General features: G+C 33.8%; 3 protein-coding genes, 1 long non-coding RNA gene and 1 other non-coding gene across 8 annotated transcripts; 3 read left to right on the plus strand and 2 right to left on the minus strand.

Moving 5' to 3' along the window:
• The first annotated feature begins 6,678 nt into the window (after positions 1 to 6,678).
• On the plus strand, positions 6,679 to 29,618 carry LOC120069248. Of its 4 annotated transcripts, none has more exons than XR_005479485.1 (5): positions 6,679 to 6,843; positions 6,956 to 7,053; positions 7,233 to 7,466; positions 26,391 to 26,459; positions 28,513 to 29,618. It is a non-coding gene; the product is annotated as an uncharacterized LOC120069248 (long non-coding RNA). The 4 variants fall into 4 exon arrangements; XR_005479484.1 differs by lacking the exon at positions 26,391 to 26,459 and having other exon boundaries at positions 28,513 to 28,600; positions 29,443 to 29,618; XR_005479483.1 differs by lacking the exon at positions 26,391 to 26,459.
• A 1,989-nt stretch (positions 29,619 to 31,607) lies between these two features.
• On the plus strand, positions 31,608 to 33,274 carry LOC120069256 (protein CHLORORESPIRATORY REDUCTION 6, chloroplastic). Its single transcript, XM_039020974.1, has 4 exons — positions 31,608 to 31,917; positions 32,364 to 32,495; positions 32,588 to 32,796; positions 32,878 to 33,274. Exons 1-4 carry the CDS (start codon positions 31,701 to 31,703, stop codon positions 33,082 to 33,084), a joined length of 765 nt encoding a protein of 254 aa, XP_038876902.1. The 5' UTR covers positions 31,608 to 31,700; the 3' UTR covers positions 33,085 to 33,274.
• A 1,487-nt stretch (positions 33,275 to 34,761) lies between these two features.
• Positions 34,762 to 34,833, minus strand: TRNAK-UUU. Its single transcript has one exon. It is a non-coding gene; the product is annotated as a tRNA-Lys (tRNA).
• A 24,240-nt stretch (positions 34,834 to 59,073) lies between these two features.
• LOC120069249 lies at positions 59,074 to 62,551 on the plus strand. Its single transcript, XM_039020959.1, has 5 exons — positions 59,074 to 59,386; positions 59,471 to 59,526; positions 59,857 to 59,929; positions 60,689 to 60,753; positions 62,042 to 62,551. The coding sequence occupies exons 1-5, from the start codon at positions 59,302 to 59,304 to the stop codon at positions 62,228 to 62,230; spliced, it is 468 nt and encodes a 155-aa protein (XP_038876887.1). The 5' UTR covers positions 59,074 to 59,301; the 3' UTR covers positions 62,231 to 62,551.
• A 3,487-nt stretch (positions 62,552 to 66,038) lies between these two features.
• On the minus strand, positions 66,039 to 68,656 carry LOC120069258 (putative glycerol-3-phosphate transporter 5). Its single transcript, XM_039020976.1, has 2 exons — positions 67,110 to 68,656; positions 66,039 to 66,902 (listed from the first exon to the last, which is right to left on the minus strand). The coding sequence occupies exons 1-2, from the start codon at positions 68,092 to 68,094 to the stop codon at positions 66,349 to 66,351; spliced, it is 1,539 nt and encodes a 512-aa protein (XP_038876904.1). The 5' UTR covers positions 68,095 to 68,656; the 3' UTR covers positions 66,039 to 66,348.
• Positions 68,657 to 72,089: the final 3,433 nt, after the last annotated feature.

A 72,089-nucleotide genomic window follows, 5' to 3' on the forward strand; every position in this document is an offset into this window, starting at 1 on the left:
TATTTGCTACACAATTGTCTGCCCAATGCCTTGCATTTAGCCTGTTGCTTCCTTTACTTTCGCTTACACATACCCGACGTATGAGCAACTCTTGGCAATGCCTCTTGCCAATACTTCGGCCAATCATGCATCCATCCTTACAAACGCATGGTTGCCTTTTCATCTAATGCGTTAATGTCTCCTAACACTTAACGCATGGGTCCTTTTTGACCTTACACTTAGCCAAATTTCACCATTTAAGGATTAACTCAAAACTACTCAAGGAAAATCTATCCAACATTTAGAAATTTCCTTCACCTCAACATAGGATTTAACTTTCACTTAGTTATTTCCTTTAATCACCTGCTTAAGTAGGAAAAATGAAAATCCGGGTTTCATATTTACTTCCCCCTTAAGAAAATTTCGTCCTCAAAATTTACTCGAACTAACTCTGGTTTTAAGGTTTCACAACACCCTCTGTTGCAAACTCTTATAACCTTATCTATTACCACACTTCCACTACGCTACTCTGATATCAACTTTCTTATTTTATCCAACGATACCCCATCTAGCCATTTTTCAGCTAGTCATTGAACCAAACTATCTACAAAATAAATTTTCTATCTCAAACTTTAAATGAGAATAACTTAAGTTCATACTTACCTTCCTCGATAGATCTTCAGGTAGCATTGTGAGTTCCAGCTCCGGTTGCCTGCTAGGTCATGCCACTTCCACTATTCCTCTTAGTCTTCTTTGCTTAACTCTTAGGTTTCTCTTTAAACCTTTATTCTATCACACTTCCCTCTGGTTTTACTGCACTCAAACCTCAGTTTTTTCTAACTCAACCCTCTAGTTTCCAAGAACATATACTTTGATACCAAACTAAACTTATGCTCTAATACCAAGTTGTCACACCCCGTCCTGAGCCCGCACTCTTGAGCCCGTGGAGAGGCGTGAGGGACCACAGATACCACCCTTTTGTGATACCTACTGTCCAATTGAACCTCTTTACTACACTCAATAAACTGAGCCAAGAAGATAACAACAACTCATTTAGTAGGCCCATTTTATTACTACAATGTAATGATCATACAACTCCAAGACCTTAATTACAAAGTTTACAACAACTATTCTTAAAACCCTCCGAAAGTGTAACTATGGCTTGTGGCACACCTTGACCTTAACAGCACCCTAGAACTCCTCACCTTTTGCTACTTGGGAAGGAAAACATGAAAGAAAAGAATGAGCTTCACAAAGCTCAGTGAGTGGTAAGAAACTTTTAGAGTCTATTTCAACTCATAAAAACAAGCATATCATAAATACGAGGTTACATTCAAACCTCAGCTTCGAATAGGTCTGTTCTCAACTCTATCTACACGCACAGTAGATAGCTAAACCAATAACTACTTAGAATAAGTATGTTGTTTACCTATACACACAGTAGATAGTTAACTAATCATGAACGCTTACTCCGCTGCTCCCTTTTTGATCCCAATGTTTCCTATGTTCACATAGCTCTTGCTCATGGGCTCAGAAGCTAGGCCTGTCAGTCTTCTGACCATCCCATACGAGGATCCTCCCACAGGCCCAGGAACTAGACCTCTCGGTCCCCTGACCATCCCGTGAGGTTTTGCTTTCAGGCTCAAGAACTAGGTTTATTGATCCCCTGACCATCCTGATCACATAATTCCATTCTCATGCTAGATACTCATTCATAACATAAGCATATACAATTTACTCTAAAAGATATGCTTTACGACTTAATTTATACAATTTACTCTAACAAATATACTTTAAGACTTAAAGAAAATTACCACTCACCTTGGTAAGGATAGGAATCTTTCTCTTAGAAGTTCCTTGATCTTTTCGAGCTCCTCTTTTGAACCCTAAATTTCAGATTCAAATTAAAGCTCGGATTACTCATAGTTTTAGCATTTATCTCGAGTTACTTCCTTCTACAAATATGCTCTAAAATGTCTCAGGAAGATTACCTCAAACTCTTAGCTTAGAACTTCTCGTGGTTTGGCCAGAATCTTCAAAATATCAAGACTGGTCCAGCTTACCCGACAGCTCGACTGTTATGCCTTTTCCTCATTCTCTAGCCCGATTCCTTGGAGTTTCTTCTTCAAAAGCCCTACCCTGAAAACTAGATTCTTTTAGCTTCCAGGTGGCTTTAGAATCACTTTAAACGTATGAGTATTCTGGGAGATATCTTTGTCTCAAATTGATGCTACTTCTAGACTTCACTATCCAACAGCATCTTCTTCTCTTGGAACTTCATGACCAACGTATAGCTATCTCCAAAACTGCTCTTAAACACTCTTCCTACTGTATTTCAAGTGGATTTTGGATTATGTACTCAAAAGAAGGCTTGTGGTGGTATTTATAGGCTTAAGGAAATGATCATTCTCATCTTTACCAAGACACCTCCTACTCTTGAAGTGTTTGCACCATGTTTTGCCACCACCTACTCCCTTGACATTCACCTACTTCCATGTCGCATACCTACTTAAGTTGTCCTCCTCATGCATAATACTTTCTTTGCATGAAACTTAATTCGTCCAGCTTCTACTAACTCAAGTCTACCCATCTCTCGGTACAGCCATTTGTCCAGATGAGTTCATCAATCTTGCGTAACGCAATCTTCAGCACCGCCCCATCATTTAGTTCCTGCTTCTATCGTCTAGCTCCAACAGCCCATCGTGTAGCTCAATCGTTTAGCAAACGATCTCTCTCTCAACGATCTCGCTCTAAACGATCTCGCTGACCTCGCTCTCAACGATCTTGCTCTAAACGATCTTGCTTTCAACGATCTCGCTCTCAACGATCTCGCGCATAGCTTATCGCTTGGCTACTGTGAGCGTCGTTTACCTCCATCATTTAGCGCTGACACCTTATCGTCTAGCGAAGCACGGCTATCTTCTAGTGCACACGCCCATCACATAGCGCCATCGCCTAGCGTCATCGTCTAACGCTTAACGCTATCGTCTAGTGCTATCATTTAGCGCTATCGTCTAGCTTCCACGCTTATCGTCTAGCGCTTACACTGATCATTTAGTACTTTGCCTATTGTATAGCCCGATCGTCCAGCGCCCGCCTACACAATCGCCTATCTCATCGTGTAGCTCCCCACTTTTCTACATGATCGTCCAGTGCCCGCCTACACGATCACCTACCTCATCCTATAGCGCTGCTCACTTACTAAACGATTGTCTATCTCTTCGTGTAGCGCTGCTTATTTGCTACACGATTGTTTGTCTAGTGCCTTGTGTTTAGCCTCTTGCTTCCTCTGCTTTCGCTTACAATATCTGACGTATGAGTAACTCTTGGCAACGCGTCTTGCCAATACTTCGCCCAATCATGCGTCCAACCTTACAAACGCATGGTTGCTTTCTCATCTAATGCGTTAATGTCTCTTAACACTTAACGCATGGGTCCTTTTTGACCTTACACTTAGCCAAATTTCACCATTTAAGGATTAACTCAAAACTACTCAAGGAAAATCTATCCAACACTTAGAAATTTCCTTCACCTCAACATAGGATTTAACTTTCACTTAGTTATTTCCCTTGATCACCTGCTTAAGTAGGAAAAATGGAAATCCGGGTTTCACACTTCACGCAATTCCATTTCATTACTTAACATACATAACACTTATACAATAAAGTAATGAAATTATTAAAACATACATTCATCCATACATTCAAACTATATATTGTAACACTTATAATATAAATGATGCATGGCTATGTTATTAATACATGCGACCATATATTATAACATTTATATTATATAATACATGAGCATGCTATAAATTAAATCATGCAACTATAATATAAATGATGCATGAATAATGCATAACCTATGGTGGGATTTAACTATATGGCAAACATTATGAACAATAAATATATAAAATAAATCATACACCATATGCATAATTTAAAAATAATTGTTGGACTGAGATTGGACTCCTAAACAATTAATTAAATAAATATAACACTTATATTAATTTAATTAATAAAAAATCTAATTATTACAAAATTAATAGCCAAACGATTCAAAGCAAGTGAACCGGGTCTTGAATTGCACGAATCGAACCGGCCACAAATCGTTTGAACCAAGTGAACCGAACACGAATCAGTCGAGCCACGAACTGAACCACGCATGAACCGGTTCGTTCTTTCTGTCTTAGAGCATTATAAAATTGTGACCTAGTGTTGCAATGCTACAGAAAGAATATCCCATTCCGTCCATTCACAGTGTTGCAACGCTAGGGCCCAGTGTTGCAATGCTACTATACAAAAGCCACTATACATTTGCAAATTCCTTCGAAATTCCTCTGAATTTGGCCTCGTTTTCTCCAGAATTTCATCGAAATTATCATAAACGACATAGGACATTGATATTACAGACTTCATAACAAATAATGCCAAAAAACAAAGGGCCCTTACAAATCATATTTGTAAAAATTAAAAGCTATAAAACAAGAGTCCAATCCCGAAAACATCCAATAATCATAAACCATTCATTCCATACATTCATCAATCATGAATAAATACATAATGCAAAAATCCACTAGTTCTGTAAAAACATTCTGAAAAAAATAGATTGAAAAATTGGGACAAAAAACCATCACTCTGATACCAATTGAAGAAACTATAAAGCTCCATAGCTGATGTAGGGATCAGCCTAATTTTCAATGTTTCACAGAATAATGAAATTCACAGAACCAAAACAGAAATTTATGTATTAATTGGACAAATTTACAACATGCATAAAATAAAGATGAAGGGAGAAAGAATTCATACCCTTGATGAATCGAATCTTCACGAAATCCTCTTTTCCACGAACAAGAAAACCTCAATCAAGAAAAACAAAATGGCCACCACCAAGAGATAATCTTCTATATTCTCTTTTGGGATAGGGTGAGAATATGCAAAAGGTATGGACTTTGCAGAATTTTGGAAGAGGGGGAGAGTTTAAGAGCGGGGGAAATTTGTTCCTCTGGGAGAAACAATTACAGAAGCCTTCTCTTTCACAAGTTTTCTTCTCTATGAAGAAAAAGATAAGACAGTTAAAAAAAACTTCTACGGGAAAGAAAAAAAGAAAAAGAAAAAACACTTCTCACATCCACGTTAATTGAGATAGTTAAAGGGAACTCCCTCCCTTTAATTTGAAATTTGAATTTTAAAAAATAATNCTTATTAGATGTATATATAACTATATGTTATATCAAATATAACACATAACATATAGTTTTATATTGTATCAAATATAATATAATTTTAAGTCTCTCAATCAATTGTGGTATTTGATATAAATCACATTTATACTAAATTTAATTCTATGAATCGAATCCATACAATTAATATTCAAATCATATTCAAATATTTATTTCCTCTCAAATAAACTTTGTATTAAATATAATGTATCAAATACATTATATTAATTATATCACATATAATTAATTAATTAATTAATTAATTTAATTATATTACATATAATTAATTCATATAATTAATTCTCTCAATTAATTTGAATAATTCAAATTAATCCAAAATTAATTCTCAATAATCCCTGTTGAGCTATAGAGGGGACCTTATGGACCTGTAGATTGAAGCTTCAATGGTACTTGAATAATTAATTAAACTCCTTTAATTAAATTACTCAATATCCATTAACTGTAGGTCACTCCATTAAATACCGACAGCTCACTCTTCATACTACAGATGTATTTCTGTGTTCATTGAATATAACCAATCAACGATGTGATAACCTTTTAAAAATTGCTCGTAGGTACAGCGGAGCCAAAATTACCGTTTTGCCCTTGTAGTTACATCTAACTCCTTAAGTATCACTGAGCCCTCTAATGAACAATAAGTCATAGTTCAAATATGACCAAACCCTTCTCGAGCCAAGAGAAGGAGTGGCGCCACATTTTTCAAGCCCCGAAATCAACCCTTAAGGGAGTAATTTATTACTTATCCAGATGTTAGGGAATGAATGAATTTCATCTTGTGTAGCTATGTTCCCAGATTTCTAATCAGACGAATCCCCAAAATGGTAAGCTTATTGAGTTGGCGATCTAGCCACTCTCACCCATACAAATGAAAGGACCAGTTTCGTAGGCAGGAGTTCACAATTCACTCAGGATTTAGGTCATGTCACCTATGGTCATCCTAGTGAAATGTAAGTCTCTATTATGAAGGTGTTACATAATGAGACTTGTCATTTCGTGGTTCGGTCTTATACAAACTCCTTTGTATAGAATACCTCCGCTCACATGTCTCTACATGAATGATCAGAATCAGGTCATTTGTAGCACTTTACAACAATTGTAACATCTACAAAGCGGGTCATATTCATAGTGTCACTAGGATAAGGTACCCAGCTTTATCCATCTACTACAGACCATTTGGGTTATCTCTTAAACATTATCCACATCATTCATGTTTAAGCTAACGATGATAACCTTTGATGTTAGTTTTATTGGTATGTGGGTTAATGCTACTAAATATTGAATAAAACATCTCATATTTTATTAAATAAATAAAATGTTTGTATATTACAATTACAAATTATAAGACGCACGAGATTTAGGGCATCAACCCCAACAAGTTTTGGGGATAGGATATTGACTAGATCTATTTGGGTTTTAATTTTTGGGTTTGTTTCGTTGAATTCCAAGAGAATCACTAAAAAAGACAACTAACACCCATTACTCTCTCTTTTGTTTCATTTCCCAGATTTGTTCCCCTTTCCTCTCTTTTTCTTCTTTTGTTCCTCTCTTTATCTCTCTCTCTCTCTCTCATATTGTTTGTCTGACTTGAAGCTATGAGCATAGAAGAGTTTTTGAAGATCCAGGTGTTTTGTTTACTCGAGATAGCTTGTGTTTTTCTTTTTCTGTCTTTCTATTCTATTTCTCCAACGTTGTCTCCACTATTTGTTCATTTCGTTGATTTTTTCCCCTCTTTAGGTGTTTTATCTTGTGAATGCGAAAATATGCTTTGAAGGTGAACATTTACTATGATGGATGTAAGCACAAGGTGAAGAAAATCTTGCAGAAAATTGATGGTATTCTCTCCATTTTCTCTATTTTCTTTTCAACTCCTTGTTGGCTCTATTATGCCTTTCACTTGACTTTGACCGTTTTTACTTCTTTAAAAGTTTTTTAAATGTGATGGGGGGTTTGTTTATTTTTTAATTCCTGAGGTTTATTTTGGTTTTTTTCTTCTTTCTTCTGTTGTTTTTAGGGGGTTTCACTATCGAGATAGATGCAAAACAGGGGATGGTTCGTCGGAGACTCAGAGGTTTAGAACCAATATGGATATATTTAACTTCTATGTTTTCGCTATGGAAGGTTGGAACCATGAGAAAGATCTGATGGAGGTTGGCAAAGGCAAGCGGGCAGAGGTTTAGACAGAGCTTGGTAGAAGCGAGTCGATAGATCTAAAGCAAAGGCGTGCAGCAACTAGTCCTTCTCCGAGGTAGATTTCTGAGAGAAAAATTACCTTGTGGTTTTCATACCATGTTGCTTTTGGTATTTCCTTGAATGGATTTATATATTACATCTGAAGAATACATGGTAGATATATATACAAATTGAAGCACAACTAAGGAAAGTCTAGTTCCTGAATCAGCATAAATGCCTAAGCATTAGTGGATTTTGCCAATGGTAGAGTTTGGAGAATATCTCACAAGAAATGAAACCCTGTTTCTTCATGGAAATAAACTCACCATCTAAATATTTCACCACCTCTTTTTGGAAGTTAGTAGTATAGATTGAACAAACTTTCTCTTTCTGGTTGGAAGTTGGTAGTTCTTTTTTTTTTCCACTTTGATAATCTTTAGTTGCTTGAGTTGATAAGTTATTTGTGGTATCTATTGAATTCGTTTTAGTTCATGAGTTGTGATACCTAATTGAGTTTAGTTGCTTGAGTTTATATATTTGTTAAGTTATTTGTGTTTGTAAGTTTTGTTGTTTATGTTTATGCATTTTTGCCAAATGTATTTGATTGCTATTAGTCTTTGATATGCTTTAGTTGCTTCGGTTGATAAAGTGTTTGTGGTTTGTACTAAGTTTGTTTTAGTTCATTTTAACCATAAATGACAAAATATTTGCCTATCCTCCTTTGCTTGTATCTTGAAATCTTTCTGTGTTAATATGAGTTTACTAGTTTGGTCAATTGATCATGACAATATCCCATTAATATACTTGTACTATTGTAGATCCTTCTTGAAGGAGAGAAACTTAGATTGCAATAGAAGGATATACTTCTTGTGTTGTTCAAATTTGATGTTGATCAGCTTGCTGCTTATTAATTTGTGTTGTATGAAATGATAATATTGACATATGTTTTTCTTTTTCTTTTTCTTTTTCTTTTTCTCTTTGCTATTGCCTTCAACTCACAAGTAGATGTGCATCTGAAAATATATGAGCAAACTTGTCTATCTCCTTATTAACTCTTTCTTGCTAAACTCAAATTTCTCTTCAAAACTTGCTATTATTAGCTTTATAAAAAATCATCTACTCTTTTATTAGTTCAGTGCTCATATTTCTTACATACAGCTTGACCACTTTATTTATTTTTGCAATTCATCTTGCTACAAGGAAGGTTTTTTGGGATTGGTGTCCTAATTCTCCCGGAGTCTTGTTATTTGTTATTATACACATTGTTTTATGAATAAAATAATTGTTATTTCATTCTGGCATTTACTCATATCCAATAAACAAAACTCCATGGTTATCTTATGTAAACTTAGGCATGTATATGAGATATAAAAGTGGATCATGCCTTAAGTGATAACCTAAATAGGTCTGTAGTATAAGGATTAAAGTGGGATACCTGATTCTGGTGACACTACGGATACGGCCCGCTTTGTAGAGGTTTGCAAGTGTTGTAAACAACTACAGATGGTAGATCCTGACCATTCATGTGGAGACATGTGAGCGAGGGTGTCCTATACAAAGAGTTTGTATAAGATTGGACCTCGAGATGACTAGACTTTGTATATAATGTCGTTAATACTAGAGACTTACATCTCACCTAAACGACCATAGGTGACACGACCTCAATCCTGAGTGTTTTGGAAACTCCTACCTTTGAGGACGGTCATTTGATTAGTATAAGTGAAAGTGACCAGATTGCCAACTCAACATGCCTACCTTTTTGGGGACTTGTCTGATCTGGGAGCTGGAAACTCATTTACACAAGATGAAATTCACTCATTCCTCAAAGCAGGGATAAGTAGATAGATTGTTCCCTTAAGGACTGTTTCGGGGCTTGAACATAGTGGTCACAGCTTCTCTTTGGAAGAGAGGACTCAGTCATAGTAGAACTATGACTTATGTTCATTAGAGGATTCAGTGGTACTTAAGGAGTTAGATGTAACTACAGGGGCATAACGGTTATTGGCCGAGTTGTACTTACGAGCGATCTGTGAAAGGTTGTCGCACTAATGATTGGTTAAGATGGACACATAATATATCTGTGGTAAGGAGAGTTCAGTTGTCGGTCTTTAGTAGAGTGCTTGGAAGTTAACGGATGGTGGATTCCGTGACTAAAGACTTTAGTCAGTTATTCACGTACCATTAGAGCTTCGAGCTATAGGTTCATAAGGTCCCCTTGGTAGCTCAATGGATTCAAGCCGAGGATCGGTTCTTGTTGTTGATTTGAAATGTTCAAATTGACAAGAGGTAATTTGAACTATAAATGATAACCAATAACTTATCACTCAATTGGTTATTAGAGAAAAAAAGATAATTATCTAATAATTAATATTATTATAAATAAAAATGATAACCAACTTATCATACTATATTTATAATCTATAGTTTTAATATTTTATCTCATGAAATATACAAACCATAACTCTTTTTCTATTCCATGGTACTTAATGTAAATCTCATTTACATTAATCCTCCACTTGATATATCTCATACACCATATCGATCATATCATATATAATCGAATTACCTCTTCTCAATTTGAACATTTCAAATCAACACCAAGAACTGATCCTCAACTTGAATCCATTGAGCTACCAAGGGGACCTTATAGATCGGTAGCTTGAAGCTCCAACGATACGTGAATAACTGACTAAACTCTTTAGTCACGGGATCCACCATCCGTTAACTGTCAGGCACTCCACTAAAGACTGACAGTTGAACTCTCCTTACCATAGTTATATTATATGTCCATCTTAACCAATCAACAGTGCAACAACCCTTCACAGATTGCTCATAAGTACAGCTCGGCCAATAACCGTTATGCCCTTGTAGTTACATCTAACTCCTTAAGTACCACTGAATCCTCTAATGAACATAAGTCATAGTCCTACTATGACTGAGTCCTCTCTTTCAAAGAGAAGTTGTGGCCACTATGTTCAAGTCCTGAAATCAGTCCTGAAAGGAGAAATCTCTCTACTTACCCCTGTTTCGGGGAAGGAGTGAATTCCATCTTGTGTATTGAGTTCCCAGCTCCCAAATCAGACAAGTCTCCAAAAAGGTAGGCATGTTGAGTTGGCAATCTGGTCACTCTCACCCATACTAATTAGAGGACCGCCCTTAAAGGCTAGTTCTCAAAACACTCAGGATTGAGGTTGTGTCACCTATGGTCATTTAGGTGAGATGTAAGTCTCCAGTATCAACGGTGTTATATACAGAGTCTAGTCATCTCGTGGTCCAGATCTTATACAAACTCTTTGTATAAGACACCCCCGATCGCATGTCTCCACATGAATGATCAGGATCTACCGTCTGTAATAGTTTACAACACTTGCAAACCTCTATAAAGTAGGTCGTATCCATAGTGTCACCAGGATCAGGTATCTCACCTTAATCCTTATACTACAGACCTATTTAGGTTATCACTTAAGGCATGATCCACTTATATATCACATATTGATGCGTTGGAAAAAGGAGATAGGAAAAAATAAATATGCTTGTCTTATGCTATGCGTTGATCTCCATGCGTCGATGGTAATGAGTTGGACTAGAAAATATGCGTTTAAGAACGTATACGATGACCATGCGTTCCTGTCACAATTTTTCTTGCTCTCTCGCCAAGTATAACAAGAACATAAGTTTCTCGGGATAATCCGAGGTCTAACACAGGGACTTGTACTCAATAATGTTTGTGAAGTGATGCATTTGAGGCAATGAATAAAAGTAAAAAGACAGAAGTTAATAGAATATGCGTTACTCCTACTCCTAACTAAAAAAATTGAGCAATGGAAGTTTAACTATGAGAATTGGTAGAGATGTAGCAGTTGTTAACGCATAATAATATTCATTATGTTAAGTTGCTCGAGTAATCCCTGCTCGCCACACTAACGCATTGCATACCTCTCGGTGGCCAATTGCATGCCTATATCTATATAATGCATGGTTGCGTCGAGCATAAAATCGTGTCTATCTCTAGGAACAATGCTTACTTTGCTTTAGTGTGTTCCACTACTCACCCTTTCAGGAAGTAAGTTGCGGCTAATCAGATCATTGACAACTATTGTGATGGTTCATAGACAAGTGTTGCTACCGCCTCACACCAAGCGAAGAAGATTAACTCACTATACTCCCACAACACACACCTCTCGGTGGGTTGCAACATGCATCCTATCTCTAGGTTGCACGATTGAGTATGCGACTACCTTTGATAACTAAACGATGAATGTAAACGATGATAAAAGAGAAGAAGATGGAGCTGAAGGAACTAATAAATGCATTGATTACAAAATGTATTAATGTCTTAAGCGAAAATGTAATACAATACAGAGATAAGAGGAGAGACGGAAGGATAGATGCAAGCAATCTATTTCTTTTCATCGTAAATGCATCAAGGCTGCTGGTGGTGCCATGGATGGATGGTGGAGAAGTCTCTCTCGAGCTCTATCTCCGACGAAACTCTAGTCATTACTCGGAAGGGGCTGTGGAGGTGGAGAATCCTCAAAGAGTGTCTGCTCATGCTGTCATCTGTGATCACAAGGATCCGCCTTAAGGCAAAAGCTCGAATACCTTGAATTTGGGCTCTAAGGCTCTATTTATAGAGCTCAAACACTGATAACATTGGTGATCTCGCTCAAAATCACTGCCACTTCTGACGCGGTAGGTGAAATATCAACATCATCTTATTTCTTTGATACTCCAAAGGTATGCGTTCATGCTTGTTTCTCTTGAAGTACCAACACATTCCACTCACTTTGTGATCGACCTTCTATCACGGTTATCACTCTATAGCTGCGGTATTTCATGCGACGAACTGGTCTTCATGAAGATCAACACATGCGATCAACTTTGCGATGGTCTGGGATCAACGCATGCAACAGATTCCTGCGATAGCTACAAAAATAGATATTTTGATGCAGAATAACGCATAATATAGGGTTAGCAAAAATTTTCAGTACTAATCGACGCAAGCTCACTTTTTACATGAATTCTTAGTTTTATCAACGCATATTCTGCTTGTTAGCCCTCATAATTCTAAGTAAAAGGCTACAATAGCTGTATTTCTACAAGCTATCACATATACATGCTTAAGTTTACATAAGATAACCATGGAGCTTTGTTTATTGGATGTGAGTAAATGCCAGAATGAAATAACAGTTATTTATTCATAAATAATGTGTATCATTACAAACAACGAAACTCCGAGAGAATTAGGACACCAATCCCAACAATCTCCTACTTATCCTAATGTCCCAGGAGACTAATGTACAATACAATATAAAACATGTACAGTATACAATAATCTAGGGCATACCCCAGTATCATCTCCCACTTGCCTTAGACAAGGTATTGTATGTCCCGTAGACCTAGACTCTCTTGGTGACCCTCAAACACTTTAGCCGTGAGAGCCTTTGTAAAGGGATCAGCAACGTTGTGCTCTGACTCAATCTTCGTGACTATCACATCACCGCGATGCACAATCTCCCTGATCAATTGGTATTTCCGCTCTATGTGCTTATCCCGACGATGACTGCGAGGCTCTTTCGAATTTTCCATAGCCCTGCTATTATCATGATACAGAGTGATAGACAAATCAATATTTGGAACTGAAGGAACTCTTAAACAAGAGTATCTATGAGCGGAAGCGGATCTTTTCGATTTCATTGTGACAGAATTACCATACATATATTCTAACAAAAAGATTTAACAAATAAAATACAAAAGACTGAGTAAACATACTAGCTGAAGACTTTCTTCAATCGAACTTGATCCAACGAAAGCGAACTCCTCACGCTCCTTATCATCCAGCAAACAGTTGCCTAGCAGCACTACGGTCGTCTACACAATCAACAGCAAACAAACAAACAGTAACCGGGGACGACATCACCACTCGAAGCCCTCGGTATTCTCGGAGTGAGAATCCAAAGGGTGGACTTTGATGGAAATGGTAAAGGAAAGGAGGAAAAGCGATCGTGTAGAACGAACAAGTAAATGAGAGATAGTAGAAGACTATCGTTTGGTCGAGTACTTGTAGTTTAGGTCGGGCTACATGATCGTGTAGGTTTAGCTAAGCGATCTTCTATCAAATGGTCAGCGATCGTTTAGTTCTGCTCGGCAGGCTCTTCAACAACTCCTGTTGAAGTTTCAGTAGTTTCATTGGAAAGCTTACGTAACACGACTTTGCTACGTGGACTGTGCTCCCTAATATGATCTTCCTCCAGGAAAGTAGCGTTCGTGGAAATAAACACCCTATTTTTTGATGGATCATAAAAATAACCCCCTCGTGTACCTTTGGGGTAGCCTACAAAGAGGCATAACCTCGACCGTGGTTTTAACTTATTGGGATTTGCCTTAAGAACATGTGTAGGGCAATCCCAAATGCGGAAGTGACGTAAACTAGCTTTATGCCCGTTCCACAACTCTAGAGGTGTTCTCGCAACACTCTTGAAAGGAACATAGTTGAGTATGTAAATCGCAGTCTCCACTACGAAACCCCAAAATGAGTCTGATAAGGAAGCGTAACTCATCATCGAACGAACCATGTCCAACAAGGTTCTATTTCTCCTCTCCTCTACGCTATTCTACTGAGGTGTACCCATGCACTGAGAGATGGAAAACGATTCCATGTTCTATCAAATAGTCCTGGAATGCTGAGTCCAAAAACTCTCCACTTCGATCCGATCGAAGTATTTTAATCTGTTTATCCAATGCGTTTTCAACTTCAGCCTTGAACTCTTTGAACTTTTCAAATGATTCAAACTTCCGTTGCATAAGATAAACATACTCATACCTAGAGTAATCATAAGTAAAACTGATAAAATACTCATAGCCACCTCGGGCTCGCACATTCATAGGACCATATGTACTAACTCAAGAGGCTCTTTGGCTCGATAACTTTTTCTAGTAAAAGGTCTTTTAGTCATCTTACCCTTAAGGCAAGATTCGCACACCGGTATAGAATTTTCTTCTAACTCACTTAGAAGTCCATTCTTCACCAATTTCTCAATCCTATTGAGATTGATGTGCCCTAATAAAAGGTGCCAAAGGTGGGCATTTTCTCTTGGAGAAATTCGTTGACATTTAGATTGAGTTATGACAGTTTTGAACAACTCTGTGTTATAGAGGGAACTTAAGGCTAACGGTCTTAGCACATACAAATTACTTTCCAGATAAGCTGTACAAATATTAACACCATCTTTATGAATAAACACTTTATCCACATTAAAAGAAAGCGTATATTTACATTGCAACGGGCACTTTACAGAAATAAGGTTCCTCTTAAATTCAGGAACAACATATACATCATTTAAAACTAGAAACCTATTCTGTAAAGATAACTAGATCCCTCCCATTGCCATAGCTGAGATGACGTGCCCGGTGCCTACTCGCATCGTCATCTCACCAACCTTCAACTGTCGCCAGGATCTAATCCCCTGAAAAGAAGAGCAAACATAATTAGTGGCGTCCGGATCAATTATCCAGGTAGAATCATCATTCTCCACCAAACATGTTTCAAGTACAAGTAAATCATATTTACCTTTATCTGTCTTGGCCTTAGCCTTAGCGACCTTCCTTTCCTTCAACTAGCAAGGACAGTTTCTCTTCGAGTGTCCATCCTAGTTGTAGTGGAAACATTTTCTCTTTTCAACCAGCAGTGGACGCTTTCTTAGGGCGACAGGTGGCGGGTTAGCAGGCGCCTTTCCTTTCCCCTTACCACCCTTCTTCTTCTTTCCCTTTGTAGACCCTTTTGCAGAGTGAGAAGTAGAAGGTGCAGAATTCATTCCTGAGGTCGAACCTCGATGGAATATCCTTGAAGATGAAGCAACATTTGCCTCAGCCCTCTTTTCTCCTTGCTTTTCAGTAAAGATTGGTATGTCTGCAACTCGTTGAGGAGAGCTGTAAGGGTGTATTTCACTTTGTTAAGAATCACATTGCTAACAAAGTGTAGGAAGCTCTCCAACAAAGAATGCAAGATTATGCTAACCTGACTGCCCTCATCGATAGTAGACCCATTCAACTCCACCACATTGAAGTGGACCATCATGTTAAGCACATGTTCATGAAAAGAGATGCATTCCTCCATTTTAGAGTTGAATATATACTTAAGAGCCTCGTGCTTGAGCTATTCAGACGGTTGTCCAAACATCCCCCACAGGGACCCCATGATCTCACGCGCTGAGACCATGGGCTCATGCTTCTTGGCCAAGACGTCACTAAGACTTGGCAAGATATAGGCCCGTGCCTTCTCATTTGCCCGTGTCTATCCCTCGTATGCCTTCCAAATATTTCGAGTGGCATTAGGAGCTGGAATAGGAGGAAAAGCCTCCATAAGGGCAAACATGAGATCCTCGATGATTAGAATAGTCGTGATCAAGTGTTTCCATGTTGAAAAATTGTCACCAGTAAGTTTCTTAGCGCTAAGTAATGCTAAAATGGTTATAGCCATTTTAAAAACTTGTTGCTAAAAAACAAACAAACCTTTATAAGATTTTGCTAAACCACATTTTAACCCATTAATCTTGCAAAACAGTTTCCAAGTACCCTAAGTGAAAGACTTCTATTTTGCAATGATAACCCAGCGAAGCAGGACAAACGTCACCGGTGGGGTGATCAGATGCCCCTTCACTGGGATGAGACATTCTCAACCATTAGGCAAAACCAACTATTGGAACTGAACCTAACAGCCACCATTTATTTGGTCTAGAACTGTTAACCCTTAACAATTCCACGTAAGTGTGACCCTTCCCTTTTAGTGCTAGAGTCCCGCCCTAATGAGCCCACCGTAGGGAAGAAGCAAATTAGGACAAGAGATTAAGTAACCTTATCCTCTTACAGGAGATCAAATAAAGAAACGCGCAAAATTGTCATCCTATAGGGGGACACTCCCAGGGTGCCTTGAGGCGATGCGTAGAAACTTTATTCAATCCAACGAGGGAGACCATGGGATATGTTGTCGCACTTCCCGCTCCCTCTTACTATGAACACTCTCTCCATCCACCTTGATATTGACCTACCCAAACACCATCCTTTAGGGCGACACTCCCAGGGTGCCATGAGGCCGAGGGTAGATCCCACGATGTGGACTATATAGAAGAAACGTGAAAGGTTTAAATTAAGCATCATATGCCCCAAGTACCTCCCACTGAATGTTCTACCTAGGGCTTCATTAACCTAGACAATTCGGCTACTGATTTTAGTCTAATTCATCTTTTTAAGTTCGCTCATAAACAACTTTTGTCTATGAAATAAATAAGTTCAAGTAGTCACATTTAAACACTTTAATGGATTGTCCTTAACTTGCATGCATGCATCAAATCTATCTAATTCACCTTTCCAGGTAGGTTCCCAGGTAGGGGTATTACGTTTCCGTCAACTTAAATACCCAAGCCTAGCCAGAACCCGCCTTAGACAAAAGCTTCCTTATAGATAGATTTGCTACACTTTAACCTTTTATTAGTCAATTTAATCCTATTAAACTGATTAAAAGATTAAAGCCTAAAGGTTACTAATCATATTAGAACCGTGAACTTATGTCTATGTCATTCAAGTTTTAAACATTTTAAAACCATGAATTAAATTTAAGTGAGCATGCATGTCTTTCTTATTGCTTTTAGTTCTAATTTCTCTTTAACCTTTAAAAAGAAACAATTAAAACATTGCCACACAACGAGGTATTTATAACGCTTATAAAATAACCTATGTGTCATGTTTCATGCAATGTCTGGTCATTACTATACATAACTTTTATATACAAGTAATAACCAAGCAAACATGCTTTCCATACACGCTTATACTATAACAATTATAATATAAAGATGATGCATGTCAATGTTTTTTATGCATGCATAAATATAATTCTTATATTATATGATGCATGAGCATGCTCTTACGTAATTTAAATCATGCTACTCTAAATTATAACATCTATAATAAAGAGATGATGCTTGACTAATACATAACCTAAGGTGAGATTTACTATATGTACATACCATATGACATATAAATAAACATACATCTCATGTATAAACCAAAGCTTAATGGACTGGGATGAACCTTTACAAAACTGGAATGAAATAATTCTATCTATTACATTTTTCATTGAGTAAACCGGTTCACAGGCGAATCGGGTCTTGAACCGCCAAGTGAAGCTCCATCGTTTGGTAAACGCCACAGGTAAACGATCGATTAGCATACACTAGACGATAGCACGAAAGTGCTAAATGATCACTTAGACGACAACGAGGCTGCGAAGCCTGATCGTCTAGGCAATTGCTTAACACGCAAAAAGGTAAACAATTTACCATGCGATTTATTCACGATCGTTTAGTCAGGTACTAAGTAATAAAGCTTGTTGAGCTAAACGATCGTCTAGTACGCACGCGCGTTAAACGATGCCCGAGCATTCGATACTCAGCGATCACCTACCCCATCATGTACACGATCTGACTAACTCTTGATCGTCTTCTTCCTCGAAAAACAACAACCCTTGCTCCGAACTTCTTCACGAACGACTCAAGACTCAAACTAACTTCGAATTACATACTCGATAACAATTAATTATGCGCAAAAACGTAGGGGCCTTTACAATTAACCGAAAATGTTAAAGAATTAATCAAATCGAGGTTTCATCCCAGAAAACTCCATTAATCCACACATTCCATAAACGATTTAACAATTAAAACAAAGATAGACATGCAACACCTACCGTGAATGTATATGTAATTCGTTGCAGCAATGAAATTGGAATATCAGAAACCTGACTCTGATACCAATTGAAGGAACTCTTAAACTAGAGTATCCATGAGTGGAAGCGGATCTTTCCGATTTCATTGGGACAGAATTACCACATATACATTCCAACAAAAGATATGCATTGTAACAATAAATACTGATATGCTTTAACAAATAAAATACAAAAGATCGAGTAAACGTACTAGTTGAAGAATTTCTTCAATCGAACTCGATCCAGCGGAAGCGAACTCCTCGCGCTCCTTATCGTCTAGCAAACAGTCACCTAGTAGCACAACGGCCGTCTACACGATCAGTAGTGCAACCAGGGACGACACCACCACTCGAAGCCCTCGGTATTCTCGGAATGAGAATCCAAAGGGTGAACTTTGATGGAAATGGTATAGGGAAGGAGGAAAAGTGATCGTGTAGTACGAACAAGCAAGTAGGAGATAGTAGAAGACTATCGTATAGTCGGGTGCTTGTCATTTAGGTCGGGGTACACGATCATGTGGTCTTCTATCAAATAGTAAGCGATCGTTTAGTTCTACTCGGCGCGTTAAGCGATCATATAGTAAACGTCAGTGATCGTTTAGAAATCACGAGCGATCATTTAGTACATGGGTGTGCGATCGTTTAGGAAGACGGGCACTATCGTATAGGCTCTCAACACTAAGCGATCGTATACTTTCACACCATGAGCTAATTTTTCTGTGTCTCCCGTTTAACTTTTGCAAAATGAAAATAATTTTCATTTTATTCTTCAATTATAAGAACTGAATTCGAACTTCCCACTTTCGCATAAATCCGGAGAAATACTTGGCCAATTATCACATAACCACCCAGTTAATTAAATAATGAATATAATCATATTATATTCTTAATCTATAGTTTAATATCATATAACAACTATAGTGATTTCTCCTCTACTTGATATAAATCATATTTATATCCAATTTCCTCCAAAATAATGTATCATACATTTAGTCAATATATCATATATAATCGAACTCCCTCTTGTCAATTTGAACATTTCAAACTGACCCAAAAACTGATTCTCAACTTTATCCAAACTACCAAGGGGACCTTATGGACCTATGGCTTAAAGCTCCAACGGTACTTGAATAGCTGACTAAACTCTTTAGCCACGAGATCCACCATCTGTTAACTGCCAGGCATTCCACTAAAGACCAATAGTTGAACTCTTCGTACCACATATATATTTTTGTGTCCATGGGATATAACCAACCATGAGTACAATGACCCTTCATAGATGCTCGTAAGTAGAGTTGGGCCAATTTACCGTTTTGCCCCTGTAGTTACATCTCACTCTTTAAGTACCACTGATTCCTCTAATGAACAATACAACATAGTTCAACTATGTGTGAACACCTCTCGGGCCAAGAGAAGGTGTGTGGTGCCACATCGTTCAAGCCCTGAAATCAGCCCTAAAGAAAGCTATCTATCTACTTGTCCTTGCTTCGAGGAAGGAGTGAATTCCATCTTGTGTAGCTGAGTTCCTAGCTCCCAAATCAGACGAATCCCCAAAATGGTAGGTTTGAGTCGGCGAACTGGACACTCGCACCCATGCAAATCAAAGGACCGCCCTCAATGGCTGGAGTTCCCAACTCACTCAGGATTGAGGTCATGTTACCTATGGTCATCCTAGTGAAGTGAAGTCTCTCTCATGAACGGTGTTATATAACGAGACATTAACACTTCGTGGTCAGGTCTTATACAAACTCTTTGTACAGGACGCCCTCGCTCGCATGTCCCCTACACGAATGATCAGGATAAGACCATCTGTGACAAGTTACAACACTTGTAACTATTCCACCAAGCAGGCCACATCCGTAGCGTTACCAGGATAAGGTTTCCCTCCTATATTCATATACTACAGACCATTTTGGTTATCCCTTAAGACATGATCCACCTATATGTCACCACATACATGCTTAAGTTACATCAAGATAACCAAGGATTTTAGTTTATTGGTTTGTGGTAAAGCAAATAAAACATTCAACTAAGCAAAATCAAGAAGTGAAGTAAAATATCATAAAATATCATATATTATACATCACAAGTGTTCGTACAAACTGTTTACAAACTATAGGTCACGAGACTTTAGGGTATCAACCCCAACAAGAACAACTTCCAAATCTGAAAGAAATTTTCTCAGCTAAACAGTCTTCTTAGCTGCTTCACAAGCGGCTACGTATTTGGCTTCCATAGTGGAGTCTGCGATACATCCTTACTTGATACTTCACCACACTACAGCCCCTCCATTCAGAGTGAACATTGAACCCGATGTCGATTTGCGAGAATCTCAATCGATTTGAAAGTCAGAGTTCGTGTATCTTGTAAGGATCAGATCCTTATCTCCATACACGAGCATGTAGTCCTTCGTTCTCAGAAGATACCTGAGGATCGTCTTGACCGTCGTCCAGTGATCAAATCCTAGATTGGACTGATACCAACTGACAATCTATATTGCATAGCAAATGTCAGGTCTGGTACACAACATTGCATACATTAAGCTTCCTACAGCTGAAGCATAGAGAATCTGTCTCATCTTCTCAACCTCTTGAGGTATCTTTGGACATTGATCCTTAGACAAAACGATTCCATGCCTGAAGGGTAACAAACCCCTCTTGGAATCCTGCATTTTGTACCTGATCAACATTTGATCGATGTACGATGCCTGAGACAAGGCTAGCCGTTTGTTCTTACGTTCCTAAATGATTTGGAACCCTATAACATACTATGCCTCACCCAAATTGTCACACCCCATCCCAGACTACCTTCTAAGTCTGAGAAAGGGCGTGACTGCAGCAGTTATCAACCCTTTTGTTGACACTTACTGCCTAATAACTCTTGCGGAAATAACTCTGATACCAATGAACAAATTCAACAATCAACTGATTAAGTCGAGGAGGCAAACAATAACTGATTAAGTAGGTCCATTTAATTACAACAATGTAACGTTTATACAACTCCAAGACTTAATAATAAAGTCTACAACAACAACTGTAAAATCCTCCAGAAGTGTAACTATGGCACGTGGCAGACCTTGACCTTAGCAGCATCCTGGAACCCCTCGCCTTTCGCTACCTGGGAAGAAAAACATGAAATAATAGAATGAGCTTCACAAAGCTTAGTGAGTGATAAGCAACTTCTAGAGTCTATTTCAACTCATAAATAACAAGCATATCACAAATACGAGGTTACAATCAAACCTCAGCCTTAAACGAGTCTGGCCTCAACTTCTATCTACGTGCACGGTAGATAGCTAAACTGATAACTAACTAGAATGAATATGCCGTCTACCTACACACATGGTAGATGTTTAACATACAATATCATAACCACAACATCAGCCTATGTGCACATAGCTCTTCCTATCATGGGCTCAGAAACTAGGCCCATCGGCCCTCTGACCAACCCATTTCAAGGATTCTCTATCCCACAGGTTCAGGCACTTGACTCCTCAGTCCCCTGACCATCCTATAAGAATTCATTTTGGGCTCAGGTTCTAGGTCCTTAGACCCCTTGACTATCCCATTTCAAGGATTCTCTATCTCACAGGCTCAGGTACTAGTCTTCTCGTGTCCCTTGACCATCCCGTGAGGTTTTGCTTACGGGCTCAGGAACTAGGTCTATTGACCCCCTGACCATCCCGATCACATAATCTCATTCTCATGCTAGATACTCATTCATAACCTAAGCATATACAATTTACTCTAAAAGATATGCTTTAAGACTTAAAGGAAAGTACCACTCACCTTAGTCATTTAGGAACTTTTCTCTCTAGAAGTTCCTTGATCTTCCCGGGCTCCTCTTTTAAACCCTAAAGTTCAGATTCATATTAAAGCTCAGATTACTCATAGTTCTATGCTTTATCTCGAGTTACTTCCTTCTACAAATATGCTCTAAAATGTCTCAGGAAGCTCACCTCAAAATCTTAGCTCATAGCTCTTCGTGGTTTGGCCAAAAACATCAAAACATCAAGACTAGCTTATCCGACAGCTCGACCCCTCGGTCTTGTCCTCCTTCTCCAGCCCGATTCCTTGGAGCTTCTTCTCCGGCAGCCCCACCATGAAAACTAGACTCTTTTAGATTTCATATGGCTTTAGAATCACATCAAATGCACGAGTATTCTGGGAGAACTCTTCTTCCCAAGTTGATGCTACTTTCTGACCTTTCTATCCGATAGCATCTCCCCTCTTGGAATCTCTTGACCAACACATGGTCTTACCATCAACGCATAGCCTCCTCCCAATACACTCTTCTTTATGTTCTTTGAAGAGAATTGAGTTCTCATCTGAAGTCCTTGGCCCTATTTATAGGCATCCAAGATTGCTCTAAGGTCGACACCTCCTACTTGGCCGCATGTCCAAGTGTCTCTTCCTTACACCATCAACGCAACTTTTGATCAACGCAACTTTGGATGTCCTTCTCCTACATAGCCAACACATGGGGCTTAATTTTGCATGTCTCCTCGTGTACCCACCTCAAATCCTTAAGGCTTAAGACTTCTTCCTAGCAAGCCACATGTCTGATGACGTCCCCCATATGAGCTCATCCCTCATATGCGTCCATCCTACTCAATATGCGTTCACTAGGGTGATGACCAGCAATCCTTCCTAATGCATACTGCTAGCCTCAGGTATCAACGCACAGTGTAATCATCAACGCATAGTAGGTTATCAACACATAGCAACCCTTATTTCCCCTTGGTTTTTAATTCAGCATCATAGCAACCCAACTTACTCAGTCATCGTAAGCCTTAACAACCGCAAAAGCCAACCACCATGCGTCTAACCTAGCTCATCGCATGGCCTATGTCCAACGTATCCATCGCACAAGCCATCGTCAACCTTCAATGCATAGCAAGGTCACACGGCCTCGATGTATAGGACGATTGCTTAGCATCAACATATAGCTCGCTCGTCATCGACGCATAGGTCGCTTGATCGCAAGGCATCGACGCATGGGTCGCTCGGCCGCAAGGCATTGACACATGGGATGCTTGGACGCATCGACGCATAGGACGGTCGGCTAGTCCAATGCGTCCATCGGGGCCAATGCGACCCTCGCGTCAGCGCACATCCTCGTGTCCTCGCATGCCCTCGCACCATACCAACGTATCACCCTTGGCTGTCTTCCTTCAGTCGTATGAACGTATTCCACCGCGTCCAACGTATGCAACTCATCCATCATGCCTATGCATTGGTCTAACCTCTAAGAGCAGTGCATGCATCACCCCTACTTCAACTTCTCCCTTTACCCAAGTAATCTCTCCAAGATCTTATGGCCAACACATAGCAATGCCTAGTCCAACACTTAGTCAATTTTCATCAATTAAAGCTTAACTCAAAGCTACTCAAGGAAAATCTACTCAACACTTATAAATTTCCTTCACTTCAACATAGGATTTAACTTTCACTTAGTTAGTTCCTTTTAACTCCTGCTTAAATAGGAATAATGGAAATCTGGGTTTCACACAAATCTTTCATTTGGAATTAGGCAGCTAGCCATTTCTTAATATCAGTCACATATCCTACATCATTCCCAATAAGAAGGATATCATCCACATACAGTACCAGGAAAGCTACTGAGTTGTTGATGATTATCTTGTAGACACAAGGCTCATCAATGTTCTAATCAAAGCCAAACGACTTAACCGCAGTGTCAAATCTAATGTTCCATGATCTAGATGTTTGTTTCAGCCCATAAATGGACCTATTAAGCTTACAAACTTTTTGCTCTTGATCTGAAACAATGAACCCTCTAGTTGAGTCATATAGATGGTCTCCTCAAGATTACCATTAAGAAAGGCAGTCTTGACGTCCATTTGCCATATTTCATAATCATAAAATGTGGCTATGGATAGGAGTATCCGAATAGACTTGAGCATGACAACATGTGAGAAAGTTTTCTCATAGTCAACTCCCTCAACATGGGTATAACCCTTTTCCACGAGTCTAACCTTAAACGTACACCTTTCTTTCGCTTATAGATCCACTTACATCCAATAGATCTTAACCCTTTACTACGAGTCTAGCCTTAAAGGTTTACACCTTTCCATCTACACCTCTCTTTCGCTTATAGATCCACTTACACCCAATAGATCTTACCCCCTCAGGCGAATCAACAAGCTCCCAGATGTTATTGAAGTACATAGACTCCATTTCCTGGTTCATGGCCTTAACCCATTCATCCTCGTCAACATCCTCTATTGCTTTCTTAAAAGACAAGGGATCTTCGACCCCATCATTCGAAATGACGTTTTGAGCTTCAGTCAAATCCATGTAGCGATTCAATGGGCCCATAACTCACAGGTCACAGGATCGTAACCTGTCTCTGATACCAATTGATGGAAATAAAAAACGAGGATTTCTATGAGCAGCGGAAGGATCCTTCCAAATTACAATCGCATATGAACTTTACAATCACAATCACAAACATAAATATACGGTTATGCTAAAATACATAAATTTCAGCATGCTATACAAAAAATCAAGGACAAGAATCAACACACTTTTGTCAATTCATCTTCAAGCTCCTTGATCACGAACGCTCGATCACAGCTACACAGCAACACACGAACGTTCGTCTAACACGACCACTACACTGCACGAACACCGCACACTCAAACTAAGTGATCGCCAAGGTCATGAACACCACGAACGGCCTCCACAGAACCTCGCCAGTGTCGAGTTGAGTATGACACTACCAAGAAGGCTACCTTGATATTCTCAGTGTGAGAATCCAAAGGGTGGGCTCTGTGTGGACTTGGTTTGAGGCAGAAAAACAAAGGAAACCACAATCGTTTAAGCGATTGAGTAAGTGAGAGATTGAAGAACCTATCGTATAGGTCGATGCCTAATGTGAAATAACAGTTATTGGATATGAATAAATGCCAGAATGAAATAACAATTATTTTATTCATAAACAATATGTATCATTACAAATAACGAGACTCTGGGAGAACTATGACACCAATCCCAATAGGTTTCATGGTAACCGTGAGATAAAAAGAAAAATATTTTCCTAATTTTAGTAAGAAAGAAAAAAATGTTAATTTGAAAATTCCATTCTTGGAAAATTCTCATGGATAGTTGTCAAGTAATTTAGATTTACTAAGCGACAACTTGGAGTTAGCTAAACAATCGTGGAGTGTTCTTACACGATAGACACTCAGCTAAACGATGAGCTAAACGATCGTATAGTTTTTCTAGATGATCGCATAGCTTTTCCTAAACGATTGGGCATCGACCTATACGATAGGTTGTTCCATCTCCTACTTGCTCAATTGTTTACATGATTGTGGTACCTCCGATTTTCTGCCTCAAACCAAGTCCACACAGAGTCCACCCTTTGGATCTTCACACTGAGAATACCAAGGTAACCTTCTTAGTGGTGTCATACTCAACTCGACACTATCGAGGTTCTGTGGAGACCATTCGTGGTGTTTAGGGTGTTCGTGACCTTGGCGATTGCTTAGTTCGAGTGTGTGGTGTTCGTGCAGTGTAGCAATCGTGTTGGACAAACGTTCGTGTGTTGCTGTGTTGCTGTGATCGAGCGTTCGTGATCAAGGAACTTGAAGATAAGTCTGCAAAAGTTTGTTGATTCTTCCCTTGATCTATAGTAAAGAATGTTGTAATTTCTATTTTATGCATAACCGCATGTTTCTGTTTGTGATTGTAATTGTAAAGTTTACATATAATTGAAATTTGGAAAGATCATTTCACTGCTCATGGAAATCCTCGTGTTCAATTTTCTTCAAGGTTTATGTTCATCTAACATTTGTAGCTAAATTAATTTCAAGTTGCAGACATTTATGACAATTGATATGCCATTTCTTACTATCTCATGAAGTGTTGTAATGGTGATAAGTTGATTCTTTAGAACAAAGAATTTTAAAGTCTGGGTGCAAACTTAATTGAGGTTGACAATGGCCAACTTTCATCATCCAATATAGAATGTTGTTAAACACCCCTATCTTCTTCTTAAGTGAGGTTTGGCAGTGACTCATCCCTATTTAGCAGCCTCAAATTTACATTACTCAATCCCTAACTTTGTTAACTATTGCAAGATTAAGCATATTTGACACATTCCAGCAAGGATTTGAGCTCATTTGAGTAAGATCCAGTAGGCAAAAGTGCTATAAATTTCTCTTGGAAACTTCTAAGTGTTGTAGCTTAGGCTATAATCTTGAAAACACCTTTCTTTGTAGGTTCTGATTGATTCGAACATATTCGGATACTCTTCCAACAACATTGTTCTAATTCGACGTGTTTCTTAGGTTTGTTCCTAACCCATGGAATATTTTTTTTAGTTGATTTTCTTTCTTTGTTTTTTTTAATCTCCATGACTGGTGCTTAACTTGTTTGGCTATAAGAGAATGGGAAGTGGAATCTTGATTGGTAGTCACTAGTTTTGGTTTTGGATCGTTCTGTTTGATCTTGTGGTATTGATTCATTATAATTTTCTCTTTACAACTTTGACTTATTTTCTATATTTCTAGCAAGCTTTGGTAAAATTTGGAAGATAAATGTAATTTATAACTACTAATAAAGTTTTGGAATAGCAAGCTTTGATATTCTACATCTCTTTACAACGATGCTTCCTTGTCTGCTATCTTTTATGTTGAGTTTTATGTCCCAAAACTCATGGTTTGTAAACAATAAACTTATCCTGTTATTCAATAAAGTTATTATTAAATATATGATTTGCTCATTTCATTTTAGAAAAAACCTAAATCTAATAAACTAAGATCCATGACTATTACATGAGTACTTCGACTTTATGTGGAGACATAAGAGTGGATCAAGTTCGAGTAGATAGCCAAAATAGTCTATAGTATACGGATAATGGTGGGTACCTTATTATGGGGACACTATCGGATGGCCCACTTTGTATTTAGTACAAACAATATGATACTGATTCGTTCATGTGGAGACATGTGAGTGAGGGTGTCCTATGGAAAGAGTTTGTATAAAACTAGACCAAGAAATAAGTCACTCTTACTTTATAACGTTGTTTACTGTTTAAGACTGACTATTTTAAAGTGATGACCTAGGTAACTTGATCTTAATTTTGAGCTAACTATGAACTCCTGTTTATTTGAGATTATACTTAGATTTGCATGAGTGAGGGTTGACTTAACAGTGTCGGCTCTATAAGCCTCCCATTTTTAGGGGTAAGATCGAGTAGTAGCTGAGGACATAGGGTGCAAGACGAAATTCACTCCTACCCTTTTTAGGGATAATAGAGAGGTCGTTCCCTTAAGTGCTAACTCCGGGTCTTGAACAAGAGGCTCTACCCTTTTATTGGTTCGAGAGGGGCTCGGTTTAGTGATTGGATCACAAACTAATTGTTCATTAGAGGATCAATGAGACTTAAGGAACAAGATGTAATCTTGGGGGTAAAACAACTTTTAACCCAGCTGTTATTACAAATAACTTGTGAATGGTCGACTTATTGATTATTGTTATATCGAGTAGACAAAAATATATCTACAATAAGGGGAATGCAACTACTAGGCTTTAGTGGAGTGACCTGGTAGTTAACGAACGTTGGTTAATTAGGTTAAAGAGTTTAGCCGGTTAATCTAGGATCGTTGGAGCCCATGATTTATAGGTCCATTAGGTCCCCTTACTAGCTCACAAATGGATTAAACCTTAGAATATTGTGATGAGTAAATTTGAAGTGTTCAAATTCAAATTTAGGGAATCAGTAACTATATATGATATAATTACACGTTTAATTATCGAACTAAATGAAATTGGAGAATTAGGTAATGTTTACATTTGATTTAAATATTAAATACATGAATAGAAATTCATAGTTATGGATCTGGTGTTTTAATATCTTAATATTAGATATTGAATTATTTTAATTAATTAAATAAATTTTATTTAAAATTAATTGTTTGAATTAATTTTACTTAAAAATGAAATTTTGAATTTTATGAAAATTGAAATAATAAAATCAATTTTTTTTTAATTTAAGTTTTGGAAATCTAAATTACAATATGAAAAATTGATTTTTAAATGAAATTTGAATAAAATTGATTTTAAATCAAATTTTCAATTTTTGTGGGTTTATCCCACTTTAAACACTCAAATTCCCACTATAGGTTGAGCTACTTGGTGTCAATCTATTATACAATCAGATTGTATGAGAGACTTGAATAAAACTGAGTCAAATTCAACTGAGATTTCAAGCCATGCAATTGGAATTTTCTGGTTTTTGGTCGAAGAAGTTTTTCATCACTTGAACAAAAAAAACCACTTTTCCTCCATAAAAATTCCCTTGAATTCAAACTCATTTTGCATCCCACAATCCAATCTAAGGTCCTAGAGGATGGTAGGGAAGATCAAGTGGTGGAGTATTTGGAGTGAAGATTCAAGCTAGATTTGAAAATTGAAGAGTTCTTCAAAGGTATATCTTCAAAACCCTATTTTTAGTTTATGGACTTGCATGTTTCTATGCTAAAATTGATCAAATTAGAGTGTTTAAGATCATAATTGCTTCCACTAATTGAATGCTAGCTCCAACAATCTATGTATTCCTATGTTTTTTGAGCAAGATTGGCATGTAATATGTCTTCAATATTTAGCTAGTCACTCTATAGTGTTGCTATTTTTCAGTCTTGGTGAGTGTTTTTTTTCCTCATTTGGAGATTTGATGTTTTTTTTCCATATGCTATTTTTTATGTGTTTGGAAGTTCTTTGTACAAGATTGGTGTGTAATGTGTCTTCAGTTTCTAGTTGGACGGTCCATGGTGTTGAAGTGCTACATGTTTCCCTTTTGTTTTTGAAAGAAAATTGTCTATTGTTACTCTCTAGCATATGAAAATATTACCATTTGATAGTATTATTATGTTAAAAGGTTCATGGATTTAATGTTGGCTAGTTTGGATATTTTATTTTAATGTTGTTTGTACCTAGCCAAAATAGACAAACTTCCTTTAGATAGCTCCATAATATTTATAGTTGCCTTTGATTTTACCGTTTTGGTATCTCAAGCCTTTCATATTTTCAACATTTAAAAGTTATAAAAATGAGTTCTTATTATGAACTTGCAGAGAAGGGAAGAATTTAAACTACCCCATGCCTAGTTTCTTACTAATTAACGATCAGTAGTATAGTTACATGGCCTTGTGATAAAATTTTAATTAGTACGTAGATCGATCTATCGATTATTTTATTTCTTTATCTTTTTATTTCAATAATTTTAGTTGAGTTTTTTTTTTCTACTTGATATTTTTCTTTTTTTTGTAGGTTGATGGATTACCAATGTAGGCAATGTCTTGACCACAAACACAATTAAGTTGGAGTTATTTAGATTTTTGATATAGACATATTTTGTAATTTATAAAGTTTGTATTTTGTTTCATCTCCAAGTCTAATACTCATTACTACATGTCTCTTTTATTAGACCATATGAATCTTGTATGAATGCTTATTTAGATATATATACATTTTGATTATATTTATTTTGTGGATTATATCACTTCTAATTTTTAGCATGAAACACAACAATGGCATTATGAACGTATTTGAGAAGCTATAAAAGATGTAATAATAACATTCATTAAAGTTATAAAAAAAGTTTATAAATGCTATTAACACAAAATGCTATAAAAATTTGTAGGTTTATTATAGCTTTCCTTAAATAAATAATTATAGCAATAAATAAATATTATAATAGACATATGACAACCACATATTCTTGTTATAAAAATACTTCTATAGCTTTTTTAAAATGCTATCTTACATTTTACAAAGATTAAATGTGCTATTTCAAATATTGTATTTATAGCATTTACAAAACGCTATAAAAAGAGTTACACATTTCATATCATTTAACTACTATAGAAGGAATGCTTTTTATAGCATGTAATAAAATGCTATAAAAAGTCAAACTTTTCTTTAGTGTTTTAAAAACACCGTAAAAAACCCCAAACTTTTTATATTGTGGGTTGTCATGACTTTGCATAAAACATTATAAAAGATCTATCATAGCGTTTTTTTCAAAACTATCGTAGGTCTTTTTTCCTATAGTGTCCAAACATTCCATTTATGTTATAGTTATATGCTAGAGACTAAGAAATAAAAATTCGAAGTAGACTAATAATAAAGTAATTCAGTCGCATGTTGCCTTTTAAATTCATAAAAAAATCGAATCAAATCAAATCAACCATTTGAATCAACAAAAGTACAATCAATAAATGGAACTCTCATTATTCATTTGTAATGCTTACGAAGCTCTCCTTCATAGATGAAATTATTGAGAAGAGCCCAAGATGGTTGGAAAAATCTCCTGACAATTTTGATTAGAGTGGAGTGGAGCTTAAGCTTCTGTTCTGTAGTACCCTCTATCATGAAGGTTCTCTCGTCATTTCCAGAAAAGGGACCTTCCGAAATCTTACTTTTAAATTATAAAACGGAGTGTAGAACAGATCAATTCTGGATTTCTATTGTTGTGTCATGTCTTGAAAGTAAAATCCGTATAATCTTGATGTTAAAATGTCAGAAGTCGGTTGCTCTCTAAGATTAACACAACTTTCGATGTCAGACATTCACTCGTCAGATAATGGATTGAAATCAGAAAAAAAATGCTCAAAAAACATATATCAAGACAGAAAGAAGATGAATGTATCCTCCCAAAACCAAAATTTTTGAAAGCTTGTGAAGAAGGAAAGGAAACCATTTTACATCTAAGATTAATTCAATAATTAATTCAAATTTACTAATTAATTTCATAAATTAATTTTAAAATGGTAATAAAATGGTTAAAAAGATAAAGAGAAAGGTAATAAAAAGTTATTTTTTTCACCCATATGGGAAAAGTTTCTACTCTACCCCAACCACAATTTGGAAGCTCCCTTGTAAGTCTTGGTATATAAAAGTCATATCAAAATCTTCCAACGTAGAACAACTTACCACTTTCTCTCTCTCTCTTCTTTTTGCTATGGGTCAAAGGCCCAAAATCATCCACTACAAACAAAATTAAGAGTATTTTCGTAATGATGAAGTAAACAAAGAGAAAAAAAAAAAAATAGGCCCTGTTTGGCAATGATTTCATTTTTGGCTTTTGATTTTTTAAAATTAAGTCTATTTTCTTCAAATTTCTTACAATAGCTTCTTTGTTGAGTACAATGGTTGAATTCTTAACTAAATTCCAAAAACTAAACAAATTTTTAAAAGCTATTTTATTAGTTTTCAAAATTCAGCTTAGTTTTGTAAACCATTAATAAGAAAAATAGATAACAAAGAAAGAAAATTTAAAGTTAGAAGTAGTGTTTATAAGCTTAATTTTCAAAAAAAAAAAAAATTAAATACCAAATAGTTGTTAAATTTTAAAGATGGGAATAAAATCCATTTTGGACTCTTATCTAGGGCTTGTATATAATTATCTCTAATTTTGAAAAAATAAAGGAAGTAAAACTTGGAACTAAATTGGATAAGTAAGACAAGATGGTGCAAGAAGATAAACCAGACAACGCCTCCGCCTCCCACCATTTGGTATCGTTTCCATGTCCACTTCCGCCATTAAACCTTCACTTCCACTTCCTCCTTCCTTCAATCACCCATCTCGCTCACCCATTTCATGGAGTTTTTGCAGACCCATTTCAGATTCTTCGCCTTCTTTCCCTATTTCCACCTCTTCTCGCCATCGACGACAAGTATCCGCCTCCGTTGCCTTCAATCCTTCCGGAAATTTCGACCTCTCTTTGCAAGATGATGATGATGGTAACTCCTCAAACTATCCCTTACTTCAGTTTCTAGATTTGTTCTGTACCCATTTCGATTTGTTCATTCCAGAGTTAGTTCAAATAAGAATTGTGAGGATTGAGGAAAAGGGAAAGGGAGGGGAAATTTTATTTTCAATCTATCACCATTGAATGAAATTGCCTAGTTCGATTGTTTGAATAGGGCTTTAATTAGTCATTCAAAGAGAATTTCCCTGTTCTTTGTTGCTCAGCTGCCATCTTCTTGATGATGAATCATGATATTCAAATTCATTGCTGTCCTTTGGAGAAAATGATAGTATAAACTGTTAGGGAAGATTTTACTTAACTTTCCCTTGAAATGGTATGGAAACAAGAGAAAAGGAAGAACAATTGTGGTGGTTATATATATATATATCTAGGGAGTTCTTGAAATTTTGATGAGTTTTAACTGATTGTTAAGAACAGATTCTCCTAAAGTTGCACCTCCAATGCCACCCACTGAAGGTCGATTCGACGTGGTTATAGATAACGATGCAATTCGTCGTCTAGACTTATCATCGTTTCAGAAAACAACCGGAATAATTTCACCTTTAGCTAGTAAGTTTTTGGGTTGGTTGATATGTTTATATCAGCGTTTTGAAATTAGTTCTGTGATCCCTGATGAGTTCTCTTTCCTAGTATTGTTACAGCTGAGCCAAAACAATTCCTTGAAAGTACAATTGGTTTTACTATTAATTATACCCGAGAAGATCCTTACGATCGACGTGAATTATCCGAATACCCTGACATAAGGCTGTGGTTTGTGAGGCTTGATTCAGTCTATCCATGGCTACCTGTTCTGTTGGACTGGAGAGCGGGAGAGCTCGCTCGATACGCAGCCATGCTCATCCCTCACCAGGTGATGCTAGTGATGAAAGGCTATGAAAATGTTGATGTTAAGGAGTGAGAGACTGAGTTTTTGGGATCTTTTCTATTGCAGATAAGTATGAGAATGGGAATTGTGTTCAATCCTGAGGCTTTGGAGTTGTTTGTGATGAAGAAAGTTTTTATTGTGTATTCATGGTTGAAGGAACATGAGATTCCAAAGCCAAGATTGAAAACAGCTAATATGGCTAGGATGCTTGGGTTTGGGATTGGAGATGAACTTTTTGACTTGATAGATCAACATCCAGTTGCCCCACCATGAAACACGGGACCGAGCTCGAAACTCCGGTTCGATATGATCGATTCGAGAACTGGTATTATTTTCTAAAATTGTAATCATATTCTCAAAAGTAGAGTTGTAACCCTGTAATAGTATGTTCTCAACTTTTCAAACTTTTCTTAGGTTATTATTGTTGATGAATGAGTAATTTAGTTATGGAGCCATGAAAAAATGTTTGTTAAAAAGATAATAAGTTTTTTTTGGGTAATTGTTTTAAATGGTAGAACTTCTAGGAATATTTTTAAATATAACAAATTGTCACTGATGATTGACATTTTGCTATATTTATATTTGTAAATAAGTTAGACTCATTTTTCTATATTAGAAGAAAAAACACACATGTCAATGGTAATTATCTTGGTTTTGAAGAAAAAATGATTGTCATAAACATAAATATATCGATGTAAATAAAGCTTTTCAAAAAGCACTTACAATATTTTATTGAAAATGCTTCCGAGATGTTAGGAGTAAAAAGCACAATTAGAAAAGAACGGACAAAAATAAAAACAAAAAGTAAGAGAAAAAACACAAACATGGATCAATGATGATTACCTTCGATTTGGAGAAGAGATGGACTCCCCCAAAAATCTCTAATTTCTCCATTCACATTAATTAAATATTTATAGAAGAATAGGTTTTTTGACGAAAACGTGTGTTTTACTACAACGATGCTTCATCGAAAATGTGTCATTTATGGGAAGGTTTTGAAAGGTTTTGATGGCAAAGTTTAAATAGATTTATTAACTCACCATTAAAGTAAAAGATGTGATATGTGTTTAAAAATGAGGAGTAAAATGTGAATGTAAACATTCTTTCCACTTTGCTTTTTTATACATATAATAGAGATTTGAAAACAATCATTTTTTTCATATGTTTAAAAATGATTAAATTTAAGAATAATGTAATTTTTTAAAGTAATGATAAAAATAGTGTATACAAAAAAAAAAATTACAAAACTAAGGTGGAAGAGAAAAGTATTGACAAAAATATAGTAGCAAAATCGTGTACTCGGAACACGATTATTGTTGTGGCATGTGACCTCCATATCAGCATATGACTTGGTTAATGAAGACCAAACTTGTGGACGGGGTCCACGATTTTCATTTTTTTTATTTTTTTAATTATTTTCACAATTTCCCATATTAATAAGTTTCCATATAAAAAATTTGAAACTAAACTCGTGGACGGGGTCTACGATTTCCATATTTTTATTTTTTTTATTTTTTTTTTCATAATTTCTCATATTAATAAGTTACCTTATAAAAAAATTCGAGAAAATTTTGATTAATTACATGTCGCTATTATATTAATATGAATTAAATGAAATGTTAATGAAAGATATATAATATATTGAATGAAAAAAAATCTTGAGGTGAAATTTTGGAAACAAAAGATTCAATCTTTGTTCAGGTCCGAAAATTAAAATTTGCTTCACCCAATGAATTTGTTAATGTAACATTATATTCAGGTTATTACTTAAAAGAAAGAAAAAAAAAACTCGATTTCATGTTAATGGTAACAGTTTATTTTTTAAAAAAAAATGAAAGGATTTACTTTCAAAAATCATAAATATTAAAAAAAAAAAAAATCTCAACCAAAAGATTCCTAATCTTTAATGGTAATACCAGAAATTGAACAAAGTCATATAGAGCCTTGGGGCGCCGTCTGTGGGGATCGAACCCACGACCACGTGGTTAAAAGCCACGCGCTCTACCACTGAGCTAAGACGGCTTATTTATTCATTAGATTAAAAACTATTAAAGATTAATGTCTCTTCTATTTATTTCTTTTTATTCTTTTAAATGGTCAAACATTAATGTCCCTTCCAAAATAGTCAAATCTCATCCATGATTTAGCCTTAAATCGTAGATCGGGTAGACGACTTATCTGTTGATTCGATACTCATGGATCTCATTTACGATTTTACAATCCTATTTTAGTCAATACTTTCAAAACAACCCTATTTTTGTCAATAAATATTAAAATAACATTATTTTTTCCTATCGAAGCTCCAATAATGATGAAGAGAGAAATATATTTATTATGGAGAGATGAATACACTGTTTTCATTTATTTAAATTTGTTTTTTATATTTATTTTTCCTATTTTTGATACTCTTAATGATAAACAGAGAAATACATTTATTATGGAGGGAGAAAATGAACTTAATATGGTTTTTTCTCATTTTCAATTGGAGAGAGAAAATCCATTTAATATAATTTTTTTTCATTTTCATTTGAAAACATGAAATGACATTTAATATGATTTTATTTTTCATTTCGTTTTTCATATTGATTTTTTATATTATGTGATATATTTCATTGTTTCTTTTGAGTATTATGTGATATATCGTCTACATGTAATATATTTCATCGTTTATTTGGAAATGTTCTAACAAATATTTGAAATATACTGATAAATATTTTTTATGTATACTCAAATAAAATTCTAGTTTCATGGCAATTTGTTGGTTTTTCTAACGAATTCATGATTATTTTTAAATATAACTTAGAACATTATATATACTAATCAATATATAAAATTTAAATATACTGAAATAGATAATTGTATTCATATGACATTACAATAAAAACCACGTATATTTCAATAAAGAACATATATATAAGTGTATATATCATAAAATATAAATATAAGAGAGAAATACCTTTTTCTCCATTTATTTATATTCGTTTTTTATATCTATTTTCCCTATTTTCGAAGTCCCTTGATGATGGAGAGAGAAATATATTTATTATGGGAGATAAAAAGTATTTAATAAAGTTCTTTCCATTTTCAATTAGAGAGAGAAAATGTATTTAATATAGTTTTTTCCATTTTCATTTGGAGAGAGAAAATAACATTTAATATGATTTTATTCATTTTTCATGTTAATATTTGATATTATGTTTTATATTCCATTGTTTATTTTGAGTATTATATCATATATTGCATGCCTATAATGTATTCCATCGTTTGTTTGGAAATGTTTCAACAAATATATGAAATATACCAGTAAATATATTTGATATGTACTCAAATATAACTCTGATTTCATGGCAACTTATTGGTTTTTCTAGCGAATTCATGGTTATTTTTAAATATACCTTAGAACATTGTATATACTAACCAATATATGAAATTATACTAAAATAGATAATTATAACATATGACAATACAATATAAACTATGGTATATTTCAACAAAGAACATATACATTTGTACATATCATAAAACAAGAAATCTAAATACAAAACCATCCTCGTTTATATAAAATAAACAGTTATATATACCACAATATATATATATCTACTCGCCTCGCCCCGCCTGCCATCGACCGAATCTACTTAGCCTGTCGCGCCGTCGACCGAATCTACTCGCCCCGCCATGCCGTTGATGGAGTTTGCTCACCTCATCGCTGTCAGTCGGATTTGCTTGCACTATCGCCGCCGATCAGATTTGTTCACCCCGCCGTGCCGTCGATCGAATTTGCTCGCCCCGTGGGGTGAATCAACGGTGATAGGTTGAGTAGATTCGGTCGACGACACGGCGGAGTAAGTAAATCCGGTCGACGAGGAGGAGGAGAGAGATCCGTAATGGCTATGGTTGAAGAAGAAGAAAAGATGAAGATGGAGAGTTATGTATTATAAACCCTCATATGAAAATGAACTTTATTTTTTCCTATTTTTTATTTATATTCTGATTTATATGTACTTTTTTTTTTAGTTTTTGTAGGAAATTTGATATATACATGAGGTATATTTATTCGTTTATTTGATATAAACGAGTGTTTTTTTTTTATTTATACTTATTGTATTATGATATATATATTGTGGTATAAATCAAATTTATGAAGATTTATATACTGTAATATATTTCACATATTGGTTTATACTATGATTTATGTAAAGCATTGAGTCAATCTCTAATTTATAAACTGTAGTATATGTCATATATTGGTTAGAATATTTTTAAATACGTAACAAAATATTCTAAGATATATTTAAAACAAAATGCTCTAATTAATGTATGTTTAAAATAACCATTAGTCCGTAAAAAAAAATCCAATAAATTATTATGTGCAAATAAACAACCGAATATATTACATGTACAAGTGAACAAACAATGAAATATTTCACATAATAACAAAAATCAACATGAAATATGAAATGGAAAATAAAATCTATTAAATGTCATTTTCTCTCTCCAAATGAAAATGAAAAAAAAAATATTTCAAATGCATTTTATCTCTACAATCGAAAAAGAGAAAAAATCATAATAAATATATTTTCTATATCCATAATAAATGCATTATATGGTGATTTATGTCAAGCATTAAATTTACATACTTATTAGAATATTTTCAAATTCCTAACAAAATGTTCGGAGATATATTTTAAATAAACATGAATCTGGAGGAAAAAAAAACTTGAAACCAATGAAAATAAAAAAATATCATTAAATGTAATTTCTCTCTCCAATTAAATTAAAAAAAGGAAAAAATCTCAACAAATAAATGTATTTTCTCTCTCTAGTTGAAAATATGAAAAAAAAAATCATATCAAATGAATCTTCTCCCTCCATAATAAATGTATTTTCTCTCTTTATCATTAAGAAAGTTTTGAAAATAGGGAAATATATATAAAAATCGGGAATAAAAATAATAAAAATGGTAAATTTGTCCAAAAATAATATTAAAAGCCTTTCTTGAAAAAATTCAAATATAAAAACGTTTTTTAATATAGGACCTAAAGATGGTTTTTTACGTAAAAATCTCTTATTTTATGACATACTATTAGATAATTATTCATAATAAATTATAAAATTGAGTGATATAATGATAATCAATTATTGAGCCACGTGATCAATTTAAATGTGATAAACAAGGGTTGCAAATAGGTCAATGGGATATGCAATAGAAACAACTATTTCACAATTATGATGCCTAGAGAGTTGTGAACTCCTTGAGCTTACATTGTAAGAAGTTAATAAGATATAAAATTAATATTTTTTTTTAGTAATGAAATCCATAACTCCTTTGCCCAAAGAAGTTGAGTTCGCCACTTCTACTTCAAAACTCTTTGGACCAAACTAAAACTTTGGTAGATAACTATGGACCCCATTTGGTGACCATTTTGTTTTATAAAATTAAATCTGTGGACACTATTTCTATCTCCAAACTTCTTCCTTTGTTATATACTCTTTACTAATGGTTTAAAAAACTCAAGCCAAATTTTGAGAACTAAAAAAAGTTGTTTTTTCGAAAAATTGTTTTACTCTTTACTAATGGTTTAAAAAACCAAGTCAAATTTTGAGAACTAAAAAAAGTTGTTTTTCGAAAAGTTGTTTTTGTCGATTCAACCATTGTACTTAAGAAAGATGCAAATCATTGTAAGAAATGTGGATGAAATAGACTTAATTTTTAAAGACAAAAAAAAAAAAACAAAATGGTTACCAAATGGAGTCTTAATTTTTTGTTTTCTGTTTTTGAAACATGTACTTGTTTCATTTCACAATTTCTTTAGAATGGTCTTTATTTTTTTAAAAATAACATTTGATCACATTCTTAATCAAATTTTGGAAAAAACAAATAAGTTTCCCGGAACTATTTTTAAAAATTTATTTTTAGAGCATGACATAGATTTTGACAACATCGTCAGAAAGTATCAAATCTCCCTTACTTGATCTTCAATCCAAGTTTGTTGTATCCATTTTTTTAGTAATTTCTGTTGTAATAAATTCAGTTCCTTTCTTCGCTCTTATTCACTCATTCTGATTTTTTTCCATTTATAAATTGGGTTGTTGTATCCTTATTGAACTCAAACTAAAATATATAAAAAAATTCCTTCTTAACTCACTATTCATCTTGGTATCAGAGTTGTTGACAAATGTCACCTCTTATTTTATCCTCCTCCCCTCGTCGAAATGACTTCCTCCTATCTTCAAATACCTGCATCCATAACTAACTATCTTTTTTCAAACATATGTAATCTCATACCTATTCGCCTTGATGCCACAAACTATATACAATGGAAATGTTAGATGTCTGCCATATTGAAAGCACATGCTCTGTTTGGTCACATTGATGGATTCACAACCCAACCAGACCCTCAAACACCTCTACCCCCACCGAACCTCCTGCCCAAAGAGAACCCAATCACGAATACCTAGCATGGACTTACCACGATTAAGGCCTCATCACTCTTATCAACGTCATCCTATCCATTTCTGTTTTCTCCCATGTAACCTCGGTATCCACCGATCGGGAACTCTGGCTATCTTTCGAAAAGCGTTATTCTTTCAAAACCCGTGCGAATATTTTAGAGCTTCGTTTAGAACTCTACAATGCAAAAAATCAACTACAGAATCCATCGAGCAATACACATGGCGTGTCAAGGATATCGTTGATCAACTAGTTGCGACCTTGGTTACCGTTGATGATGAAGAGACGGTCCTCCACATTCTAAATGGCTTGCCATCTGATTATAGCTCATTCTGCACCTCTCTTCAAACTCGCAATACACAAGAGTACATTTGAAGAGCTCGATGTGCTACTCACCGTAAAGAGAAATCTATTGCTTGCATGAATCCGGTCAGCGAACCAACTGTGAACCCCGAATCCTAATTTTACACTTAAGTGTGTTTTCTTATTTAAATTGTCTTAATTTTCCACTTAATTGTGTGTCTCTATTTAAATTTGTATAAATAAATTGAGTAGGTTGATGAGAAAGTTAGTATGAAATGGTGAAGAAGGGATAGGGATTTGAAAAGAAAAATATAGAAATTGAGTTTGTGAAATTTCGGCTAAGTATAGAGAAGTTATGTGAAATGCGTTATGGCTGAAGGACTGAGAAAAAATGGAATTTATGTGAAATGCGAAAAATATGGGAAATTACTTTGAAAAAATTTAGAAAATCCGTGTAAAGGTATCATCAAAGTGTGAGCAAATATGTACGGAGAACAATGTTCGCAGTAGCTAAGAGCGAGATCATTGAGATCGAGACCAGCGAGATTGGAGAGGAAATGGGAGAGAGCGAGATTGGATAGAAGATGGGAGAGAGCGAGACCCGCGAGAAAGCTGGAGAGAGCGAGACCAGCGAGAAAGGTGGAGAGAGCGAGAGTGGAGAGAAAAGTTAAAGCTGGAGAGAGCGAGATTGGAGAGAGCAAGACCAGCGAGATTGCTAGAGAGAGCGAGAGTGAAGAGAGTGAGACTAGCGAGAAAGTAGGGGGGAGAGAGCGAGGGTGGAGAGAGCGAGACCAGCGAGAAAGCTGGAGAGAGCGAGAGTGGAGAGAAAAGTTAAAGCTGGAGAGAGCGAGATTGGAGAGAGCAAGACCAGCGAGATTGCTAGAGAGAGCAAGAGTGAAGAGAGTGAGAGCGAGAGGGAGAGCGAGATTGGAGAGAGCAAGACCAGCGAGATTGCTAGAGAGAGCAAGAGTGAAGAGAGTGAGACTAGCGAGAAAGTGGGAGAGAGTGACATCGCCGAGAGTGGAGAGAGCAACACTGCTGAGACCGGAAAGAGCGAGAGCGCTTATGCGAGCCTTGTTTTGTCCGATTCGAACGTCACACCACGCCTCGCTCGCCTATGCATTGAACGGCCGAGCAAGCTTCTGGGCAATGTATTTGGACGCGTTGGGGTTGATTATGCATGTAAAAACCCTAATTTGAATACAAACAAAGCTTGAAGACGTAAGGGCAAACATTAATTAAAATTTAGGTATCCGATTAAGAGAAATTCTTAAACCCTAAGAAATTGTGTTGGATGCGTTTGGGAAGAACACATTGAACCAAGATGAAGTCAGCTTACATTGATAAAGGGAGGATTAAACATTTGGCCATGCAGCCAAGTAGGTGCTGTCAATCCCACGAGCAATTTGAATGCCTATAAATATGGAGTTAGGATTTCATTTTTAAATCACACAAAAATCATAAATTTCGTAGAGAAAGTAGAGGGTAGTGAGGGTTCAGAGGAATGTGTCAAATTTTGACGAGGAGATCTTCCAATATACTCGTGATTTGGAGTGATTTTAAAGTCATCTGAAAGCTCTAGAAGTCTAGTTTTCAGAGTAGGGCTGCTGGAGGAAAAGGCTCAAAGGAACTAGACAGGAGGTTAAGAAGAAGGCAGAAGGGTCAGACTATCAGATCAGTTTTGGCCAGTCTTGAAGATTTTGAGATTCCAGCCAAATCACGAGAAATTCTGAGCTGAAAGTTTAGGATAAGATTCCTAAGACATTTTAGAATAAGTTTGTAGAAGGAAGTATTTCCAAATAAGGTTTGGAACTATAAGTAATCTAAGTTGTAAGTTGAATCTGGATTCCAGGGGTGAAAAAGGGACCCGAGGAGCTACTAGAGTGAAAAGTTCCTAAGAGTTCAAGGTGAGTGGCTAAAATGTTTTCAAACTAAAACGTTTTTAAACTGTTTTGATTACATACATTTTACAGATAGCATGTTTGCGAAAATAATTCTCATGCCTACTAGTTTTATAAAGTGGTTTCCAAGCAAGTTTGAATTGTGATTTGAACGCATGCATATTGTTGAAAAACTATTTACATATGTTGATTTTATCAGCATGCGTTATCATCTTTAAAGCCATGTTGTATATGTGTTATACTGTACATGCTTTAAAGAGAAAAGTTGTTTATAAATAGTTTCGGTAAAATGCGATGCCGAAGTACAAGGAGAAGGCATCCACCCAACTAGATACTGAAGTACAAGGAGAAGGTATCTATTGGCACTGAAGTACGTTTGAGAAGGTACCAAGCCAATGGGATAGTGAAGTACGTTGGAGAAGGTATCCTAGTAGCTCAATACTGAAGTACAAGGAGAAGGTATCTGAGCAGTAGTACCTAATGTGTGAAGGTACTTAGTGTGGCCACAGGTGAATAAAGTCAGAGATTGAGCAAAAGGGTTCTCTCTGGACTAGTAGTTGGTGTTGGGATTATTTTACGATATACAGTACTTTGATTTGAGACATAATTTTACTGTTTTATGTTTAAAATAGTTTTTTATATACATTACGCTTGGAAATTTTATGTGGCAAAAGTTTAATTTCAGATAAAACTATTTTCTGAAATTATGCATTGAGAATTTACTATGTTTCTTCGGTCACTCACTGGGCGTAAGCTCACCCCATTTTCAAATGTTTTTTTGTCCCCCCCCCCCCCCCCCAACAGATAGCTGTCAAAACCTCTGAAGACAGCTCAGTATCATGTTCTGCCACTAAAGGACCAAAAGACTTGTAACCGTTTGTTAGGTGGTTACTGTTAATATTGTACACATGTTACTATTGTTCATATAGGGACTAGTGTTGTGGGTTTTGAGACTTGTAAATCTAATGTTGTAAATACTCTAAAACATATTAAGTTTCTAAGTTAATAAATGTTGTGGCCTACAGCCGTCCCGTTGCATATTAATTTTGTATTTGGGATCAGAGTTATTCCGCAAGAGTTTTTAGGCAGTAAGTGTCAGCCTAAGGGTTGATAACTTTTGTTAGTCATGCCCTTCTCTAGGCTAAGAGGGTGATCTGGGATGGGTGTGACACCAACAGCTGACAGCCATGGTTGTCGTCAAGTCTTCTGGAAATCGGCAGGGAATTGTGGAAATAAAAAAATATCGCGTTCCTCTAATTTTAACCTTGATTTTCTTACAGGTCAACAACCCAACTTCGGCAACTACAGGGGGCATGAACGTGGTCAAACTGATTGAATGATTTAGGCCTTCTCAAGGCTCATTCGGATCACCAAACTTTTCCAATGGCCATAATTCTTCACTTGGGTCTGTCTTTAATCAATCTTCTCCACCACCCAATGATGGGCCTATTGGGATTGGTGTCCTAAATTTATTTGTAATCTTGTAGTTTGTAAACTTTGTATAAACATATTGTTGTTAATAAAATAAGTGTTATTTTATAAGCATATACTCAATCCAATAACTAAGATCCTAGGTTATTTTATGTAATTTAAACAAATATGTAGAGATATACAAGTAGATCTTGTTTAAATAGTAACCTAAATGGTATGTAGTAGATAGATAAAGCTGGGTACCTTATCCTGATGACACTACGAGTATGACTCGCTTTGTAGGTGTTACAAGTGTTGTAAGGTGCTACAAATGATCTGATTCTAATTATTCATGTAGAGATATGTTAGTGGAGATATCCTGTACAAAGAGTTTGTATAAGACCGGACCACGAAATGATTAGTCTCTTTATATAACATCGTTAATAATAGAGACTTACATTTCACTAGGATGACCATATGTGACATGACCTGAATCCTGAGTAAGTTGTGAACTCCTACTCATGAAGGCAGTCTTTTGATTTGTATGGGTGAGAGTGGCCAAATTGTTAACTCAATAAGCCTACCATTTTGGGGATTCGTCTGACTGGGGAGCTGGGAACACAGCTATAGTAGACGGAATTCACTCCTTCCCTGATAAGGGGAAAGTAGATCAATTTCTCCCTTAAGGGCTGATTCCGAGGCTTAAACTTAGTGGCCACACCCTCTCCTGGCCTAAGAGGGACTTGGTCATAGTTGGACTATGACTTATTGTTCATTAGAGGGATCAGTGGTACTTAAGAAGTTAGATATAACTACATGAGCAAAACGGTAATTTTGGCCCAGCTATACTTACGAGCAATTTGTGAAGAGTCATTGCACTGTTGATTGGTTATATCCAATGGATACAAAAATTTATCTATAGTGCAAAGAATGTAATTGTCGGTCTTTAGTGGAATGACCGGTAGTAAACAAATGTTAGGTAATTTAGTTAAAGAGTTTAATTAAGATCATTTAGGTTATCACCTAAACATGATCTACTTGTATGTCTCTATGTACATGTTTAAGCTACATAAGATAACCTTAGATGTTGGTTTATTGGTTTGTGGGTTTAATGCTACTAAATGTCAAATAAAACATCTCATATTTAACTAAATAAATAAAATATTTGTATAATACAATTACAAACTACAGAATCCTACGAGATTTAGGATACCAACTCTAACAAACCCAAAACTTCCCAACATGTTTTCCTTGGTTACAATTTAGACTTTAAAGGTTATATTTACTTTAATCCACTAACACAAAAATCAATTGTATCACGTCATGTTATTTTTCATGAAACAACATTTCCTTTCTCTACTCAATCCATTGGTCTGTGTAATGTTCCACCGTTTCCCATTTCCCCTAACAGTTCACTATTTTCACCGGCTCCTGACCCTCTCATACTTGTACCTCAACCAACAATCCCTTCATCACCACCAGCTACTATGCCTGACCCTCTACCAATACTTATTCCATTCTTATTAACATACTCTCCATCTCCATCAGATAATCTTCCCACCCCAACACCAAGCAAAACACCCCCATCTTCAAAGCCAACAGATATTAATCCCTCATCGTCAACACAACATCTAGCCAATGTCCATCATATGCAGACACGATCTAAATTTGGTATTGCTAAACCTCAAATTTTTAATTTTAATGTTATTTTGTTTGTCCCCACCGATCCACAAGGCTATTCGAAACTTCTAAATAACCTGAGTGGTGTTCCGCAATGTTGGATGGATTCATGGCTTTACAATGATAAGGTACTTGGTCCTTGGTACTTCAGTCTATCGATATGAATGTCGTTAGTTGTAAGTGGGTCTACCGCATGAAGTACAACTCTTACGGAACCATCTCATGGTACAAAGCCCGCTTGGTTGTTAAACGTTATCACCAACTTGAAGGCTTCGACTTTGGTGAAACCTTTAGCCCTGTTGTTAAGAAACCCACCATTCGCATTATTTTGTCTCTTGTTACTCAATATAAATGGCCTCTATATCAACTAGATATAAAGAATGTTCTCCACGGCTAGTTATAGGAGGTTGTCTATATGTCTCAACCTATTGGATTTATTGATAAATCATATTTAGATCATGTATGTTTGCTTCACAAGAGCTTGTACAGTTTAAAACAAGTGTTGGGGGCATGGTATGACAAGTTCACTTCTTACTTATACACACTTGACTTTGTTGTCTCCTTAGCTGACTCTTCACTTTTCGTTCGATGTATTAGATCATTTATTACATATCTACTCTTGTATGTAGATGACATTATTCTTATTGGAATTGACGTATCATATATCACTTCTCTCAAGATAATATTAGATTCTTAATTTCAAATTTTTGACTTGGGAAAACTCAAGTATTTCCTTGGCTTGAAAATACATTATCTTCCAAAAGGTATGTTTATTAATCAGGCCAAATATTTCATGAATCTGTTGAAGACCTCTGGCATGATTGGAGCCAAACCTTGTCTCATTCATATGTACTGTAGATTTGAACACCATCGCTCCATCATTCAATGACACTACTATTTACAGACAGATTTTTGGCTCTCTATAATATCTCACATTCACTTGCCCCGACATCACCTTTGTTGTCAACAAAGTAAGCCAATTTATGCAAAACCCCTCTATTGTTCATTTCTCTGTTGTTAAACGGATCTTATGTTACTTTGTTGGAACCTCTATTCTTGGCACACAGTTTCAATCTGGCTCTTACAATCTCCAAGTATTTTGTGATGCTGACTAGGTAGGTGATGCCTCTGATCATCGTTCAACCACTAGGTTCATTATTTTTCTCGGCTTCAATCCTATCTCATGGCCTGCAAAGAAACAATTAACTATCTCTCATTTTTCCATCGAAGTTGATGAAGGAAATCGAATCCGGGATTTCCATGAGCAGCGGAATATAGATCATTCAAAATTACACCCATGAATGAACATTACAATTACAGTTATAAAACAAAACATACAGTTGTGCAATTGTTACAGAAATTACAGCATGATAACTATAAATGAACAAGGCGAAAGCTATGAACATTTGTAGATTCGTCTCCACACTCTTTTGCTCCCGAACGCTCGAACACAGCAACCTTGAATACTCGAACAACACAACCGCAACACTACATGAATACTTCGTGCTCGAACTCATTGATCGCCTCGGTCACAAACACTTCAACAGCACGAACACCCCCACAGAACCTCGATGGTGTCGAGTTGAGTAAGACACCATCAAGAAGGTTACCTTGGTATTCTCTTGTGAGAATCTAGAGGGTGGGCTCTGTTCGGACTTGGAATGAGGCAATCAAGGAGGAATGAACAATCGTGTACATGATTGGGCAAGTGAGAGAAGACAGAAACCTATCGCATAAGTCGATGCTCAATCCTTTAGCTAAAGCTAAGTGATTGTCTAGCAAAAGCTAAGCGATCATTTAGCTCATCGCATAGCTCAGTGTCTATCGCCTACAAACACTACACGATCGTTTACTTTGGGCAAGTTGTAGCTTAGTAAATTTGCACGATGGTTTAGCTCGCCCAAGCTATCGTTTAGTAAATATGTATTTACTTGAGCAACTTCCATGAGTTTTCTTTTTGCGTGAGAGAATCTCAAAAAAAACTTTTTATGAAAACTTACTAAAATTAGGAAAACCATTTCCCTTTTATCTTAAGGTTACCATGGACCACCAATACCTCCCACTCAATTGGTTATTAGAGAAAAAAAATTAATTATCTAATAATTAATATTATTATAAATATAAATGATAACCAACTTATCATACTATATTTATAACTCATAGTTTTAATATTTCATCTCATGAAACATATAAACCATAGTTCTTTTTCTATTCCATGGTACTTAATGTAAATCTCATTTACATCAATCCTCCACTAGATGTATCTCATACATCATACCGATCATATCATATATAATCGAAATACCTCTTGCCAATTTGAATATTTCAAATCAACATCAGTTCTCAACTGAATCCATTGAGCTATCAAGGGGACCTTATGGATCTGTAGCTCGAAGCTCCAACGGTACGTGAATAACTAACTGAACTCTTTAGTCACGGGATCTACCATCCGTTAACTATCAGGCACTCCACTAAAGACTGACAGCTGAACTCTCCTTACCACAAATATATTATGTATCCATCTTAACCAATCAGAAGTACCACAACCCTTCACAAATCACTCATAAGTACAACTGGGCCAATAACCGTTATGCCCCTGCAGTTACATCTAACTTCTTAAGTACCACTGATCCCTCTAATGAACATAAGTCATAGTCCTACTATGACCAAGTCCTCTCTTCCAAAGAGAAGTTGTGGCCACTATGATCAAGCCCCAGAATCAGCCCTTAAGGGAGCAATCTCTCTACTTATCCTTACTTCGAGAAAGGAGTGAATTCCATCTTGTGGATTGAGTTCCCAACTCCCAGATCAGACAAGTCCCCAAAAAGGTAGACATGTTGAGTTGGCAATCTGGTCACTCTCACCCATACTAATCAAAGGACTGCCCTCAAAGGCAGAAGTTCCCAAAACACTCAGGATTGAGATCGTGTCACCTATGGTCGTTTAGGTGAGATGCAAGTCTTTAGTATCAACGCTGTTATATACAGAGTCTAGTCATCTCATGGTTGAGGTCTTATACAAACTCTTTGTATAGGACATCCCCGCTCGCACGTCTCCACATGAATGGTTAGGATCTACCATCTGTAGTAGTTTACAACACTTGCAAACCTCTACAAAGCGGGTCGTATCCATAGTGTCACCAGGATCAGGTATCCCACTTAATCCTTATACTACAGACCTATTTAGGTTATCACTTAAGGCATGATCAACTTGTATATCACATATACATGCTTAAGTTTACATGAGATATTCAAGGAGTTTTGTTTATTGGATATGAGTAAATGCCAGAATTAATTAAATAACAATTATTTTATTCATCAAACAATGTGTATCTTTACAAAACAACGAGACTCCGAGAGAATTAGGACACCAATCCCAACAATTGAGTATCGTGCTCTTGCCAACACCACCTCTAATGTCTATTGGCTTTGCCAGTTGTTATGTGATATTCATGTTTTTCTCAAGCATCCTCCTGTTTTATGGTTAGACAATTTTACGGTCATTTCTCTTGCTAGCAATCCTATCTTCCATGCTCGAACGAAGCAAATCGAGATTGATTATCACTTTGTTCATGAAAAGGTTGTTTTCAAGGATATTGGGGTTCGTTTTGTCTCCACTAAAAATCAGCTTGCATATATTTTTACCAAGCCTCTCTTCATGCAATCGTTTCAGATTTATCATGAAAAACTCTTACGTCTACACCATCATGAGTTTGAGGGAGTGTATCAGATCTCCTTTACTTGGTCTTCAGTCCAAGTTTATTGTACCTATTTTTTAGTAATTTATGTTGTAACAAATTAAGTTCCTATCTTCACTCTTGTTCACTCATTATGATTCTTTTCCCTCTATAAATTAGGTTGTTGTATACTTATTGAACTCAAGCTGAAATATACCAAAAATTCTTTCTTAACTCACTATTCATCTGATATATATATATATATATATTTAAAAAAAATCTACAACTGAAATTAGTGTTATAAGCCAAAATGAACATAACTCAAGTGACATAATGCTTGTACCATCAATCTTGAGGTAAGAGGTTATTAAAATTTTTATTGTATATATTTGTAGTATTGCCTATTTAAATTACAATTTCTACTCTTTAATCTCATAGTTAAGAGACTGAATTCTACTCCAAATAATTTAGTTTGCTTTTTAAAATTATTTAATAAAATATAAAAGAAAACCCCATTTTGATTATCTAATTAAATAAAAATAGATAGTTACACATAAAAAAACAAGATTCATTGATCTAGCTTTATAGGAAAAATGCAACCATAGAAAGACATGACAAACATTTGTATATCTTCTTTCTTTCTTTATTTCCTTTTATTTCCTTTTATTATTTTTAAAATGAAACAATGAGTTAGGTTTCAATCAATTCTCAAAAAAATAGATGAATCATATCGATCCGTAACGTGTAACTCTAAGGTAACCTAATAGATCGAGACCTTGTCATCTTGAAACAACTTGAGGTCATATCATATGCTTAGGCTTCTATATATTCAAAAGAAAAGAAAAACGTGTTAAGAGTTAGGAAACCCTAGGCAAGAAGAGTGTAGAAGGAGGAAAAAGAGAAGATATAGATTTTACACATAGGGGGCCACCTTGTTAAGAGAAGAGCTTAAACACTCCCATGTGACATTGTACCCTTTTACACACCCATGTGAGGGTTATAACTCATAGGCATGGCCATAGCAACAAACCATTTGCCATCGAAGATTTAGGTTTCTAAATAAACATATTTATGTTGAGAAACTTTCTTTGATTTTCACTCATTATTCTATCGTTTATGTTTCCTCATGTTATCCATACAAAAAATTGGATCCTTTTTTAAACTTAATAATCACATCAATGTAGTAGGTTTTGGTAATGGGTTTGTGAAAGGAAAAAAAAAAACTATGTATAAGTAATGAAACATGTCTCTCTTCCTTACTGATCTTGATCTTTAAATACAATATATAGAAAGTTTTCTTTCTTTTTTCTCTTTTGAGTTCAACTATTTGCGAAGTTGACTTTTTGATCTAACGCACATGTATTAACTAGTTGAGTATAAAAGACACACAAAAACTGATTAAAGTTAACTAATAGTATTTGAGAGTGCATACATTATACTATTATTTCACTATATTCAACTTGGCCATTTACTAAAGCACGATTCTTCATATACAAAGTATAGAGGTGATCGTCTCGACTCATTTTATTTTGATTCATCCAAGTTCAATGTGTTATGTGAATTTCCTATTTCAGAGAGAGAGAGACATTTTTTATATATATAAAAAAAACCAATAAATTAAATACTATTTTTGTATGGAAGAACCTTTAAGTACCTCTTTCTATATATTAAAAATTAAAAAAAAAAAATTTAGTCTAAGCAAGACTCCGTATTTAATTATTTGGAATGTTAGATAATAGATTCAAGATATCTAAACAAATATGAAATATCAAAACATACATAAAAAAAAAAAAAAAAAAGTTAAATGAGAAAAACAAAGAATTAAAATGAGAGATGACTAATATAATTCGGACGAGTGATAACAAGACGAAAGCTCTTTTCGTGTCCAAAATAATGTATTTAGACTACTCCTGAAAGTGATTGAGAATAGAGGAGAAGTTGAAATTCTTTTCCAAAAACAATAAATGCACATCATTCTCATATCATTTATTGTCAAACCAAACACACACCATTTTACAATAAAGTCCACAAGATGTTGGTATTAATAATGCCCTAATGACCCGCACCATTAATACTCATGTTGCATTCTGTTGATATATACTCATTATATATTTCACATACCTGCCATCTTCTTGGACCCATCTTTTGCAATCATGTTTTTTGGTTCTAGCTTTTTTCTTTCTTTTTTCCTTTCAATTGGGTCTCTTTTTTGCTGCTTTATGAGACCAAATTAAGTGAAAAAGAGAGAGTTGTGAGAAATTTGATCCCTTTTGAAGGAGCTATATAGCAAAATATACTATAAGACAAATCAAATTATGGAAGAAGCTAGCTTAAGGTCCTTTCAATGGTGCAAGAAAAATTAAAAGAGACCAAGACTTGTGCCCCATGTGCTTCAAAAACAATGACCCGACAATGTCATTTGACAATAATGTAATTCTCCTCCCTCCTTGATTAACTTGTTTTTTGAGATCACCTACTCTACTTATGGATTGTATTGTAGTATGTTTTTGTAGTACAATTTGGTATTGTCATTTTGCACATAAATCCCGATCATGATTTTTGTTTTTAGAACCACTCGAGAAATCTCATACTAATAGAGATAATTGTGTTAGAAATAATAAACCTTCATATATCTCTACAATGATGTGATTTTATCCACTTTGAGCATAATCCAGACTTTGTTTTTGGAACCACCCATAAGGTCTCATGCGATATAGTTGTCATCACTTATATACCATAGATCTTCTCCTTATTTAACCAATATGGTACTTCGGTCGCATTCCCAATAATCCTCTTCTCGAACAAAAAGCCACCGGGTCTCCCCTCAAATAGTCATATTTTTGCCCAACTTTTATATGAGTCGACTTCTTTTCTCTAGAGCACACCGTTAGTTCGATAACCTCAATCATGGATCTTCACCATGACTACATCATCTTCCAAGGTTCACCACTTCTTTGTTTGACACTCAAGAAGTATTCTACTAACATGGCTAAGTCAGGCACATGGTTGTGATACCTCTTGTTAGGGACAATAGTTCTCCATATATCTCCACAACGGTAAGATATTGTGTGCACTTTGAGCATAAATCCTCGTGATTTTGTGAGATTGTCTTGAATTTGTTGTCTTAGATTTGAAAGGAGTATGAAAATCACAAGTTCCTATATCTTAAAGGAATAGGAATATAATATGTTCATACTTTTAAAAGGGATAGAAAAGTAATGGGCTCCAAGTAGTATATAAGAACCCTATGGTTTTTGTTTTCTATTCATAATGTCTTGTAGAATATCTCTATCTTCTGTTATCCTCAAAGGTAATAAAACTTATTCTCCCTCTTAGACATAACTAACACAATATTAGTGAACCATGTAAATCTATGTATCAATTTCTTCTTATTTCTTTTTTTATTGATCTATTTTTGTAATAAAAAATTTTCTTTACTTACATATTGTGGTCTCTTATCCTTATTAATGTGGGACTTTATTTGCATTTTCTGTTAGAAAAGGCTTGAGTTATACCTTCTTCGAGAGCTTGCACAAAGTCCAAATAAAATTTAGGCAAACTTCGAAAAAAAACCAATCCAGTATCTTTAACATAGCTTTTATGCAGTAAAGCTCTATCTATTCATTCGCTCAACCAATTCTTTGGACAGGAAAATTTGTGCAATTTTAGAGTAAAAAAAATTCTTATACTGCAATAATATATGTGAAATTCCATATCACTTCCATTCAATCATGAAAAGAGTATTTACTATCGAAATACCAGAGATTTTCATTGTAAAGTGGTAGATAATATCTTGACAAAGTTAAGAATTAACAAGGCTACAAGAGAAGATCTAAATAGTATTCAAAAGTCAGTGTGTTTTTTCAAAGAAACAAAATAGGCATTGTGAGAACGTTAGTTTTGAAACTCAATTTCTCCACCACTTAAAATCTATCATGTTCAAAAGTAGTTTTTCTTTTTAGAAAAAGTCAAAACCACTTAAACATAGTTGTGCCAAAAAAAAAAAAAAAAAACATTTAAAAAAAAGATATATTCCCTTGTTCACTGATTAGAAGGATTATATTTATAGTTGGAACAGAGAGGGAATTGCAGCCAAATCTTAGGGTAATTAATGGCCAATCACGTTTGCAAATGACAAAGATTTCTTATAGCTTACAACATTTATGAGAGATCGAACTATTTTTCTGACATGGAATAAGACCTCTCCACAAGTTGCCTTTGCCACAAAATTATTGTTCATATATCCTTGTCCATATTTACCATTTTGATTTACCATCATATCTAACTTTTTTCCCATTATCTCAACTCCAAAAACTTCATAAGAAATTACCTCAAATGTTTCCTCCTTTCATAATTACCATTGTTTTGAAATTCGTTAAAATAGTTTTTCTCAATCTTTCTCGAGATCGATATTGATATTTGAATTTAAAAAAATAACTTCATCTTATTGATTCTTTTGGGGTTTTTCAATAAATTTTTGCCAGAACACTGAGATCTACATAATTTCAAATATTTTCCTGTAATCTTTCCCGAATCTTATATCAACGTAATCTTGCAAATCTTACTCCAATTTATGTTTTCACGAATTTTCAAATTGATTTTCCGATTATCCAAGTGGATTTACCAATTATCTTTTCAAATTTTCTCCAAATGATGTAATTTTTGGCAGTGTGATCTTTAAATTTTGGAAAGATCATAAATATTAAGTGAGATTTAGAAAAATTATGTGGATCTCAGTCGCCAAGATTCCGTCGAAAAAGCCCAAAAAATCAATAGTTTCGATATAAGATAAAAAAGTTAATAGAAATCCCAATGGTCGATCTCGGCTAAGAATGATTGGGAAAAATTACTTTAAAGAGTTTTCAAAAAGAAGGTTAGTTGTGAAAGATGAAACTTAAATAGGGTTATTTCTTATAATTTCCCTAAGCCACATATCTTAGAGTTTAAAAAAAAGTAATAAAAAAATTATAGTTAAAAGCATAAGTTGATGGATTATGGTAAATATAGAGCTTTGTGTTGTATATAGAATTTTCTACTATGATACTATATTAAATCGTCATTTGACCCAAAGATATTTGATCTAAGAACTTAAGTTAATGGATTATAGTAAATTTAATTATATTATACCTTAAAAAAACTAATCGAATACACATTAATTTTTTTCTAAAAAAAATGAATTGAATAAATTATTAAAATCGACTCAAAATAAACCAACTATATGGATAAAATTAAAATTTCCCAAACAAAATAGAAAACTACTTTGTTTTTTAAGATGAAGACACCATATGGAAACTAATAACTCATTTCTTAATGTTTCTTTCGCCTTTTTGGCCTAAAGTTTTAGAAACTCTAGGTAGAAATAATTAAATATAAAGTGAAGAATTTAGAATTTTGTTGTTATGGTTTGAGACATTTATCCAAAAAACACGTACGAGAATAAGGAGCTATGGTTTTTAGTTTAATTATTTTCTTTTTCATATGGTTAAATTAAACTACTACATCTTATTTAGTCATAGCAAGTAGCAACCAATATATATATATATATATATATATTCATTTATATTACAAACATCCAGTTTCCGAGAAACATGTGCTGTCGCTTTGCCGGCAGAAACCTCTGACGACAGCTTTTACACCATATCCTTCTATCCCATTTTCAATTTCTTTTTTTTTTATCTGTTTTTACTTATTATATATATAATAGAAAATTTTTCACAGAAAAAAACTAAACTATTTATAAAAATAATAAAAAAAAATATATAAATAGAGATAAGTATCTATTAATAATAGATTTCTATCAATTTTTATCATCGATAGACGCTGATAGATAAACTTATATCATTCTCTATAAAAAAAAAAAATAAAACTTTGCTACGTTGGGTAAATTATTTTCTTATTTTTGAAAATTCTCTAATATAATAATTATTTTTTTCTTTTAAAATTCTCCTATATAATAATTATCTTTTTTTTTTCTTTTTGGATCTTCCCAACTTCTTTATCAAAATCACGACAAAATAATTATTTATTTAATTGTATGAACTTATTTTAATATCAACGACAAACTCTTTAGGAGGGGTTTTGAGTTGAGGAAGAGAATTCTCTATCTAGTTGTAAAAGGTACTTCAATTATTTACGTTAAACTTCGGTAGATAAAAATATCAATTAGATCGCTTTCATAATTATCGAATTAAAAAAAGATAAGATATATTATAGTTGGAATGCCTTGAATCTTCTAAATGATCAAACACGTGCTCTTACGGACCAAAACTTATTACACATGTATTATATATTATTTACGATTTTAGGCTTAAGGTTTGGAAAGGTGTATAGCATATATAAACTAGGATTGACGTACCTGTATATGATATTCTCATCTAATAAAAAAATTGTTCTCTTATTTTACATATGGACATAGCTAATACACTATTGCTAATCACGTAAATCTCTAAATCGATATTTATTATTTATACTTTTTCGTTTTCTTTACTTGTCGATTAAGTATTTGTCCAAACAATTAAACTCGTAACAACTGATTTAAAATATATTATTATGTTAGTGTTGGAACAAAAATAGTCCTCGAAATAGGGATTGTAGATGGCTTACCATCATTTAGATTCTTCAAAGGAATAATGGATGTATATATTCACACAAGTAACAGATTCTGAGATTTGAATAATTTGCACCGAGGGAGGATCCTTTAATTTGGGTATGTTTTCGAGATATTAGTATATTTTATCTTGTCAAGCGTGATTTAGTTCAAAATAATAATAATAGCCTCTAGATTTTTAAGACTTGTGTTGGTTTAATTTAATCCCTCTAAAGGGGTAGGTAAAGGTAAAGACAAAGGTAAATAAGTTAAATTAATTTACGCATATTTTATTATAAAAATAATTTTTTGATATTGTCAAATTTTGACCTATAAAAATACACATGGCTTTTATGTGACAACAATGTGTAACTTAGATAATAGAGAATTGCAAAACAAAAAGAAAATTACTCCAATGCCAAAATCAGAGACCAAAATTTTAGATTAAAAAAGAACTTAGAAGTTTCAGTTCTATATTAATATTTAGATTCCAGATCAAGTTCTAGTTTTGGTTATCTCGTATGAAGTCGTAGTTGTGTATTTATAGGGAGAGTGAGATAGAGTTTGCTTTTTCCTTTTATAATAAGGATGACATAGATTTTTTCTTATCCTAATAAGTTAAGATTAGATATTATAAGATAATTGATTAGCGTACACATGGAGTTATTTGAATTAAGTTCATTTTATCTTGTATTTATCTTCACTTATCCTTTCTTATTTTTGGCTTATTTCGTCAAGTCCAAATTTACTCACAACAATGTTGAACAAATTAAAGAACATATTAAGTATATTTTAAAGTTCAATGACCTATTGAACGAATGTATTAGATACTTTTTTAAAGTTCAAAGATTGAATAGACACTAAATTTAAAGTTTGGAGACTCAAGAAATTTCTTTTCAAAGATAAAGAAGTATTTGGAGTAAAATTTGAAATTATTTAGTTGTATGATTCATAATATAACGAGTTAGTAAGTAATGAATTTTTGTTTTTTAGGCAGAAAGCCCATAGAGAATATAAGGAATTATTGAGCCAAACAAAAAGAGTAGAATTTTCAAACTCCTTCGGCCAATATATGCTCAAATAGGTTAGATATCTATTAAATAAAGTTGTTTATAAATCAAATAGATTAGATATGTATTACATAGTATTACATTTTTAAAATTAAGAAACGATTATAAATGTATTATATACTCTTAAAATTTACGAACACACATAAATTTGGAAAACCAAAAATAAAAAAATAAAAAAAGGACAAATGTCAATTTATATCCTTAAACTTTAAGTGTTGTTTCAATTTAAATCATAAACTAATAATTGTATCAATTTAAATTCTGAACTTTAGGAATTATATCGATTTATATGTTAAACTAATAATTATATCAATTTAAATCCTGAACTTTCATAATTGTATCAACTTAAACCCTCCATTATATTTTATTTGAATATACTTAATGAATATTCTAGGTTTAAATTGATATATTTATAAAAATTTAGAGTTTAAATTGATACACTCTAGGTTTGAATTAGTATAATTATTAGTTTAGGTTCAAATGGATGCAAATCTCAAAGTTCAAGATTTAAAATGATACAATCTTTAAAATTTAACATTTAAATTGATAAAATTTTTAGTTTAAAATTTAAATTAATACAACTTTAAAAGTTTAAATATATAAGTTGATACTTGCGTTAAAAAAAATATTGGAGAGAAATTGCAACGGAAGCAGAGCGTGTGGATGGTGGACTTGGGAGTGGGCGGAGCTTGCGTGGCAGAGCTGCCACGTCAGTAAACGTGGGGCCCAAGATATGGACGTCCACGTGGAGAGGGCATGCCACCACGTCGGTAAATACTAAATGCAGTGAATTATGCAAATTGGTTCCTTTCACCGTTTGTCTAGTCACCCTCGCATGCAATGCATTAAATCTCATTGTTTCCCAACACATGCCTTTTGGCCCCACTAACCTCTTTCCCTTCAGAAGTTGATGACGTGGCTTTTCACCCCAAATTAAATTCTACATTTTCTTTTCAACTTTCTCCGATCTTTTAGTTGAAGATATAATATAGGGGTGTTCATAGGTTTGATTGGATTAAATTGAAAGATTTTTTTAGACCCAACCCAATTGTTCGAATTGTAAATTTCTTTAACCAAAATAACCCTTATTAGAAAATGAACCCAACCATGAAATATTTGGGTTGAGTTTGTTCGGGTTAATCAGGCCATTTATTTAAAATTTAGTTCTAAAAAGAAACAAAACGTAAATATGTAAAAATTTAATTTAATTATTTTCATATATTGAATTAAGATTATCTACTCAATTTCAGTTTATATAGTAAAAAGTTTCTTTCTAAAGTGCGAAAAAAACTACTTTTAAGAGTTATTGAAGAATAAATTATTCAAAAAATATTGGAATTAAATAAAATTAAATCAATATATGTATAAATAATTTTGTTATAATTAACAAAAATGTATAGATTTTTTTAAGTTAATAATAAATCTGGGTTGGTTCGGGTTGGTTTGGGTTATATTAGGTGAACCCATGGACCAACCCAACCCATAAAAATTCCATTTATTTGAATCCAACCCAACCCAAATGAGTTGATAACCCAACCCAAACCACACGGATTGGATTGGGTTGATCGGTTTTTTCGGGTCATCGGATTTTTTGAATACCCCTAATATAATATCATCCTATCATAGATTAAACTATACTCATATTAACTTAAAACTGATTACTATATATATATATATATATGAGTTACTAGATTGCTATACCAATATGTTTCTTTGCATTTAATTAACACATCCCTCCAAAAAATTCTAACTACAAACAGAGCAAGGATTAGATGCAACCTAAGAAGCATTTTATCTCATGCATCTATTTTCTTAAAAAATCAATTTTAAAAAAATTACCACGTGGCCGATTTTTATTATTGGATATTGTCTGGATTGCACAAAAGATAGATATAGCATAAATTGTACCCAAGTTTTTTTTACTAAAAATATATACCATATGAATTTATAAATGCAAGGTAAGGTAATTCCCTAGGAGCAATACTTTGGTATATCTCAGACTACACATATCTCCCTCACAAAGGATATTATTAATTTTTTTTTTATCGTGTGTTAATTTATGATTGAGTACTTGGATTCACAGTACTCGATCAAATGAATTAAGATATTTTTATTCGTTAATGTATAAGATAGAAATATGCAGCATATTTCCTTATCCCCAATTTCAAAGGACATTTGAAGGTGTTATGATTTTGCACATGATAGTGCTTGTATGAAGACAGCCATTTGATTTGATCAATCACCAAAAACAGCCATGGCCCTACAATAATGAACCATAGCCTCTTGATTCGATTAATCATTCTGAATAGAGTAGGCATAAAAATGGACATTTTATTTGGCACTTGGCCAATCGATGTGTCTTCTCTTAAAAGAAGAGTCGGCTTAGTAATATTAAATCATGACCACCAAAATTAGTATTCATTCTTTTAAACCATGCAAACCAGCAAAATTTAATGAAATTAAGTTGTACTCATTTGACAAAACTATACTGTCAACCAAAAAATGTCCTTTCTTTCAAACAAAAGGTGTAATTTTGAAATCTTTCTTCCATTCGTGAAAAGTCAAGTTCCACTTTTTTCTTTTTTTTTTTTTAATATCATTTTAATCTCTGGATTTTGAAGTTTTTTCTATTTTTAGTTCATGTTCTTTCAAATGTCCCTTTATATTTTCAATAAATATTAAATTTAGTCTATTAATAATTTTTATATGCAATAAAGTATAATAAGTGAATATATTTTCAAAATTTATAGTAAAAATGCTAATAAATAATAAAATTATTTGTAAAAATCGGTAATAAACTAACAGTAGAGACTAAACTTAAGATTTATTGAAAATATATGAGAAACTAAAAAAATATAATGACTAAAATTGAACTAACTCCAAACTACAAAACCAAAACGATATTTTAATTTTTTTTTATAAGGGTGTGTTCAAAATTTGAGCAATTTCAAAATACAAGCCATCATTAAATTTAGGGTTAAAAAATTAGGTTTTTTTTTTTTTTTTTTTTTTTTCCTTTTTGACTAAATTATGTGTGATGTATTTCTAAATAAGGGAAGACAAGAGAGGAAGAAAAAAAAAGTGGTAGCTGAAAATTTTGACAAATCTTGAAAGTGGGACCCCCACACCTTCCTCTTTATGTGTGTGTGTATATATAGTAGTAGTAAGCTTCAATTGCTAAGCCATCAAGCATTCAAAATTTCCACATATCTCTCCTTCAAATCTTCTAAACTTTTCAAAAGAAAAGTCTTGTGACCCCAAAACAAATTTAAAAGTCCCTGATTTTATATGTTCTTATAGTTCTTTCTGACCACCTTAAAGGATTCCAAAACTGTTTACTTTTTTAGTTTTCTTTCTACTCTTTGATCTCCTCTTATAAACAAAACAACATTATAAAGTCTTTTTATCCAAAAATGAGGTCCAATAATTATGCACGGTCTTCTCTTCTCCTTGTTGTCGTCGTCGTCTTCATCTTCTTTCTATCTAATGAAGCTCAAGGTATGCAAATTTTGCCTTTTTTATGAGATGGGTTTTGTTTGTTTTGCTTGTTTATTATTCATAAATGAAACAATGATTGTAAAGGTATTCGCTTCGGGAATGGGATGATCAAGCCTCTTGGGCACCTAGAAAAAACCCTTGTGAGTTTTCTTATAAAGCTTTCTTTCTATCATTATAATCGTTCGGATCTCATCTGATAACTATTTAGATTTTATTTTTTATTATTTTTTAAAATTATACTAGCTTCTTCCCAATGATTATAATGATATTTAAAAGGACTATTTGAATTTAGAGGCAAATTCTAAAAGTAAAAATAATATTTTTGAAAATTTAAGTCGTGTTTATAAGCTTAATTTTTAAACCACACGTGACTTAGATAGTTATCAGATGGCCCGTCTCTCGATTTTCTGGGTTTTTTTTTTTTTTGGTCAAAATCTCTAATCTTCATATGGCTACTACATTAAATGCAGGAAGAGGAAAGTCGTCTGATAGTAGAAGGTTTTAGGAAAATTACTCTCTGTGAAAATGGGCATTGTAATTCAGGTATATTCACAGTGAAGTAGTGCAGTTTAAATCTTGTTCCATGACATTTTTTTAAAAAAAAAACATTTCTTCTAGTTTTTTGCATTTGAAAAGTCAACTTATAAATTATAATATCTCTTTGTTATGTTTTTATGCCTAAAGCCAAAATTTGCAAACTGAAAAAGTAGTTAAAAAAAAAAAGGTAAAATTGGGCTTAAAATTCAAAGGTATTTAAAGTAACAAGTGAAAAAGATATACCTAAATGAAAATTAAAGAGCAATGATTGAGGTTGTAGTTAACCTTTTATTTTTCTTTATACGAAAAAAAAATTAAAAATTAGTCTTTTTTTTTTTTAAAAAAAATTCATATATAACCATTTTTATTCGACAATTGTTTGGGCTGACCGAAAATCCGGTCTTGTAACCATTTTTTTTTAAATTAAGTCTCTCACCTTCAAATTTATTCGTTTGTTATCTACTTTTTACTAATAATTTAAAAAATCAAACAAAATTTAGAAATTGGAAAAAAATTAGTATTTAAAAAATTATTTATGTTTTTTAAGTTTGGCTAAGAATTAAATCATTGTATTTAAAAAAGTTGTAAATAAGAAAAAATTTGGTTTAATTTTAAAAAACTAAAACAAAAACGAAATGGTTATGAAACGAAAGAATAAAATTTTCAAATTTGGTGCATGAAATCGTGTAAAAAAAATCATATTATTTCACAATTTATTATTGTAGATATCTCATATCTGAAGTGGGTTTGACATTTATGATGCAGGAAACAATAGAAAACTTCTAACTGCGACTTCACCAATACCATCTTCTCCAACCCCTTCTACAAGGGTTAGTCATCCATCACTTCAATATTTTTAGAAACGTTTTTCAAAATATTGTTCAATCATTTACAAAAATTAGAAGTTTTAAGACTCTGTTTCATAATTATTTCAGTTTAAAAATTTAGGTTTGTTTTCTCACCATTTTTATCATTGTGTTTATGTAAACATTTGAGTGCATATCTAAATTTTCAGTAAAAACAAATTTTATTTTCTATTAATTTCTTATCATAGTTTTTATTGATAAAATAGTTGAAATCTTAACTAAATTTAAAAAATAAAAACTAAATATTCTAGTTTTCAAAAATTAGCTTTGTTTTTTAAAGTATTGGTAAAAAGTAAATATCAAAGCAAGAAATTTTAAGATGATGATGGTATTTGTAAACTTAATTTTCAAAAACTAAAAATCAAAGGGTTACTAAACAATACCTTTAAGAAAGTAGTTAACTTTTATAAACTTAAATTTGAAAAACTTAAGGCCATTTGGTAACCATTTTGTTTTTTTTTTTTAAAAAAAAATTAAGTCTACTTCTTTTCATCGTCTGGTTTAATTTGTATCTTTCTTAAGTAGAAAAGTTGAATTCTTAGCTATATTCCAAAAATAAAAACAAAAACAAGTTTTTAAAAACTTTTTTTTTTTAGTTTTCAAATTTTGACTTGATTTTCTAAAATATGGGTTAAAAGGAGATAACAAAGCAAGAAATTTAATTTAGATGTGAAAAGAGTGTTTATAGACTTAATTTTCAAAAACTAAAAACAAAAAACAAATGCCCGTTTGGTTATCATTTTATTTTTTGTTTTTGTTTTTGAAAATTAAGTCTATGGACAAGACTTCTACCTCCAAATTTCTTTAGTTTGTAATCTACTTTTCACCATTGATTTAAAAAATGAAGCCAAATTTTGAGAACTAAAGAAGTTAGTTTTTAAAAAGTTGTTTTTGGTTTTGGAATTTGGCTAAAAATTCAACCATTGTATTTAAGAAAGATGTAAATTATTATGAGAAATATTGATGAAATAGACTTAATTTTCAAAAACGAAAACAAAAAACCAAATAATTACTATACGGGACCTTAATTAACAAACTAGACCTAAAAAAGTAAATGATAATGAAACACTAATCTAACCTAAAGTTCAAATCCTTCCATGATTACATACATTGCATGATTCGAAACACAAATCTTCAACTTTCTGATAGTTAATTCAATTACTAGAGATTTTCATTCATGTGAACACAAATCATTAAAAATTCAAGAAATATGATCATTGAATTAAGAGTTTTTGTGGTCTAATGAATACAGAATAATGAAGGAAACAAAAAGGGCAACCCCATGTCATCATCACATAAAGAAGATCCAAGTGTGAAAAGGAAGGATAATTTGGAGAATTCAGAGGCAGTTTCTAAGAATCTTGAGGCAAACCTTGACCTTATAGACATTGCAGAAATGGACTATTCTCCAGCAAAAAGAAAGCCTCCAATTCATAACTAATCCCAAAATGATGGGACAAACAACAACCAAACAAGACAAAGAAACAAAAAGGATAAAATTTGGCATAATTTTAAGTCAACCTTACACAAATGCTGCAGGATTTTTAGGGTTTAGCTCAAGGAAAACTGTCTTTTTGTACATAGCCCATTATTATTACCAATATGCTATATTATTATTATTATTATTGTTATTATTGTTATTTGTGTTATCATTACGTGTTTTGTTAACGTGATAATTGCCTAAAAGACCTATTTTAATGGTCAAAAATGGCAAATGATCCAGTTTTTTTTTTTTTAATGTCCAATACCTCTTTGTTAATGTCATGATTATGTGAAGTTACGGTATTGTCATTCTATTTTCTTTTTCCTCTTCATTTTTGGTGCGAGAAATCTTCCTCTGCACATTGTCCGTCTTCTTCTTCTTCTCTGACACGACGAGTCCACGCGAGCAACTATGACGCGACAAACTCCGATGAGAAAGAGAGAAGAGTGATTTTGTGAATGAGGAAACGAAGAGAGACATAGTGATTTGTGAGTGAAAAAAAAGAAGAGAAAGCGAGACGAGCGAGAGCGAGAGCGAGACTGCTTTTTCACGTGCGCATAAGTATATTTTGATAATTTCATCTGAATTTGACATCAGCAAAGGATCCTTCGACATTTTTTTAAAAAAACCGAATCATTTCATATTTTTTACATAATTTTTGAATCATCCATTCGACGGGCCATTTTCTTTAGTCCATATCAACTGCCATGCTTGTGATTGGGTCTTGAATTGTGTATTTTTTTTTTCTCACAAAGCTAATATTTTTTTATAGTTAATTTAAGGATTTTGTTATTACATATGTTTTGCATGGATTAAGGTAACAACAAACGTAATTATAATATTATATCCCACAAACTTGGGTGGCTTTTATATATTTAATGTTTTTATTTTGTCTAGTTATTGGCTAACTAATTTTACTTTGGGAAAAGAACAAAAAGGAATGGTGTAGTTGTGTGTGGCTCAAGACTTTGGTGTTTGTAAATGTAAAAGTCTATCAAAAAGTCATTTGAAAATCAATCATATTCATGTTTATGGGCATGCGAACATGTTCTTATATTAGTTAACAGTATAAAAGATTCAACCAAGGTTTTAATTTTTTTTTGTAGAATAATAATTTTTTTAAAAAAAACTCTTATTTTTGTCCTTTCCTTAACAAAAATCGTATTATTTTAGAAGTTGTAATATTGCCCATGACATTTAATATACTATTTTTAAAACTCCCTCTTGAAGTAGAATTTTTTTTAGAACGTCAGACAAAAAATTAACATGATGGTTACCTAGAATGATAATGCATTTTTGACTTGGACGCTTGTTATTGTTTGGGATTAAGCTTTGAAAGAAGAATATTTGTACCTGTTGATTTTCCATACAACATCCTAATTATTTTTCTACTTTGGAGATAGTTTTGAAACGTTCCGTCAAATGTCAAGCATATAACATGACAATTTTTTAGAAGAATAGTAGTACATTTTAAGCAAATGGCAAAGTTCAATAACATATTTTTTTTTTTTTTACAATTTAGTTAATTTATTTTATACATCAACTCAAAAGAAATCATACAAGTTCAAAACTCTCAAACCAGCTGATTATTTACCATTTAGGGCTTTTTTTTAGTGTCTAGAAATTGTGATTTCTCCTTGATTTCTTTACTCTAGTTTTCATCTTCCTATATAAATATTTATAAGCTTAATTTTCAAAAAACAAATGGTTACCAAGTGATGCCTCGAAAATCTATTTATATAAAAGTGAAATTTTATCTTTGGAATGAACATAATTCAATGAATAAGATAGTTGTTATGGAAGGTTAGATCTTCAAATCTACATTATTTAATATTTATTCAACAAAGACGAGAGAAATGGGAATAGGAGATGACTTTCATTTACAAAAAGAAAAAGAAAAAAAATCAAGTGCAACACCATCTCAAAAGATGAGAAATATTGTTTAAGGGAAAAAGAGACAAAAATGGTTCTATTTTTGAAGAGTGAAGAAAGTGGTAGGGTGTGGTGCATAATGGGAGCAAGGGCATGGTGTCCCTTAGAGAGAGGGCAGAGCGGCCCACCAGAAGGGGCTTGGGATTGTTTCAACCAATTTTTGAATAGTCATTCTTAGAATAGAACTTACATGTGGGCTTCCCCATGTTCTTTGTTTAGTCAAGAACTTGGACCCATTGAGCCTAAATTGCGCTCAACCATATGTAGGGGCACTAGATTTGAACATGAATTCATGATGATGCCCTTTGCTTGCCTTTTGGGATATATAAATATTCACTCCCAACTTTTGTTCTCACTTTGTTATGGGTAAAAATAGACCAAAAGACATAACCCACCTTTAATGAAGATTAGAGACAAGTCAACCAGTCAAAGATACCACTTTAAGACCAAAATGTGTCTAGGAGAGAGAGCGATTTGGGCATACCCTAGCTTAATTGTTGAATTGGGTATGCCTCGTGCATGCTCATTGTAAGTTAGTTCTATGGTTAGTCCAATCCAAACATGATATCTTGTTTTTTTAGACGACTTAGGGTCAATACTTTAGGTAAATGCATTAATATGACTCTGATGGAAGAAAGTTTATTCTTCATTCTCAAACGCTTAAGTTTGCTGTACTTTTTCACTTATGACTTAGGCATCGGAGTGTATGTGGCAAGCATCCCTTCGATGTACAAATCTTTCTTTTTGTGTCACGTTTTCTTCCCTCTCACCCAAATAAATTTATCATTGTTGTCATAGAAAGGTCAAGTGTCTTTTCTATTTTTTGTATTCTACCTTTATTTCTCATTTCACCCTATCATTTCCCATATGTTACAATTTGTTTAGTTTAGGAATTTAGAATTAATGCCCATTACTCTTTCAATATTGGATTGTTTTTTCAATTACAAATTTAATCTCTGAATTTTGAGGTTTATGCCTGGTTAGTATCTGATCTTTAAATTTTCAATTTTATGTCAAAATTAATTGGTTTATCAGATATAGATTTGAATTTTGTGTCTAATAAAATCCTAAAATTTCAATTTTGTGTCTAGTAAATGTGTGAATCTCAAAATTCTAAAAGTTCAGTGACTGAATTTGTAATTTTAAAAATTCAAGAACTAAATAGACACAAACTTCTAAAGTCGTTGTCTAAATTTGTAATTTTACATAATCTCTGACATTAACATGGTTATCAAAGTATTGGCAGGGCATGTTTATTTTTTGGCCAACTATGTTTCACATCATTTTCTACTGAATTAAAATTTACCTAATGAGAAAATTAATGCTTGTAATGTTAAAAGGACTATAAGAGAAACACTTTCAATAAGGAAAAAGTGATGGGGTATTTCACAAAAGAAGTACTTGTAACTTTATAGTGTAGTAGAGGGCAATACCTATAGGCTTAGGGTTGAGTAATGCCACATAAAAGCAAGTTCATCTATATCAGATTTGAAAATGGAGAGCTTTGGTTTCGATAACTTCAGCTTACATCATATCTACAAGATTATATGAACCTCCAACTTCAAGTGGGTGGAATGAGTTACTATAGTAATAATAGTTAATATATCTAACTATTATAACCTATAGATAATATTTACCATTTCAGTATTTCTTACTTATTCTCTTTCCAACTTTGTTACGAACTATAATAATCAGCTCAACGCTCCAAATGTTACTTATTATAACACGGTAAAATTTGAATCATTTTGTCAACCTGTGAAATTATAAACAAAATAATATCAAGCTGATTATTCATAGACTAAGCTCATTGTTCAGAGTGATTCTGTAAACCAAACATCAAAAGATTCTGATTATTTTTTGTATTCTACGCTCAATTATTGTGTATGGTACATGAATCTTTCTAAGGAATACAAAAGAATAGGATAAAGAGATGTACAAATATGGTCGAAAAATTCCTCAAATGTATTTTTTCTATCAGAAATCTACTACTCTAACTCAAATGTATGTTTTCCATCAGAAATCTACTACTCTAACTCAAATGTATGTTTTCTATCAGAAATCTACTACTCTAACTCAAGTGTGTTTTTTCTATCAGAAATCTACTACTCTAACTGTGAACAAATTTCAAAATTTCTTAAGACCTCTTAAACAACTGTTGGTGAGGTCTGCGTACTAGAAAACCATCGTCCTTCGCTGAACTTTTCTTTGATTTCAGTGTATGCTAAGCGAACCAAGCAGAGACCCGCAAAGCAGATGGAAAGAACCAGCACAAAAAAGACACTGTTCCATCCAAAACTGGAAAAATACCCTGCCATTAGAGGGCCAAGAGCTGCCCCAACAGATCCAGTCCCATCTATGATTGCGGTTACGGTTGCTAAAGCGCGGGAATTCCTTCCAATAGAACTCTGAGTACCGAGATCAGCAGCAACCTCTGTTGTAATAAGCGAGTATGGGCCATTGACAAGTAATCCGGAAAGAAACATCAAACAGGTGTTGGTGACAGTGGAAATGCTCCCATAAGCACGGTAAAGAAGTAGAGCAGGAACTGAAAGCAGTAGGAACATTACTGAAGTAACTGCACGGGCATCAATCAAATCAGAGATAAATCCTGCTAATATTCCACCACAAACACCTCCAATGTCGAAAAGCGTTGAGAGGAAGCCGGCTGTTTTATGAGATAAATGCACACCAGCAACAGCTAAACAACAGAGAAAAACTAGTATGAGCAGTTGAAACTTCAAAACTAGATTTAGAAAATCATTTCTACATCATTGTGAACCTATTTAAAAGTATAGACCCTTCAGGATTAAGTGTCTATACAACTAAGAACTCTCTAAGATACATTTATTCTAAAATTTGTATTTCAAAGAATGTTAACATCTCTTAGCAACAAGAAACAAGTTACCTGTGTGCCTGATGTAAAATGGCAACCAGTAGAGAAAGGTGTAAACGACCAGCTTCGAAAAGAAAAGACAAACGGCAAATGGTGCAACACCCGGTAACGTCCATGCCTTTAGGAAACCAATTGCAGCCATAGAATCCGAAAGGTTATCATCAAGCAGCAGAGACACCTCAGAATCTCCAATCTCCATATTTTCAACTGGACTCGCCTCAGCGTTCAATTCAGTCTCACTAACAGAGTTTCCAAAGCCAATGTCTCTTGGATTTACAACCAGAAACGAAAACACCAAAATGCCAACGAAAATCACTATGGCGCCAGGTACAACAAACGACCAACCCCATCCACAATCCAAGAACCAGGAAGCTATAATCGACCCGACAATGTTTCCAACCGAAGTATGTGAATTCCAGATCCCCATTATCAGCCCCCTCCTAGCTCTCCCAAACCAATTTCCTACTATTGCCACCACACATGGCCATCCAATTGACTGAACTAGACCACACACAATCTGAACACTAATGAAAAACCACAAGAAATGAAGATCTAACCAATATCCTAGCCCGAATAGTATCGTAAAAATACCACTACCCATCATCCCAAAAACAAGGAACAACCTCAAGTCAATACGGTCACCAAAATGTCCTGCAAAATACATTCCAATAGAATATGCAGAAAGAAATGCAAGATCAAGCTTTCCGAGCAACTGGGTGCCATCAGGGCCATTAAAAGGAGCCCACCCAGTTCCATTGGAGGTCGAATCAGATTCAATTAAAGTCGTATTCGGCAAAACGGTTGATGAGTTTGCTGGGATTGTTGGTCCAAGCACACTCTTGACAATGCTCGGAGGTTTTCTTGAGGCGTGGAAGGACGCATATGCAACGAAAGTGATTAACAGAACTAAGATTCTGTGAAATTTTAAAGTTTGGTGAGGAGGTTTAAGGTTTGGTATCAAATCAATCGCTGGAGCAACAGAGCGATTGGATTGCATCGTAACCGACCTTGGAAGATAATCACAGTAAAATAAAAGCAAGTAGAGAAAATCCTAGAACAGTTTCAAGATTAAAGAAGACCTATCAAGAAAGATCGTTGTACAATTGCTGCAAAACCTATGCAATCTGTACAAAAGAAAAAAAAAATGATAAGAATCTCTACAAATTTGAATTTTCCCTCCATCCCATTTGCAAATAGCAAGAACAATACAAATTTGAATTTTCCCTCTATCCCATTTGCAAATAGCAAGAACAATACAAATTTGAATTTCCCCTCTATCCCATTTACAAATAACAAGAACAATACAAATTTGAATTTTCCCTTACAGAAGATTACAATGTCTGATTTAGAAGATTGGCTCAATAAAAGATCCAAGAAGAAAAGAAATAGAACCCTGAATCAGACACTGAAATTTCTGGGAAGGAGAAGAAGGTAATGAATTAAATCTTGGCGGTTGTTACTTCGTATTTAAGTTTTCGATGTGAAGGACGGAGCTAGGGTTCCGACAACGAGAAAACTCCAATCTTTCGGTTTTGGATCGGATCTTCCCGTCATCGTCGGTGACTTAACCGTTACCAAGTTTGAACTTCCGAAGTGTAACCGACCTTACATTAAATTATAAAGCCAAATTATACAAAAATATCTCAAAACTTTGTCAAAAATATATTTGAACCGAAAGTTCAAAAATATCTGAAAATTTTTAAATTAGTTAAAAATAAATTTATCGTTAATTTTGGATGAAACTCGTTAGTGTTTGGTGTAAAACTACTCATCAACTTTCAAAAATTTCAAAAACAAATTCTTATACCTAAAAAATTTTTTTAAAAAAATACTCTAAATGTTATATGAACAGAAATTATTAATACGATCTTACTTCTCTATTTTTCCTCTTTTTTCTTCTCTCTTCTTCAATACTCTTACTCCTATTTTTGTTAATTTTTTATACATTTATTTGTCTAAATAAATAAATAAAATGCATACTTTCGTAAAACTGTATGGACAATAATAAGAAAAAAAGATAATAATGGAAGTACCAATGGATTTTAGGATTTAAATGTTTAAACAAAGTTGTACGTTAGTAGTTGAGTGTATGTTAATAGCCAAACATTTTTTTTTTATTTGACAATTTATCGTTTTAATATGTTTTAAGATGAGATTTTGATTTTGAAATTTTTTTTAACATTTGTGGAATTTTATGTTTTAATATAAACTCTTGATTTTGATTTTGGTTGCTAAGAAAGTTGGTGTAAAATTTGGAAAAAAAATGAGGAAAACGAGAGTATCTATAGACAAAAAAAAGAAAAAAGAAAAAAAAAGAGGATATCGATAGAATTTTTTTAAAAAAATTGGTTCCTTCGAACTTGAACTCAAGAAAACTTTAAACAAATTGATAACCATACTAATGGTAGAAGCATATTTAAATCTTTTTTATTTAAAATTTTAGAGTTATTTTTGCATCAAGTGTTACCGATTTCTATTCATATACAAACTGTGAGGATATTTTTTTAACTTTTTTAATTTTAAGGGTAGTTTCTAAACTTTTGAAAGTTTCGAGGTATTTCTTAAACAAAATTTTAACGATTTCCATTCAAAACTAAAGACAGTGGTATTTTTTAACTCATTTTAAAATTCTTTAGATTTAATTTATGAGAATTGGAACCTAAATGGTATGGCAGTAACCTACGGAAAATTATACCATCACACCATTTTAGGTCATCATCACATCGTTTTAAGACCTAGTTTACATATAATTATAATATATTTCTACTTCAAAGGTAATTTTGAAACAATTATGAAAGCTTAAGAATAATATTGCAACTTTAAACTAGGGATAAAGTTTAGCGATATTTTCAATAATTTAGCCTAATTTTTATTTTGAAATTGTTCCAAATTTTATCTTTGAATTTATTTATTTATTTATTTCATAAAAATTGTTGATGTGCGAGTTTGGTCAAACAATCTGTGTCATGTCAAGAATCCTAGGGGTGTCTTTTCTCTTTGGATTCAATGAGCTTTGATTAATCCACCCATAACAAAAATGATAAATGGCAATTGACACAACCACTTAGATGTTAATATTAGGAGATGTATATTATATACTTTGCCGCATCATTTAAGTTGACATCATAGCTAAGGTGTAAAAGTTGATTTTGTGAGTGACGTTTTAAATTTTTACAAGGATATATTTTGATTTGAAATGAGTGCTTACAATGATATTAAATCTTGTATATAGTTGAGAGTTGTAAATGATGTTATTTATGTTTTAAAACTTTTACGACCAGTTGTCGTGTTGATTTTTGTCTGATAGGAAAACAAACTTTCCAAGGGTAATTCTTTTGGAACAATTTCAAAGTTATAAGGTTAATTAAAATGAAAATTGTCAAAGTTTCAATCTATACCTGAAACGTACCTAAAGTAAGAGTATTTTATATAATTTAACTAGATTATTTTAATCTACAATTTTAGATTATATTTTATTGTGTTTTTAAATTGATAAGAAAACAACATATTTATAGACCGTCTAAGGTAATTCAAAATGGAGTAAATTGTTTTATTAAGGTGTATCCTTTAACAAAACTCGCACCCTCTCATGAAGAATTGTGGTTTTCTAAATTCAATAAAAATGAAAATTATTACAAGTTATGGGAATTGAACTTGGGCATGCAATTTGACAAGTCAATATCCTAACTACTAGACCAAACTAGATATCATTTTTAGTACAAATACTACTTTGGTTTCCGTACTTTTCACTTTGTTTCATTTTGGTTCTTGTACTTTTAAAATGTTTATTTTGGTCTTTATACTTTCAACTTTGGTTCATTTTAGTTCTTTACTTTCAAAATGTTCATTTTGGTCCTTGTACTTTCTGTATGTCCTAAAACCTCGTAGTTAATAAGTTATTTGAAATAATGGTTGATTATTTTATATATACAACTATCCATTAAAGAAAGATCCAAGGTTATTTTATGAAACTTAAACAGTATGGGGTAGACATACATGTGAACCATGTTTATGTAATAACCTAAACAATGTGTAATATATATATAAGATTGGGTGCCTTATCCTGGTGGCACCATATATACGACTCACTTTGTACTTGTTACAAAAGTTTTAAAGTGTTACAAACGATTTGATCATAATCGATCACGTAAAGATATGTAAGTGGGGATATCCTATATAAAGAGTAAGTATAAGATCAGACCGTGAAATGATTAATCTCTCTTTATAACACTATTGACTGAAGAGATTAACATTTCATAGGATGACCATATGAGTGAGAACGATCCGATTCGCCGACTTAATAAGCCTACCATTTTGGGGACTTGTCCAAGTAGGAGGTTGGGAACATAGCTACACAAGATGGAATTCACTCCCTCCCGTCTTTAGGATAAGTAGATGAACTGCTCCCTTAAGTGCTGACTCTTGGTTTTAAACAGTGGGGCCCCTACCTCTCATTGGCCTAAGAGAGTTTTGTTTATGGTAGGACTATAAACAGGTTGTTCATTAGAGGATCAATAGGATTTAAGAAGTTAATAATTACAGGGGTAAAATGGTAATTTGACCCAATTGTAATTACGAGCAATTCGTGAAGGGTCGACTTACTGTTGATTGGTTATATCCATAAACAAAAAAATATATCTATAGTTCAAAGAGTGCAATCATGGGTCTTTAGTGGAATGACTTATAGTTAATGGATGTTGATTAGTTTAATTAAAGAGTTTAATTAATTAATCTCGTATTATTGGAGCTTCTATCTATAAGTCCATTAGGTTCCCTCGCTAACTCACCAAGAGTAAAAACAAAATCATTTACTTTTAGATTAATTTATATTATTCAAACTAAATCAGGGAATTAATAGTATAAGATACAATTAATATAATGTATATAAATAAATTATAATATAAAGTTAATTTTGAATATGATTGAAAATTATATTTATCACATAAAAGAGATAAATATTTAATAAGATTCAAATATTAATTATATGAATGA

Source organism: Benincasa hispida, unplaced genomic scaffold (genome assembly GCF_009727055.1).
Source record: "Benincasa hispida cultivar B227 unplaced genomic scaffold, ASM972705v1 Contig297, whole genome shotgun sequence".
NCBI lineage: Eukaryota > Viridiplantae > Streptophyta > Magnoliopsida > Cucurbitales > Cucurbitaceae > Benincasa > Benincasa hispida.

Coding starts and splice junctions, on each gene's coding strand:
- LOC120069258 (XM_039020976.1), bottom strand. CDS start 68,094: ATGCAATCCAATCGCTCTGTTGCTCCAGCGATTGATTTGATACCAAAC. Junction 66,903..67,109: donor ATTTTACATCAGGCACACAG/GTAACTTGTTTC, acceptor TCTGTTGTTTAG/CTGTTGCTGGTGTGCATTTA.
- LOC120069249 (XM_039020959.1), top strand. CDS start 59,302: ATGAGGTCCAATAATTATGCACGGTCTTCTCTTCTCCTTGTTGTCGTC. Junction 59,387..59,470: donor TCTATCTAATGAAGCTCAAG/GTATGCAAATTT, acceptor ATGATTGTAAAG/GTATTCGCTTCGGGAATGGG. Junction 60,754..62,041: donor CTCCAACCCCTTCTACAAGG/GTTAGTCATCCA, acceptor TAATGAATACAG/AATAATGAAGGAAACAAAAA.
- LOC120069256 (XM_039020974.1), top strand. CDS start 31,701: ATGTCCACTTCCGCCATTAAACCTTCACTTCCACTTCCTCCTTCCTTC. Junction 31,918..32,363: donor TTTGCAAGATGATGATGATG/GTAACTCCTCAA, acceptor TGTTAAGAACAG/ATTCTCCTAAAGTTGCACCT. Junction 32,496..32,587: donor AATAATTTCACCTTTAGCTA/GTAAGTTTTTGG, acceptor GTATTGTTACAG/CTGAGCCAAAACAATTCCTT.